Source organism: Chaetodon auriga, chromosome 10, assembly GCF_051107435.1.
Source record: "Chaetodon auriga isolate fChaAug3 chromosome 10, fChaAug3.hap1, whole genome shotgun sequence".
Classification (NCBI taxonomy): domain Eukaryota; kingdom Metazoa; phylum Chordata; class Actinopteri; order Chaetodontiformes; family Chaetodontidae; genus Chaetodon; species Chaetodon auriga.
Window position 1 is genome coordinate 24,183,739 of NC_135083.1, and position 70,045 is coordinate 24,253,783.

The window sequence follows — 70,045 nt, forward strand, 5'->3', positions numbered from 1 at the left end:
TCCTTGTTAGTCATGGAAAGAGGGAGCAGGGGGACTAAGTTGTTTTCCAAGTCAGTTTCAAGTCTCAGCTATGAACTCCAGAGTCAGGTACCAAATCAAAACCAACAAGTCCCAAGTCAAGAGGAACAGGTCCAAGTCAAGCCCCAAAGTCAACACAAGTCCCAGGTCAGTTCCCAAACCAAGAATAACAAGTCCCAGGTCAAGACCAAAATGCGTCAAGACTAGTCCAGTCAAGCAAGTACTAAGTCACGCTCCAAAGTGCAGACCACTAAGTCACATGTCCAGACCAACAAGTTCCAAGTCAAGTCCAAGTCCTGAAATTTATATTTCAAGTCCTAAATAAGACATTATGCACTCTTTACCAAATGTAATGCCACTGGTGGAAGAAGTATTCAGATCTCTTACTTAGTATGTATGTATGTACTTACTATACTATGTATTAATATGAATATATACGTAAAGTACCAAAAGCTAAGATACTCATTATGCAGAATGGTCCATTTCAGAATAATGCATATTACTGGATTGTAATTATCGATGTTAATGTGTTCATCGCTTTAATGTTGCAGCTGGTGAAGGTGGAGCTAATTCTGATTTCTTAATATACTGCTGGGTATCTTAATCTAAAATAATGCATCATCATTTATTAGTTGATTTCTATTTTGGATTAATAATCTGAATCTGCACAGTAACTAAAAGATGTAGTGGAGGAAAAGTATAAAGTAGTAGAAAACGGAGATACTCAACTAATGTACAAGTACCTCATTATTGTATTTAATTACAGCACTTGAGTAAATGTAGTTGATTACATTCCACACTGTGTAATGGAATTTCATAATTTTGAACAGAGTAACAGTAAATTTATTTATGTGTAATGTTTTACCATCATTTCTTTGCTAAATGGTCTGCTATAGGTCTGAATGTAATAATCTGAGGTGTCAGCTGTGGTCTATCTATAACATGATTGGTTGTTGTACGATTGATTCAAAGTATATGAGTTGCCAGAAAAATTTGATTCACTTCTAACTTCTTATTGCATAGTTGTTGTTTGTGTATTTTGGGAAGGTATCAAGTCATTCCAAGTCAAAAGGCTAAAGTCCAAGTGGAGCCTTGAGTCCTTGGTGTAAAGATCCAAACCCAGTTCAAAGTCTCTTTTCATTTTGTCAAGTCTAAAGTTATTAGTTCCTGATTCAAGTCTGTCTCAATTCAGATCCTTGAGTCCACACCATATGACTCAAATCCACACCTTTGGAAGCACACTTTATTTCCAAGAATACCTCCTACTCTGCAGTCACACAGTTTCAGGGTGAAAACATATTTTAAAAACTCAAGGGGCTGCATGGGTCGGGGGTAGGAAAAGTCGGAGAAAAAGTTAAGTCAGACACAATTTTTTGCTGCATGACCTTCTATTGTTAGTACTTTTCAATTTTTACAAAGTAGCACTTACCTGACTATGGACAGCATCGGGCTCATTGTCTTGCTTTGGGATGAGTTGGGGACCGAACATCCAAACCTGTTTTTCGCAAATTCGTTTTGCTGTCTTTTGAAGAATTAATAAAACTAGAATTCAAAGATACAACGAAAAATGATTCTTCAACTGCATCACCAGTTTCCATTTACCCAGTCTGGGTAAATAGTCGAGGAGGAATTTGATCATTCCAAAGTAGCTGCCTTGTTTGCCAAGGCAAAGACCAGTGACAAGCCAGCAAGTAGTATGTCGGTCAACTTGGGTGTAAAAAGGGTTTGAGCACGATCACTCATCTATTGTATAACCTGTCCTGGACAAATGATTACTTGAGCCATACTAAACCACAATGAGATAAGCACAAAGTAATAAAACTCTTTGCGATTGCACCAACCTTTTCATAGCTCTCTGCTTCGACATGCTTACGCTGGCGGAGCTGCTTGGCAACCGATTTTGGCAACATTTGGTGCAGCAGATCCTCAGCCAGCTGCCTCTGCCGCTTCAGGTCCTCTGTCTTTTCCTTCAAGCTCTGAGCGTAGTTCTGTATCCACTCTGTCATCTGCTTGAAAGAGAACATGACCACCGGGTAGATGAGGCAGGCTATGGCCAGCAGGCAGACCCTCATGCTGAGCTCTGAAGACACGGATCGGGACGCCAACCTGAGAGCCGGCACTGCGCGATCAAACAAGCACTGCTGAGTGTTGGTCAGAGCTTGAACTCCGATGTGCGATCCAGACAGAAGCTCTGTTCTACCTCCAGAGATCTGCCACAGACTGGCGTCCAAAATATAAGAATGTTTTACATTCTGGCTTGAGTTTAACTTGAGGTCTATGTTCTCAAACCAGCAGTCATTCAGTCGTTCTGTCATAACCCTGGCAAGGCCGAGGTAGCTTAGTACATAAGTCCACCTGTTGTGGAAATCTGTGTGAGTTGCCATGTGGTGGAAGTCCATTAACTGGTAGTTGAGCTCTGTGAATGTTACCAGAAGTCTTGCAGACAGTACATCTCTCCAGTTTAAGTTCTGCTTGACTTTGACTAAAGTATCCTCTACTGTACCCCAGATGTCAAGGAGTCTTCCAATAATCAGGGAGTAAGTAGAAGTACCATTTCCACTTGTGCTGTTTGTATCCAAGGAGGCATTTAGAAATCCTTGAACACTCCACCTCATCTCCTGGCAAAATCCATCCAACTCAATACTGCAAGAGAGTCCATGGCTGTTAATGTGACCCGCAATCTCGCCACAGATATGACCGAACACAGGAAACACAACCTCTGAAAAACTTACAGTTCCCTCCAGTGTCTCATTGCCCATGTCTTTGGTAAATAAATGTCTCATCTCTTGAAGCTTACTGACAAGTTGCAGGATTGCTATCGTCCTACATGAAGTCAGCTCGTTGTACGCTGCCTCCGTAGTGTGCAGCAAGTCGAAGTTGGAGCTGAGGTCCATGGATACAGAGCCAAGCAGGGCCAGGAAAGAGAGGATGCAGGCTGTCAGAATCCGACGAACAGTGCGACTACTGCCAGACTGGGAAAATATGAAACACCTGGAGAAACAGGAATACAACTGCTGAATTACTAATGGAGACATAAGGGTTCCATAAGCTTAAAATAAAAAACTACTTCGTACAGAGTGTCATCCAAAACAATATATCCAAAGGCTAAAATGCACAAGTTTTCACCTTCACACCTGGCAAACTGCTGCTTGAAGGGACCGTATTTGTTGCATTGTTGGTTTTCTAAAGCTACAAAAAAATGTCAGATGCAGCATCCCCCATGCCAATGATGAAAATGTGTGTGGGGAGGGGGATCCAGTCACAGTGAGAACACAGTTAATGCACGTGCATATGTTACGATAATGGCTATAAGCTAAAATGGTTACGAAGCAATGACTACAGGCTGCAGGCAGACAGTGGATGTGCATGTTATTCTACCCGTATAGTTTGGGATACACGTGGACGGTCAAAGAGAGCCCTCATTAACGAGGGCAGATGAATTTTTCGTCCTGCTGAACCTCGTGGACATCTGGACACAGGAAGTATATTTTGTGTTTAACAGGTAGAAATATAGTAAGCAATTGTTGGACTATTGTCACCGTCCATTTGTAAAAGTGGGCCTGGCCAGTATTCCCTGAAACATTATCCACATATAAGCAATCAATATTATACACATTTTTAAGAGGTCATATTTTAACATTTTAAAAGAATCTGTTTGTAATTCATTTATTAATGATAATTAAACAATCTATATGATGATAGATCATATTTTGGCTGTCTTATATGATTATTCTTGCCTGTCTGTTACTTCATTCCTCTATTTCTGTGTCTGTTTGGATTTTATTTGCCAATTAATTTTATTCGAAACACATTAGGTGCTCAGCTGTGTTCTGTAAATAGAAAATTGTTTTACGACATCCTGACTGTGTGACACAGTGGAAAATTACAAATCATCTCAGTCAGTCATACGGTAAAAAATTCTTCAAAATAATAAAAAAAAAAGCATTTGCAGTGAATCATTCTGTCTGTATGCTATGTATATTATAAAAGGCAATTTCCATATCGTACAGACTGTTGCCTCTGACAGCAGAGAGCCAGTGTGAACAGAAGGGCCTGATCCTGACATGAGGAGCCTGTCTGTGTGAACTAACCTAATGAATTACTGACAGAAATAAGGAGAATTCAAACTTCCCGAAAGAATTTTGTGTGTCCCACCTGCACAGCTGACACTCGCTGTCCACATCCTGCTGCGTCCTCGGAGCGACCCTCCTATTCTTTATGAACCGTCTTTTGAGAGAAGCCGAGGACAGGGTCCCAGATGTGAAACACTCTTTTTTCATTAAGTCCAGCGATGACATGAGACTCGTGCTGAAGTTAGTTTTGACTATCTTAGACAGTGGCCTCAGGACAGAGGGGGGACCGCACTGAAGAGATGTCCCGTTATTGGAAGTCAGTGGAAGTATCAAGTCAGCAGCAGCATCTTCACCACTTCCGGTTTTATATTTCAAGAATAAAAGTTAATGTTGAAATCATAATAATATATCAATCCGGTTTTAAAGGGACAGAATACCCAGCAAACAAGTAATCTTACGGGAATGTTCCCGAAAGGTTCCCGTTTGATTATATTTTTGCAACCTAGAAACGTTCATAGGAGGTTATTTTCAAATAGTATTTGCAGAACCTTTGAAGATCATTCCATGAAGGTTCCCAGATGGCTAATCTTGAAAAACCTTATATTTTATATTTGTAAAGATGAAATACAATACAATTTTCATTTCAGTTCTTGGTATAGGACAGTATACTAGCTTATACAGTTTTGTTTTTGTTTTTGTTTTTACAGTATTATAGTCATATATAGTATGATACTGTCACCCCAGATGAAGGCAGTCTGGCAATTTGATTTGTAATATCCTGAAATATTACAAAAAAATAAAAAATAAAAACTTAGTAATTGAGATTGAGATTCAGTGTATGGTCAAGAATAGACTTTAATGTGATCTCAGATGTACCTGGAAGCCACTGGAGCCACTAATGCTCCTATTACCTATTATGGATGGATGGATGAATGGATGGATGGATGGATGGATGGATGGATGGATAGATAGATAGATAGATAGATAGATAGATAGATAGATAGATAGATAGATAGATAGATAGATGTGTGTCATACAACTGCTCTAATTTTGATAGTTGTTGCCGGAAGTCTTTCACGTGAATCTCTCGAGCTTGCTTATTCAGCGCGCACGCACACTGCAAGAGGATTGTAGTGTCTGCGGTTCGAATGAGGAGAAAGTCGAAACATAGTGAGGATATGAGTCAGTCGCTAACTTTGCGTGCTCTCGTATAACGCCGTGTGACGGTCTGTGGTCTGTCTAGCTGCTGAAATAGGTCTTGTGTTACAAGTGGCGGACTGGCTCCTCGCCGTTGAGGCGGAGGGAGTAAATGAAAGCGTTGTTTGGAGCCGCTGAACAAAGAGCTTTTCTTCCCTCTACCATTGTCAGTGAACGGAGCGCCTGTTTTCTAACTAATTCAGAGGTGGTTTCGGACTGTTAAAGTAAGTTAAGACAATTACTCTGAGGTTTTTCTGAGCATAACGAGAGGCTTTAAACGTGGGGTTTAATGCTGTGTAGTTTTCATTCATTCACAGTCTGAACAAGCAAATCTCTGTAACCACTGGGCTAAATTATTAGATGAGGCTAACTTAGCCATAAGATTACGCAACATTGATATTGGCAGATAACTGAAGTATTGGAGGGTTTGATGTCCATAACCTGCACTTCCATTGCATTTAGACAGAAACAAGGAAAGTGAAAAGCTTTCTTTTCGTTAATGAGTTTGGTTTAGTAAGGCTTCATAAGTTAGAAATCTTTAAAGACAACTTAATTATAAGCTGTTTTGCCTTCAGTCATAACGTTACCACATGATGTGAATAGCAGGAGTTTAATCATTCCTTTCTACTTTAATGCTCAGAACTTGATATTAAGCCGATGGGTTTCCACAACAGTATACACACACAAGTCCTCGCGTGTGAAGGGACTCACACCAGACTTCATTACGAAATCTGGCAATTTAAGGTTTTTTGCTTGTCGCAACAAATGTAGAAGTCACAAAATACGACTTTAAACCCAGTATGGCTCACTGGGAGCCAGTCTCGACATCGGCACAAATGAGAACTCCCTGCAGAGCCTAATCCCTCTGTAGACAACCAAGTGTAAGAAACATGTTGAAGAAATGAAGTTAACAAATCACAAAAGTAGACATTTAATGAAATGACATTATATCTTCCAAATTCAAAAGTGGTCCTTAAGGAGTCAAACTAACACCTGTCAAGCGAAATGATAGTAACACCACCAAACATTTGGCAGCGAGGTGCCATGCACAAATGATTGGAGCCTTGCATGGTGTCCAGCGCCTGTTCAGTTTACCATGCTGCTTGTGTTGACAGGTGAGGGGCGGCCATTGCTCCAGTCATGACCTCGGGGAATGGGAACACTAACAGCAGCCAACACAGTGGAGAGAGCAAACCAGCCCAGGCCCTAGTCAGGTCCCACATCCTCACCCATCTGATAGAAGGCTTCGTTATCCAGGAGGGTGCTGAGCCTTTCCCTGTGAGTACTGGAGCTCTGCAAATGTCTGTCTGTGAAGCCACTAATACAGAGACAGAATATGACCATTATATGGCAGGGACAGTATGCATAGACCTGTCCATGATGGCAGGTAACTCAGAAATAACACTGGCGATACTGACCAGGAATAAAGCCTTCAATTCATTAACGTTTTGGGTGTTTATTTCTAAATGATCCCATCAGTGGACTGCTCATGTTTGTTTCCTCATTCTTAGTGATATCACTGAACTCTCAGATCTAAGCTCATGGCTTTGTTGAGTGCAGAATGATGGCCAAAACTTTGAAAATACGACCCTCGTTGTGGTAAACCAGGAGTATGCTTTTTGAAGTAGAACAAGCATACGATGATATATACCTGCAAAATACCATAGACTCTAGTACCTTTTTGACTAAATATACCAGTTCCAACCACAGATGAGCCACAGGAACTAAACCAGGAACCTACAGTCCTCCTTTGCCCTCCTTTCCTGTCCACTGAGGAACAATGAACAATGGACAAATGAGTCTGATAATGACTCAAATGCCATGTTTGGAGGTGCCAATTTCATACACAAGGAAACAACACAGCATCATCCAACCTATTGTTGTTCAACTCTGATGTAATGAATGAATGCAAAGAAACACAGACCAAAGACTCCAGAACATCTGTGTCCGGACCAGTGATGATCTGTTTGTGGTTATTTACTTCTGCTGTAGTATGACAACGTTGAAACAATCAGGAAAAATGTTGGTTTCTCTCATGTCAGCGTCTATCAGTGAGCAGTTTCCAGTGCTGCAAACTCTGCCCTGATAGTTTCTGGGCCCAAAATTAAGGTCGTCAAGCTGGTTGGTCATCCAGGTCATGGTTATCCAGGGAAGGTTGACTCAGCTGGACTTGGTTGTAGAAGTCCTGAAAATGTTTTGTCTCTCGTCCAAGGAGCTTCTTCAGTTTAGCGAGCTGATGGGGAGTCCCAAGCCATCAGTTTGTTTGATGGTTGTTAAGTTTCTGCGATACACAAGTCTGTGCACTCCTCGCTGTCTTGGACTGCAGACAGAGATTGCTTTTCTTGTGTCTGAGTGTGTGTCAGGTGGACCAGTCTCAGTGTTTTGCTGGGTTTGAGAAACACAGGGCTGCAGTGATACTCCACACATGTATGGAGTTTGTTCTTCTTTGGTGGAATTAATGACCTTGATAACAACCTGTCAGAGGTTTAATACCCAGAACTCCCACCGGGGTTAGTGTTGCCCATGAAGGCAGCCATCTGATGGTTCTGTACTGCTCTACAGCCTGTACTCCATGGCCATCACTGTAATATTACAAAACCATCCACATGAATTTGTCTTTTTTTGTCATGGTTTTGGATGAAGACAGGTGTTAAAGTAATAAAAAGAGTAAAAGGCAATACTGACTAATTAAATAAGATGGCACGTTGAGATGAGGGGTCTACCCGCTCTAGATGTTGGATAACGACCTGGTATCCTTACAGGAAATGATCAATCACACATGAGAGGTGGAGCAGCCATCAGGTTCCTCTAGCCCTTGTTGGCATGAGAGGGGGCAGTCCAAACACCTTGACCTGGGACTGCGGTTCATGCTGTTGATAGCATCTTTGAAACTGAGCTACAGCCATTGTGCCATACAGCAGACACCAACAGCTTAGCATTTGTCTTCATACAAGCCAGGAGGCAACGCCGCTCCGTGCACCTGCCATCACTGCTTCGCCGCCTGTGCCCACAGAGACCATCTTCTTTTCCCAGTTACCACAGACTGCCTCCATCATCCCTGTTACTGCTTTCATAATGCTCTCAACATTTGCTTCCTCCACTACTGTTATCCCAATAATTGCAGCCTCCACTGTACCTGCCACACAGGCAACAGAACAGCATAAGTGACCCAGATTACTAATGTTGCTGTGAAACAATCTGGTTAAGCTGTATACTTTCAACATAAACCCTCTTGTGATGTAGACTGAATGAACAGCGCTGTTCACATGTTGCCATGACAAATGGAAAATTACTCCAATTCTGAATCTCTCTGTTTGTGCAGCAAATTATTGATTTGTGCACTGCAAAAGTAAATACGTGTAAAGTTCACAGTGCCAGTGTTGTGCAAATAGAGCAGGTGAAAGAAGTAAAGTGTCAGTGTAACCTTCAAGTACTAACATTTAAATACAAGTGAGAATAAAAACAGCAAATATAGAAAACATGAAGAGAAAAGCGTGACATAGAAGGTATTGCTCTGAAAAGTCCAGATAGTGACTGTGACCCCTGCGTAAGTTTGCAACAGATCAAGTAAAATCTTCAAGGCAAATTAAAAAATATGTACCGGAAATTGACTTGTTACAGCAGCAGAGTGAAAAAGAAGAAGTAGAAAAAAGAACAAGTAGAATAAATAGACAATAAAAAATATTATGTATAGTATAAATCTGCATACATTGACCAGGATAAGTTGCACAGATGTAAAGATGTGCCATGATGTAGTTGCCTATTCTCTGTGTGCAGTACTGGGATGATTAGGGGAAATGGGGAGCAGGTGAGCGAGTGGCAGGGAAGATCAGGCAAGAGCAGGGCTGATGAGGGAAAGTGGGAACAGGTGAGGAGGTGGGGAAGAGAGGACAGGTGACTGAGGCTGACTAATAGTCTGTTTGCTTTGGAAGGTTCCCAACTGAGTGAAAAGACCCAGACGTGTCTGTGTGTCAGCCATGATCAGAGCTGTTCGACTTCTCTGAATGCTCAGGAAAGGTGCTTCAGTGTTTCCTCTGTGCCGCCTTTAGCATAGGATACCCTGGACCATCCTTTATGAAAGGAAAGGAGCTAATGCCATCCCATCCTTCCTCGTGACATCATTTGGCCATTCATGAAAACAAATGCTCAACATGTGACACAACCCATCCTCAGCCTGTATCAGCCAGAGCAGCTTCAGAGTCAATCAGGTGAACATTTCAAGGTGTTTACTGAGTTGTAGTTCTTAAGCTATTATATGAAAAGGCTCATAGTGAGATCATAATCAGTATTAACACAGTCTGTCTTTCAAGCCCCGTTTACACGTACATGGATATTTTGAAAAATGGAGACATTTCCCTTTGTTTTTTTGCCCTTCGTTTACACGCAAACGGAGAATTCGCCTCTGAAAAGATGCATTCTAAAAACTCCGGCCAGAGTGGAGATTTTGGAAAACTTCAGTTGCACATTTGCGTGTAAACTGAGAAAAAAGGAGAAAAAATGGAGTTTTAGGTAGCCGACGTCACATTATCCACCAGAACTTGCTCCTGCGCCAAAAGTGCAACCTATGCTTACATTTTCATTTGGCTCTGGTGATGGCAGGGACATGAGACATTTTTTGACAGATGATGCATAATTATAGAGCCTACTGTAAGTGTAGTCAGTCTCTTAGCACTGTGGTTGTCTTACGACCTTTCCTCGATCTCATGACAATTCCGATTATTCGACCGCCCTCTTGGACTGCAGGGTCATTGCAGGGCAGATGAGGGAAGGTGGAAAAGTCTGAAGGCATCTGGCTGATGGAAGGAGAATGACTGAAGGGAGGGACAGATAGGAAGAAGGAGCAAAAGGACTGAGGTGGACACTGTGACATTTAAAGGTGAACACGAGTTGCTACAGCCGTGAGGTTTTGTGTTTGAGGTTTAAATTTAGGAACTAAATATAGAACCTGGTTCCTGTAGTCAAAGGCAGGGTCCTGAGCTGGAAAGACATTGTTGTACTAACAAGACAGAATCAAACAACCCTCGAGTTTATTGACCACCAAGACCATACATTGTCAGTATTTGTGGGGTAGGTGGCCTCACCCCCACCCTATTATTTCCATTCTGTACTGTCATCTGTCAAAAAATAAATAACTGCTCAACCATCTGTCCATTTTCTGTTCTCGATTATCAGATTCACTCAAGGAGCCCGATGATGTGTGGACATTGTTTTCTTCGTCTTCATGTTCTCTTATTTCTTGTAGCAGTGTCAGCAGTATATGTTCTCCTCTCTGCAGGTGGAGCGTCCATCGTTCTCCATCGACAGCCTAAGGAGACACACGGCAGACTCAAAGATGGACGGCCTCTCACCAAAGGGTAAAAACCTTAAAAGACCAGCAGCACAGCTTCAGTGTTTGTTTCTCAGAGTTCAGTGCACATGGGAGGCTGACATCTTCTCCATGTTTGAATAAGAGACTATGCAAAACCTTAGGTTGTCACAGGGCTGCACCTTCTCCCAGTAGAAGCATGTTTAACATATTGAATTGCATGATATTAATTGCAGTAAATACAGTGAACGCTGTCATATTGATGCTGAAGTGTTTCAGAAATCGGTCTTGAAGAAATCTGCTCTCCATACATGATCTATGGTCGTCTGAGCGGTGACCGTGGCAACAGTGCAGAGTGCAGAGAGTAGGCTTTAGTACAAACACCAACCCATCCATCCATTTTCAACACTTACAAGGTCACAATGGCAGCAACGTAAGCAAAGCGGCCCTGTGCAGAGCACACATTCAGCATCTCCTTGAAAGGCGTCACTGCACTCACCTGTACAGGTAAAAAGGACAGAGGTAGTAGTGTTTAGGACAAAGAGAGAGCAGAGAGAGAGGTTCAAAGCCCACTTACCTTTACATCCTCTCAAACTTCTCCAATCACTTTCTGAAGTTTTGGAAAACTGCAAACGTTGCCTCAGCCTCAGCCTGGTGTTAGACAGTTTGAGAAGCACTTTGGTTTGCAGCACATTGAGGCCCAAAGGGGGTCCCAGAGACCCTTCTGGCCTCGAGCTTATGTGACGTCTGTGAGGTCATGACAGGGTGACAGATTGGATACAATGAGCAAGGTGTGCTGCTGCTCAGTCCTCACACAGATGTGTTGTCTATGGATGTTGGACATGGTGCCTCTCCTGTGTCTCTGCTGAGTGTGTGTTGACTGTGTGTTTCCCTCAGAGTTAAAGGCCCAGCAGGAGCCCATGCTGACCTGTGAGCTGTGTGGCAGAGTGGACTTTGCCTACATCTTCAAAAGGTCCAAGAGGTTCTGTTCTACAGTGTGTGCCAAACGGTAAGGCCAGACAGGGAAGACATGACTCTCTCTTCATCTTCTTTATTTCCACAATTCACCCTGTGGTGGAAGTTAGAGATTGGCATGCCATAACGTTCCATTTGAACCGCTAGGAGCTTCTAGCAAGCTTTCATTTTAAACTTTAGAATTAATGAAAAAAAAATCACTGTGTTATTGTTTGTGACGTAAAAATCAGTTTCATTATGTAGGAATTGTTTTTCATAATTAGAGCACAGCAGGCCAAGTGACACAGTGACATTAAAGAATATGATACACAGGGTGTTTGCTTTTGGCCCGTGGCCCACCATGAAGTTTCAGGTTTGGCCCTCAAAGGGAAAAAAGTTCAAAAACATGACATCAGGTGTGAGACGTCCCAAACATACAGGAAATACAATAATAATAATAATAATAATAATAATAATAATAATAGGATACCAATGTAGAGACAGGACAGGTTTTATAATCAAACATCTTGGATCTTGTGAGGACTCTTGCAGCTGCATGAAGCAGCTTTTGTTGCTGCCGTGGGTCGGTCAGGGAGAAAGAGGTACGTTGCAGTCTTCAGTTGTGGAGGTTAAAAAACATTTCGATGTGTGAATTGGATGAGATGGGCAGACAGGCAGGTCTTGTGGAACGCTCGATATGTGGTCAAAAGTGAGGGAGGGATCAAAAACTATTCCCAGATTCTCAATTGTATGGCTCTGAAAAATTGGGCACCCATCAAAATTAATGGAAAAATCTATGAAAACTGATCCACGGCTGACTGGACCATAGATAATCTTTGGCGGAATAGACGAGCTTCAAAAGAGCAACAGGCACTAAAAGCAACAGAATTAACGTTCAGTGATGACAGCTGATGATCATTTCAACCCGTCAGCCTCCGATAACAACGAGAAGCTGCTGCCTGAATGTTCGGTCTGTTGCTCTGTGCTGGTGAGACAGAGGAGAGATGAGATTCATCAGCGAATCCTGAATATATTTTCCCGACCTCTGTGTCAAAGCAGGTGTGCCCAAATCATTTTTCACATTCACACACTTTAAGTTTAACGGGCATGCATCAGGTTGTGCTCTTTGAGACTAGCTTTAAGCTCACCATGTTCACTTTTGTTGTAGCTACAATGTGGGATGCACAAAGAGGATGGGTCTCTTCCCAAACCGCAAAACCACCCTGGAGAACATGAAGAAGCAAAGAGCGCTGAATGGAAACCTCAAGAACTGCACACTAGAGTTTAAAAAGAAGGTGAGGCTGCAGTCAACTTTCGACTTTTAACATGTGTTACTCTTGCCCTCTGTTTGTAACACAACAAACTGCACTCTCTGAAATCAGTCCAACATGTCTTCTTTACTTCTTGACTTCTAGCTCTCATCTCTCTCGACTCGTCTTTGACTGAAGTGTTGTATCTTAACCCCTCTTGCAGACTGCTCCCTCTGTGCAGAAGCCTGCTGCTGCTGCTCTGTCCACTGGTCCCTCAGTCCACCCTGCACAGGGAGAGTCCAGCCAATGTTCAGACCTGTCTGGCTACAAAGGACCCCTGCCCGCCCTGTTGGCCGCCCAGCAGGGGCCTGCGGTGCGAGGCTCTGAGCTGCCCCTGCTGCCCTGCAGCTTCCTGCCCAGTGACCCTGGCCTATGGAACATTGAGGACGTCTATGAATTCATCTCCTCTCTGCCAGGTGGGTGCTGCCTCAACTGGTACAGTGACACTTTTATTCACCTTTACCTCTGAGGGTGGTTTGAGAGGTGCCAATTCTACAATCCCTAATTCTATGCTGATCATTACTGAGCATGAGAAAATAGTTAATTCTTGTTTCTGATGGCTCTGCAAAGACTTTCTTATCCCTTTGAATACACACAATAAAATAAACAATAAATTAAGAATAAAGTGTAAGAAAAATTATGGTGATAAATGAATGCAGTTGGCCATTATGGCAGTTTTCCAGAGCTGTGGTGTAAGATGACTGTGTGTGTGTGTGCGCGTGTGCGTGTGTGTGTGTGCGTGCGTGTGCGTGTGCGTGTGCGTGCGTGCGTGCGTGCGTGTATGCGTGTGTGCGTGCGTGTGTGTGTGTGTGTGTGACTGCAGGTTGTCTGGAGATTGCTGAGGAGTTCCGTTCCCAGGAGATCGATGGTCAGGCCCTGCTGCTGCTGAAGGAGGACCATCTCATGGGAACCATGAACATCAAACTAGGCCCTGCGCTCAAGATCTTTGCTCAGATCAGCATGCTCAAAGACTCGTAGCCCATCTCGTCCCTCTCACACACACACACACACACACACACACACACACACACGCATACACACACACTGCTCTCAATAGCAGTTCTGCTGTGACTGGACAAACACAATGTGCTCAGGATCCCACATGTTGACTAGCTTTGAGCTGAGTTCAGGCACTGGGCCAGGATTGTTTGATGGGTGTATTGTCATGGCCTGCTGAACACGAGGACGCCAGCTGGGACTGTTCGACTCACCTTTTACACTGATAACTTCACTCTGGCACTGCTTCAGGAAGACTCCCCCCCATAGTTTGACAGAAATGTGTTATGTAGGCTGTGTTGGGAAAAGTGTTTAATTGAGAGCATATTGTTTTCATAATGTGTCATGCAGCTGTTTGTGGTAGGATTTCTCACAGGAGATGCCTGTGAAGTTTTCACATGTGCGCTTGCTGTTTCAGCCCAACATTTTGGAAAACATACATACTGGCTTGATTAGAAGATCAGTGTCATCTCTGTGCACTGAACAAAGCGACTCTTAGTCCTGATTCAGGACTTTAATGTTACTTAACCTGGTCCTGCACTGCTTTCTCTGTGAACTCTGCACAGTTCAGTCACTGAAAGACTCATAAAATTGATTACAGGGACAATGCTGGAAAACAGAACCCACTTGATGGTAGCAGTGTTTTTAGTTAATTAAAATGTTGAAAAATGTCATCAGGCAGGTGACAATTAATGGTCTTACTGACCAAGAGAGGTATCTTCCATTAAAGTCAAAGACAAGACGAACCATGTCAAATCAGAGATGCTAAACGGAGAAGGAAGGAATGTGAGGAAGGGAAACTCCTGCAGGAGACTGACTTAGCTCAGCAGCTTTACTGCAATATACAAAGCTGTCCAGGTAATGAGCAAAATAGAAATCCTGAGCCACCTGTGACTGTGCATGGTGTGTGCTCATGGGAATGGAACATACTTTTCTTGGTGATGTTTTTATTGAGTGTAAAAGTTTTGACCATCAACAGGCAGTTTAGCCAGTTTTCTCTACATTTATGTTTCTGTGTGTGTTACGTAAGTCCCCATAATGTGAATCATTACATTCAGGGTGAAGACTGTTACAGTAAGGTCCCCAAAAGTGATGGAAACATGACTGTGAATGAGTGGATTTTACTCAGAGGCTGAAATGTCAGAGCTCCAGGAGATGGCGTTGCAGGACCATGATGCATAGCATGACCATCCTGTTTCAGAGGTAGGATACAGGAAGTCCAGTGTTTAGAGCAGGACTGGAAGCACTGCCAGCCAACTCAGTCAGCAGTGGCAAAGAAGCCATCCAGTAATTCAGAAGACTTTTTGACTTGATCCAGACCAGTTTTATCTCTGGACACACAGATGGAGCCCATGAACCTTGATTGAACAGCCAGTTACTCAGTTGTAATTATTTAAGAACCATTGGCCTGAAAATAGATTATTTTTATTAGGTTTCAGGCATAGTACTGAGTACATACACTGACTCTGTGAACCTCATGTAGCAGAAAAACCGTTGTTTCCAGGTCCAGGCTGATTTATACTTCTGTGTCACAGTGTCTCTGTACAGAGGCTGGACAGGACAACATGGACACACAAAATGTAACGTTACCCAGCGAAAATGTCTTGATTCATCTCTTGCCCGCTCACCTGCTGAGGCTACCTGTTCAGACCCACTGTCACAGCTCTGTATCAGAAGCAATGAGAATGAAAGCAAACGTGAACTTCGTCATGTTCCACACTACCTGATCACTGTAATATCACTGCTGCAAAACTACATGGCCGAGACTATGCACACAGGGAATGACTGCCATAAGTGCCTATGGTGACATGTTGACGCAGAAGTATAATTCAGGCTTGGAAAATTGTGTGAAAAAGTGTGAAAGCTATGAATAGTTTGTATGTCATTTCATTCTACTTTACCAAAGTGTCTCTGCTGAACTGCTGTCATCAGAAACGTGTCAAAGCTGAGGTACGCCTTCAGCAACCGTATGATGTTTGGGTTTTTTACCACCAATGCCATAAAATATTTGAAAAGTTATATTCCAAAGTGTGTTGTTCTATTTTTCTTAAAGTTATGTGTCATCAATGTCATAAAAACAAGGCCCCTGTTTCACGATACCTCATCTTATTTTTGAGTAGTTGTGTTCCAAAATCACAGAGAGTGCTGGCTGTAATTTACTGGTCAGCATTCAAACAGTTGATCATCCCTCTGTGAGCAAGGCTGTCATTTTCTTACAGTGTATTATCTTGGAATAAAACTGGTTTGTTTTGTGGCAGTTGAAATGAAGTGGTGATTGGGTCAAGGCTGTGACATCACAAGTCTTCACAAGAGACAGAAAACATCCTGATCAGCATCTTTGCCATGGTAATGACATGTGGTTAGTTTTAATGGCCTTCAATGCTTGAGAAAAAAAAACTTTTTTAAACCATTTTCCATCTGATTATTGCTTTAATTTAGAGGTGGCTCTCTTTAATTTCATGATGTGAGAGCAAACCCAGAGAGAGCAGCAGGCGCCATTACTGGACAGCTGTTACATGTTGGATCATATCAAGGGTCGGGCCAAAAACAGCTTTTAATGTATTTTTTAGGCCACTTAGGTGCAGTGATGACGGAGCTGTAAGCACAACTCTGACATATCACATTATTACCATGAAACAGTTTATGTCTATTTACACATCCAGCAGAGACACAGCATGAAAAGCTGAAGGGCATAGCATTAATAAATACACCCTAATGTGATGTGACCTAATGTTTTAAACTCTAAGAAGAGCATTTCAGTGACAAGTAATCAGAGTAGTGTTACACTGCATTTTTGAGAAAAAAGACATCAGCTGATGCTCATGTTATTTATTTCTTTGCTCTGCATCAGAAGGTCACAAATTGCCGCATGAATCAAATGGGGGTCAGAGCACACTTGATTTGACTTGTCTGAATTTGACACAAGAGATTTATTATCTTCACATTTTAAAACCAAATCTGACAACAATTGGAGTACAACTGTATTGTAATAAATGTGGGTTTTGCACAGGTGTGACTGCAGGGAGCAGTGCAGCTCTGTGGGCTTGTGACACTGTCCACATTACATATGTGTTAATACAAAACATCGTAGCTTTAAAGTGATCATTTTTTACATTGATTAGTATGAATCATTGTAAAGCATATAATTATTCCAGTGGTACACCCCAGACTCAATAAATGCTCAAAACATATAGCTTCTCTGAACCCAGAAATATATGGAACAAACTGCCAGACATCATTTTCTCACAATAATTCACTGATTTATTCTCCCCAACATAAGACAAAATCAAAACAAAAAACTTCAATTTGACCTGATCAGAAACCATTCAAGTACAATCCATTCTGATTGCGGCTATAGCCATGAGCTCAATAAATTAACTTCTTTCTTCATTAAGGCACACACAGTAGTTCACATGAAATAAAGAGACAGGATTAAACCCACAAACAGAAAACAAACAAGATGAACAAATATGCTGAATCATACGCTGACATGACGATAATCTCCTCAAACTCATTCATTATGCCTTAATATTTAGTAAGGTGTCTGTTAGACTTGTGTTGAATGATCAAATTAAATTGGTCCCTCAGAAAAAAAAAACTTTTAGCCAAGAGGAAGAGCCCATAAGAGCCTGCACACTGAAAGGCTGTCGTCATCAGCTGTCATTTGAGCGATCAGGTGGTTACTCATGGGATAAAACTCTGCAGCATGTTGCACTCCTGCCCCCTCCCCACTCAGTGACATCACAGTGTTTTCTCACTAAGCTGTCAAAGGGCTAAGGCCACAAGCGCAACATGTGTTGAACTTTCAGAGAGCAGAGCAGTTTGAGTGCTGACTTAGCATTCACAGAAATACTGATTTTCACAACTTGGGTGTTATTTTAGTAGCTCTGACCATCGGTTCTATAGGTTCTGATAACACTGGACTCAAACGTGAGCAGTCAGGAAGCTTTAACATAAACAGAATAACTTCTTTTTTTTCCTTTTTTTTTTTGCGAAACATGAAAAGTGAGCACACTCATAATGTAACTCTCTGCACAGGACACCTGCAAGCACACACAGCCGGTCAGTTCAGCTGGTCGACGCTGAAGCAGGAAGCCGATCTGTAAACTGTGATGGATGTTTACAGCAGATGCTTTGGGCCACAATGTTTGTGCTCGTTCTCCATGTTCACTCCGCCAGAAAACAGCATTACAAGGCTGTTTTACTTTGAGGAGCTATTGAGTGAAGCAATGTGTGATTGCCCTGCAGACGGCCCCTCTCATTCACGAGGATGGTGTGTCTATTCAGCAGATGAAGGGCAGCGCCTGGTGTGATTGGATGGCACGAAGATGTGCCAGTGCTGACATTAAAACATCTGGTGGAGTAATTTTCTTTAGACTTTTGGTTTACAATGTAAGTGTTGTATCAACACAGCGTCACAGGTCAGCCCACCACCCTGGTCCAGACTTAAATATCTCTTCATCTATTGGTGGGATCACTATGAAATGTTGTATAGACATTCTATGTGCTAATTATCAAATGTCAGCCTGCCGACAAGCTGCACAAGATGCTCATTCCCTGTTAAACATTAGCATGTTCCACCATCATGGTGCACAGCTTCACAGAGCTCCAAACATGGCTGCAGACTCTGGTCTTATTGTGTGCAACAAGCCCCACGACCTTCCTTTGAATACTACGAATTCCTACTTTGTCAGCGGTTATCTTAAATCATTTTGGTTAAAAGTTAGTTAAGGGGGAACTCATCAGCCTGTGTTTGCAGGTGTTGGGGAGTACAGCTGCATATGTGAAAACAGTTGTATAAAGCCATCACTGTTTCCAGAGGAAGCTGCGTGAAATGTGATAAATGACCTCAAGTGATGTCACTTGAGTCAGCGCTGGGTGCTGCTGAAGACTACAAGTGTCAAAAAGTGGTGTTGAGTGAGAAAGAAGTGAGCTTACCAGACCTCTGAAGCCCGCTCCTCATCTCTGCTGCAGGCTAGAGGCTCCAGGCTACATTAGCCAAAACGAACTGCTGGCTACTGTTGGTTGAGTTGCATTTTGGGTAATAGTAGTATTTTAAGCACAGGGTTTTGGCAAGGAAGACGAGCACACGGAATAACAAGGCTCTGCTGCATCGATTTGGATTCTGAAAAATGGTCCATCAGAGTCTGACAATGTTATAGGACTGTGATACTAAAACGGTGGAGTACTTTTTAAAAGGTTTTACTGTCTGTAGAAGCAAAAAACTGTTTTAAGTGTTTTGTACATGAAAGAATTTCTAGTTTCCAGTTATATCAGAGATTCAAAAGGTAGCCAGTTTAATAGAGATTTACACCACATGCTGAAATTGTCTTGCTGTTCACATGCTTCCTGAAAATGTTGTTCAAACGTTTCCTTAACGATTCATTAATAATGTAACTTTTACTCATTCAGTTCCTCAAATGTGAATACTAGACTTGGGCACTGGGAAATTGTGAGGTGCATTCCAACACGTTATAGAGCAGTGATCTGGTTTTAAAGTGTCACCGACGTCCAACTTGAACCTATATGCCCGTACATCTTCTCACAGCAGATCTGTGGTGTCGTTCCACAGCAGATGTCACTCAGCACCAGCACACCCATGTTAATATCTCTCATGCTGCCAAAGCTCAAGCAGAACCAACTCCCACATGGTGAGTGAGTGCATGTCACTGTAGTTTTCAAGCAGCATTCCCGGCGTCACAGCAGTGATCCTCACTATTGCTGGTGACCTAGTGAATTCAGAGGGGAGGATTAGAATGGCTGGGAAACTGGACACAGACATGCTGAGGACGACAGATCAATGACTGATTAGTAAAGAGCCGAAGCCAACCCGCAGATTTCTTGTTAATTTAATAGAGTAGTTCAATATAAAACATCATCAAAACGCAGGAAAAAAAGAGGAATAGCGGATAAAGACTTCTGGCCAAGTGAGCACACAGTTCATGCTGATCAGAGAAGAGCATTTAGCCTGCAGCACAGCCTTCTCTCAGCGCCCAGCAGGTCAACATCTCTTTGAAGGAACATGTGTAAACAAGTAGCCGTTTTACATGACAACAGACATCATGGACTTTTAGCACCACCTGACTATATCGAATTGTAATTGAGGCTTCTGCCATGTGGAGGATCATTTTGCTTTAGGTCGATCCGTGACAATCGCCTTACTTAAAGGAACAGCAGGAGTTATTCCAACTTGGGTTTTATCTTTCGTAGCTCTGAAGAGGTCAAACAAAACGAGCGGTCAGACAATCAGACAAGTTGGAAGTAAACCATCAGTTCATCTAACAGATGATCTGAAGCACTTGAGTTGAAGGTCAAACTGAGAGTGAGCACACCTGAAACATTGCTAATCTGCAGTGGCGAGCTGTGTGCGCTCCACCGCAGACAGAGTGGGTAATTTACTGTTTACCTCCCTCCAAATGCGTCTGGCTGCCTGACAGCTTGTTAACAACCTGTCTGATCACCTGTGTTGGCCTCATTCTTCATGATACAACATTGTGATATTTTCATGCGTGACATGGCTGCGTTCCCAGATTTCAGCAATCAACTTGCACAATGTTATCATAACAAGATAGCTGTGATGACCAGAGCTCCAAAAACTTCATTCAAGCTGTAATAAAGCTGTCCTTTAAAGAGTCATTTTGAAAGCGGGACATCGATGTTATGGCTCATTTACTACAAATCACACTGAGGTGGCTTTACTGCAAACAGGTGATGGACACGTGCTTTTCTTGGCATGCTGTCGTAGTTTAGGTTGAAGCTTTCTGAATTGTGTTTTTCCTACAATTAAGGAAGTGACTGGTTTCCATTATTTCAGTTACAGCACTGACACATGTGTCAGTCAGGACATGAATCACAGTGATCCTGAAAGCTGCTTTTATTTTTGTCAAAATTGGAGGTACATTGTGGAAGTTTATCGTAAGCAACAAAAGTTTTGTTCACATTCAGAGTTTTTCTTTTTAATAGATTTTGAGATTTACATCCATGTTAGTCCATGTGCATTGGTTTCCAGTCTTTTTTCTCCACACCTTTGTTGGAACATGAATGCTTTGTTGGTGCATTACACCATCAATGATCAATTAGCGAAGCAGTGAGAAACCATAAGTACGGATGTGCTGCATCACCCACGTCTTTGTGCGTGTACGAGATGCAAACACATCGGGAAGCCACTATGAAATCATTGCTTCATAGCAGCCAAAAACTCCACAGGGTACCTTTAAATGTTTTATGTGCAGGTTCGAACCGAAAGGTCCACCACCTTCACAACAATAACTTTTACAAAAATACAAGCAGACATGATGTCCACTGCCATGCATTACCAAACCCAAACAGGTCTCTGTAAGCTGACCTTCACACTAACAGCTTCCATGAAGAAAGACAAAAAAAAATCCCAAGAAAAACCTGTTAAACCCTTATGAATGCTAAGTCAGAACAATGTGAATGCAGTTAAACAATAAAGTCCGAATTTGGGAGAAAAATAATCACTCTTGTGCTTCTTTGTCTTCCACTGTGATCAACAAATGCTTTACATTCCACAATGGATATGAAGTACAGTCCAACAGGTGGTGTGCTAACATGACGCCATCGACCAAATGGCTAATTGTAACTCCAAGGTCTGTGATCTTGACTGAAGGCTACTATTCTAATGTTGCTTTTAACTGAGATCAGATTTGTCATTGCTCGTGGTTTCTTAAAGGAAACAGCTGCAATAAAAACTTAATCAACTCCTTCAACACAGAACAAAAACTGCAAAATCAACTTTTGTGAGAGGGGGGAAAGAAGAGGTGTGTGAGGCTATTATGCCAGCCCACTCCAAACATGTAGCACATGAGCTACACTCACACAGAAGGTGAAATCAAAATTTAGAAACCAACCCACAGAGAGAGCATTGATAGAGAGAGAGAGAGAGGAAATCTTTGCCACCACACATGAGGGAAAAAAACCTGGAGCAGAGCACATCAGTTTGCAGTTTTTTCTCACTATTTGTGTTTTATACACTTGTTTATACCTTGCTTCTGAAGAGGGGCTTAGCACCGGGGCCACAGTACTCGTTGTATATGAGCTTGAAGAGGAAAAGGTGGAAGAGTGTTATAAGCGAGGCCACGCTGAACCAGAAGAGGAAGGGCAGGCCTGGGTACCTGTTGGCCATGTGCTCCTCGTGAGCCAGGATGGCCTTGAGGTGCAGGGTGTGGCGGAGGTCCTGCAGGTGGCGCAGGTCTGTGGAGATGTACAGCAGTGGTGTGATGGGCTGTGTCACCATCACAGGGAAGGTGTGACCTTTGATCTCTGACGTCAGCTCCACTGGCTCGTTGAGGCAGCCAGCCTCGCAGGCGTACAGCTTCACAGGCTTCTCCTGTGGCTTCACCGACAGGTGAAGGAAAGGCTTCCCCTCCATGTCCAGCAGCACCGCCAGATTAATGAGGTCCTGGTTGTAGTGGATCCCTCTCAGGGCGTAGCTGTTGTGCAGCACATCCGGATCAGCCTGGAACTGAAGGTGGTTCTCGGTGAACTGAAGGCCGCCGAAGCTGAGCACCATACCTTGCATGGCTCCGTGGGCTCCGGCTGCCACCAGCACCTTGCAGCCTCTCTTCTGCAGAGTCAGAGTCCACAGCGTGAAAAGCTGCAGGATCTGAGCGGTGCTGCTCACCCGCTCGGGCCACAGGTTCTCCGCATGCATGGTGGCGTGGCCGCTGAAGCAGTGGTCGGCGTAGTTGAGGCTGGACTCCAGACGGGCACGCTCCTCGCCGCTCAGCCTTCGATCCAGCAGGGGAGCCATGGAGGAGGACAGGATGTAGTAGAGGGTGGTGTTCACCGTGCGGCTCGATGGTGTGTGGGAGTCTGTGATCTTCCTCATTTCAACACCTGAATGAAAGAAGAAGCAGAAGCAAAACTGGCATGGAGTGCACTTCAAGATCGGTTACTTTGACGAGCAAATACTATTCTTGAACGCTGTCACGGTGGTCTGACAGAAAAACTTTAATACCACTTACAAGCTTTTCCAGAGCTTTTGACCATGACTACTTTATCAGAGAGATGTTGCCACCTGTGTTCACCTGTGCCAGTGAAATGCACTACATGCTCAAAACAAGGTCACAATTAGTATAGTATGCAACTGGAAAAGGTCAGTTAAGACTTCCAGTCAATGAGTGTATGGAGTGAAGTGAGTGGCTCAAATGAGGCATTCACAGGACAGACCACTTAATCTTAGTTGAGGGGACGGATGGACATTATCTGAAAACACGCAGCATCAGATAATAGCCAGTCAAATAAAAGTAAGTGGCTAGTTTATAGGCCTGAAAGCAGCGTGCTGTGAAATCTGCTAAAAATTTTTAACAGATTCTGTTTCATTTTTCCCTGCAGCCCAGCAGGTAAGTGGGTCTGACAGAAGCTCCTCTCCAGGTTGGAGCAGCCTCTTCCTTGTTTACAATGCTTGACCAGAAACGAACGTAGCTTTTTCTTTTTTTTCCAACAGAATATCTGACTCCGCCACAAAGTCTTCAGGGAACTCGTGTCTTGCATCTGCTGATGAGGTTGCACTTTGGATTAGATGTCATGAAAATCACAGAGCCTTAAACAGGGCTGTAAAACTCATATCCTGATGTAAGTTATTTCATAGCCAGCTAACATTAGATATATATTACGATATAGCACATTTTCTGTAAATTTAATGAATAAACGGTTTATATAAAGTGACAACATGGAAAGGCCTATTTGTCACTAGAATTTGAATTATACTGTATATCTGACCAATAAAATCTGACCTACAACTTACCTACAACTGCATACTCACATTATTTTTCTTTTATTTAGAACCTTTGTCCAAAATTTCAATTAAGCACGTCACCTAGTCTCCTTCCCAAAGCATCAAATACTGATGCTGTGTCAGGCCCCTTGGCATCTTATACAGAGACACACAGTACCCTTGAGTGTGTGTAGGAGACAAACCAGGCTTTCAACTAAGTCCATTGTAAAGCACTGCGATGCAATATTAGATACCCAGAGCTGGACTGGATGTCCAACACATTCTCATCCCAGCGATGCACAAAGCCTTCCTGCCAGAAAACCTTTCTAACACGTGGTTAATGCTCTGAAATGGTCACAGTTTGGTTAGATTTATGCACCAAAACTACTTGGTTAAGTTTAGAAAAAGATTGTCCACTTTTGTCTTCACCTTTGGTTGGCGTCACCTTGTTCTGAGTGTGTCATATTGCTGCGGATTGCAGTGGAGTTCCTTGAAAGCCTGGTGCATCTCATACAGACGCTGAAGGGCAGATTGTACCATGAAACAGAAGCTGGCCCTCTTTTGTCTTGATTGGTCAGAGTCCTTCTCCTGGTCGAGATTACCCCATTCTGTGTCGCCTTCACTCTGCTCAATATTTGTATGTCCAGCCTTCATGCAAATTTCCTACCTGCCTCTATGCTGTGCGAAAGAATGCAAAGAGTCTTCCAAATAATGACAAATATTGCTGTAAAGAGTGTGACTTGTGACACAGTGAAATAAACAATTGAACAGAATACAAAAGGCCTTTGTTTTATCATCACACGCTACATATCATCATCTCACTCAGCCCTAGAGTGAAGTGATGCTCATCCTCTGCCCCATCACTGTTTTCACGCCCACTTCATCTCACTTATTGCTGCTTTAAGGTAGCTTGATAGTTCATTATCTTGAGTTCAAATTCCACAGTTCATACATCCCGACAGCAAAAGACAAAATGTTTTTCATTCAAAATTGCTGTATTTAATACTATATATCCACTGGAGCCCGAGAAACGTGGTGCAAATAAAGAAGGTGCAGCAACTGAGTCAAAATTTACAGGAAAAGATATCTGAGGAAAAGAGTGAGATGATTTCAAATCAAGCTGTTAGCTCTGTCTCAAGAATTACTGCTCTAAAATGGTTTAAAGGCACAATTTGTAATGAAAAGGTAAAAAAGGACTAACAACTTCTATATTTACATTAGTCATGATTTCTGAAGCTGTTGTAAACAGTAAGCAGGTCGTTTCAGTTCTGACCAGTTGAGGAAAAACACACATAATGCTGACTTTCAATGTATGATCACATGTGTGTGATGTGGCTTCCTTTAAAACCCAGAGCCAGCTGCTGCTACAACCTCAGCTCACCTGAAATGAAGAGGTCCATCCAGGCCTGCTGGTGATCCGTATCCAGATCTTCCACACTGGCTCTCAGCAGCTCGCCCAGCTCCTTTTTGGCTCCTTCTCTGAGGGTGCTGAAGGTCTCCTCCAGCTTGGAGGACTCAATGGGCTCTGAAGTCCACACCACTGACAGGATGTTGTCTGTGTATTCTGATTTAGCAGAGACCTGGATCCTGCTGTTCAGCTTCTTGGTGACCACCACCACCAGCACCATCCGGTTACTCTCCACAGGCACTCTGCCGGAGGAGAGCACGATCTCTCTGTCGTCAAGCTTCTCCACACTGGTGGAGAACTTGCTCCCAAAGGAGGGGTTTTCAGAGGACACGTCCAAGGTGGCGACCCTGTCTGATGGGTTGTTGATGTGGATTCGTTGCAGATAGACGTTTGGTCTGCTTCTGTGTGCGATGAACTCCTCTCTGATGGTGACACAGTCCCGGGCTGACTGCAGAGAGGCTGGTGAGGCACAGCGGACCGACAGCACGGCTCCCTTCCGGAACCACAGCATGGTCGCCTGAACTTCAACCCGCTTCCCCTCGAGATGGATGCCGAGTCTCGGCGAGTATTCAGTCTGGTGGACCGGAGCCGATCCGGGCTGCGAAGACGACGCCACCCACAGTTTGTTAGAGTCAATGTCAATCAGAATATGGCCGTTACCTGTTACAAAAGGTGTATCCAGTTGTTCCTGAGGTGTGCTGTATATCCCCTCTCCTCGGTCTACGTGAGAGCTCCACCTGTGGATTTCAGCCTGTAGGCACTGTCCTGCCGCCCCACCGGGCATGGCCGAGCCACCGAACACCCTCCACCTGCGCTCTGCTCCCAGGTACCAGTAGAAGATGAGGAAGAGCAGCAGTCCTATGAGGAGTCTTCTCGCCCAGCTACTTGACAACAAGCCCGGTAGCCCCTTGAGTCTTTGCTGTAGCCACATTGTGTGTTTATATGAAGGAAGCCCTGCTATGAGTCGGCGTCTGAAGACTGCACCCAGGGTGCTTCCGTTGAAAATATATGGAAATCACATCGAATCTGCTCGCCCTCAAAACATGTTGCCCAGCAGGAAAGCTGGCAAACTGTCTTCGCTATCTTCTGGCTAAGTTAGCTTAGCTCGGTGGCTAGCGTTGTGGACGGAAGCTGTCGAAAATGTGATGTTGATTCTCGCATCGTGGTTATTGTCATATCCTACAGCAGGTGTGTATCACAATCCTCAAGTTTTCCTGTCTCGGGTCGTTTCGTCTTTTGTTTGCCGTCAGCTTAAAAACATCAGCTGTCTTTCCAAATAACTCTGCAACCCAGCGGTTGACACTTCTGGTTTGTCACAACTGCCGTAAAGCAAAACTACACAGCAGCGACCGGAAATGTCGCAAACCCCAATGACATACTTTACGTATATATATATTTATTTATTGAAATTTAACGATTTACGGTGCAGGAAAATTAGCTAATACAAACATAACATTTGTATATCTTGATAACTAGATTCATGGCAAAGTTCCAATGTCTGCTTCAGTGAAGTTTAACATTAACTACGTCAGGCTGTGTACTATTAGCTTTTTGGTTTGTCTGTCTTGTGACCCTGTCGTGCTCAGAGGCCAGTTTTAGCGAATATGATTACAATTTTTCAAGTTTGTCTTAAAACTATACTCAAGTGGTCATATGAGCATCACAACAGGCTTTGCCCGCTGTAATCATTCTTCCTGTTCATATTGGCCATTAAAAGATCCATTCCTAGTGCACTTGCAATGTAAGAGGAGAGACAAAATCCTTCTTCTGCGCAAAAATACATTCCATTTTAGTTCACTGTAATGTGAGGCCTCAACAGTTAGAGCTAGACAAATTAAGTAAATGTCTTCCAAAATCCAAGTAGATTATGGACAATTAGCAAACCGTAGCCACTTTTGATCTATAACCAACACAGTGCTCACTGCTACTTTAAATAAAATAAAACTTCATACATACACATACAAATACCCAGGTATACAAGTAAAAGTACTGCAGTCTAGTCATTCATGAAGGTTCAAATGTACAGCTTCTCCTTTGGAGAATATAGTTTATGCTGTAAAGTCTACATATTAGAAATACAAAATATCCATATTTGCTTTTCCTCTTACAATATTCCTCACAGAGGCTTTGTGCTGTGACACTATAATCAATGTTAAAGGTCTAGTTTGTAATTTTTACATTTCAGAATGATTTCATTGAAACAAAGACACACTGGAGTGGGGACTGCAGGCTACGTGCGGGTGCTCATGTCCACAGAACAGCTGGATCACTGCGTTCAAACTGCTTTTTTTCAGTTTGGAAGAAGTAGGCGTTCCAGATGCATCAACGTTAAACACACGAGACAAATCTGAGCATGCAATCTGAATGATTAAAGCCATCACACAGAAAACGTCAAACTACGGTGACACTGCTCTTATTGTTCTGTTGCAGCTGTGTAAACTGGAGTTTGTTGAATGCAGAGGGACTGAGGGGGGCAGACACAGGCGCAGACAGAGGGGAGGGGGGGCAGCAGGCGGTGCTGCCACAGTCAACGCTGTCTTGAGAAGTTTGCTCCCTCGGACGGAAAAGTGCACCGTTCGGCTTCCACCGGGACTCTTTAGAGGATTTTTTCATTAACTTCGCCAAAATGAGACTTTGGTCCTTGCTTTTGTTCCCAGGGATTTTTGCCTGTCTGCTTTCCCCCCTGACAAACGGTGAAGAGCAGAGACTCCCTCAAGGTAAGTCAGGAATGTTGCTCGACACTGACGCTATGTCAGCGCTCTACCTACACACCGTCTTATCTACACACTTTTGGGCTAATAATGGCGTTTTATGCAGATAACATATGCCAGTCTGCAGTTTAGGGCACTCAAGCTTGTTATTGGATAAGGAAGACTCCCCAGCTCATGTGGTCCCCGGTGGAAGGAAAGCCGTCGTGCCTGGTGGAACATTCTAGCAGCCTGTAGTAAATAAGCTAAGGCACAGGAAAAGTATCATTTTGCTGTGTTTGATGTGTTAGCTTGACCAGCGGTTAGCCGCTCATTAGAAGTGTTGATACACGCGCTGCTTGTGGCGCGTGAGGCATGCCGAATAGAACCGTTCACGAACAGTTCGGAAAAAAAAAAAAAACTCAACTACATTAACTCGTAAGTTAACTTATCTGGAGCCTTTTCCCTTTGGAAAGACAGCATTAAAACAAAATGAATGGAATTTAACAGTATGTCCACTTTTTACATGAGAAGGACAGCTGCACGCAGTTTACATTTGGTGCTGAGGAGGACCTCCATGTCGCTGACGTGGACGGGGCTGCTCTCAGCGCAGGCGGTGGGCTGTCAGCGCTGCAGGAACCTGATCTGTAGCCCATAGCTGTGCTACATCAACATGTGGAAAGATAATGAAGAAGATCTAAAGAACGAAAATTGAGATTTCTGAGACTTCTATCTCAACGAGTTTGGCTATATATTGTGAGCACTGCAATAAGCATCAGTAGTGCCAGTAACGGTACACAGTCTCAGAAATTGCAGATAAGTATTGAAGAATTTTCGTAAGAAAAAGTTTTAATCAGTCAATTTGATACGACACTTGATACGAGGAAACCTTGAAACCAGAGCTTCTCTATTGAAAACTGGTGCAACTGTCAGATTTATTTCATGGAGATAAATGAATGGGTCAACTGATATATTTGTCAGTGTCCCAAGAAATTCTAGTGTACTTCCAGCCTTGAAATGAACTTCCTTCATCCAAGCAACAATGAAAAATGTGATCAGTGTAAACAGGAACAGATCATCAGTTTCCTTTCTGGAAGGTTCCTGGGACAAACTCACACTGAAGGCTGGACTCAGATCTGAGGCTGATGTAATGTCTGCACTCGTGTGAACACCATGTTATCTACACATTTTGTTGATACCCTCAACTAAGCATTCTGCCATCCATAACTTCTGATCTAATCTTGTAGTGTTATCTTGGATGGGACAAAATAAGACAGAAAGTCACCATAAATATATCTAAAACCATATTAAAAAAAACAGTCTTTCCTCTAAGATTATAGTTGGTGACATGTGACAAATGAGTTGTTATCTTATTAACCAAATATATCGGCTGGTATTTTTGGGGCCCTAAACAAAATCTTCATATGTAAGTGCAAAAATGAAAGCAATAAAGAATGTGATTTCATTCCTTCAATAAATACTTAAGATAAAGACAAAAACTAGAGAACTAAACATTTTTAATTGCTGTATTTGGGCTCCGGCAGCCTTTGAGGCTCAAAGCAAAGGGGCCCTTCACTAACAAAGGCCATTTAATGTCTTTGTTCAGTAGCGTCAGCATAGAGATGACAGGAAACGAGAGTGAGATGAAAGCCGGATCCAAACTGGAGAGTCCACAGCTGATGCCCCAGTATGATAAATGAAATCGGCTCATCAACAAATTATACTAATGTATGTGTCACGAGCCAGGCTACATAACCGCCGCACAGTCTGTCACTTGCTTTTGGTCTTTTTGATTAATTTCTAAATTTCTTGGAGAATTTACACCTACAATAATGTAATAATGCACATCACAACATTCGCAAAGGTGAACCCTGCATTAATATTTACTCTTGTGGCCCTGTCTTTTCATGCATGCCTGTGTTAAAGCCTTCTTTAATAGGGGCAGATTAATGATTTTAGAGGGACTTTCCCAAGTCTTGGTATTTGATGAGTTCAAGCTTTTTAGTTTTATTTCTGCTTAGCTGTCGTATGACTAGGCTCCCATCATGCACAATCAAGTCATGTATTAAAGAATCTCAGTCAGTAAAAGCAGCACCACTGGGCTGCTTCATGCTTAAGGCGATAGAAAAAATGAAGTGTACTGTGTTATCTTTCTGAATTCCTCTGTAATGTTGTGTTTTCCAGAGAAACTTCTCGTTGTGACAGTTGCAACCAAAGAGACTGACGGCTTCAGGCGTTTCTTGAGATCGGCTAAACACTTTAACTACACTGTCAAGGTAGGAACCCCCTGTGGCAGGAAAGTTTCCTTCCTGCTGTCTAGCCATGAAAGTATTTTACAGTAAAGAGTTTTTCACTGCATTTGAGTCACAGAAATAAGACACAGATTATGTCAAAAATAAAGTAAGAATTTTTTGTGGCAGAAAAGAGTATTTTAGGATGAATGCCATTGAATTCATTTGTAATAATGGATGCATGTTTTAAGGTTATTGGTCGGGGTGAGAAATGGAGAGGTGGCGACTACATGTCTGCCCCAGGAGGAGGCCAGAAAGTTCGACTCCTGAAAGCAGCTCTGGAGAAGATGAAGAATCAGGACCAAATCATCCTTTTTATTGACAGGTAGACTGTTAGACTGCAGGCAGAGTTTCAGTTTTGACTGCACCTGTTAGAAGTGACAGCCAGAGTAAAACCCTGGTGCCAAAGGGAGTTTTTGGTAAAGACTTTTCAGATCATATCAGATCTCTTTTGCTGTTGTCCAGGCAGCCTTTGGTTTCCATTCATTTCATTTTGCATGATCTTGTCAGTTTTTACTGTTACTACTGTCACTGTTGTGTATTTATGCACATATTTCCCCAATCGCTGCACTATATCTTTAATAGCAGTGTAATGGACTTGCAGTAAAAAGCCTATAATGTGTAAATCCACTGATGGTTTTTAAACACACTGAAACAAACATGCACACATGCTGAAATCAAGAGTGAATGTTTTTTTTTTTCTTTTTTACATTCAAGCGGTTCCTTTTTATGCCAGTCACACAGCCACTGGCAACTTAACTGTCCAAATAAAGAATGCTGGCATCTCACAAAAGCAACCCCTTCATTTGTTTTAACTATGCCACTGGCTTCACACACTGCTGAGCCACACAGTGCAATAAAGTTTTCTATTTTCACTCCTTTTGACACAGCTACGATGTGGTTTTCACCTCGGGTCCTAAAGAGCTGTTGAAGAAGTTCCAGCAGGCCAAACACAAGGTGGTGTTCTCCTCCGAGAGCCTGATCTGGCCCGACAGACACCTGGAGGACAAACACCCCCATGTCAGGGAGGGCAACAGGTTCCTAGGCTCAGGGGGTAGGTGCAGCAGTCCTGTCAGTCACACAGCTGAGGCAGGCCTCATTGCTCCAACACAGGGATGAAATTCATCTTTTCACATGATGTAACCGGAACTTTGTTTGTTTCCAGGAAAACTCCACAGAGCACCTTTAATGTAAAGCTGCAGCCAGTTCTTAAACAGTGCTATATCTTATTGTTAAGTCCATAGTTATGAGCAGCCAAGTGGGAAAAATGTCATGTCAGCCTCCCAGTTATAATTCCAAGTTTGACATCTGGAATTTCTTTACATTGATGAAAACGCTCATGATTTTAAAATTAAACATGAAGGACAGCAAGTTCCATACACATTTAGCTTGTTCCTGCCTAAATTTTAAGCAGCTTTCTGCCTTATGTTTGACGTCCAAGGTTTAGCACTATGACCTTTCTGCTCACGCCATTCTAACACAAAACTCTATGCTGCCACGCACATCCCTTAGCGTTGTGTTCACAGGCCGCTGGTGTGGCTTTAGTTCTTTGTATTGTTTTAATAACACGCTAGATGTCTGAAGAAAAGAGTATGGCTGTTTCTTTTTATAGCAGAGAAACGGCAGCTCTTTAGTCAGCAGTCAGCGCTGGGCTGAGGCCAATAAAACCTGGCAGTGGTCATCAGTCCTGGCAGTTTGAGACAGAGGACTTCACTTTTCCATAATGGGTTTGAATATAGACAGAATATGATAGAGTTCATATACATGAATATGTTTGATGAACAGGTGTAGACTCTTTTCTTACTTCCTGTTTGCTTCCTCTGGGTTTGTTTCTATCCTCAGGTTTCATTGGCTACCTTCCCAACATCAAAGAGATGGTTGCTGACTGGACAGGAGAAGACAATGACAGTGACCAGCTGTTCTTCACCAAGATTTACACCGATCCAGCACAAAGAGTAAGATTTGTCACACTGCTGCATTCACTTAATGATCTGTATTTTGATTGATTTAATTTCTTTAGATACTTAAAATAATGCAAAAACTAATGATAACAGTAATAATAGCAAATACTTTTACCATTGTTACATAATTCCTCTGGGATATTTTCTAATGTACCATGAAAGTTTTAAATAGTGGCCTCAATTTCACAGAGGCCAGCATTTCTTTTTTTATTTCCTGTTTCTATAAATATGTTGCACCATGTTTTAGCAAGAAGTGTCCCCATTTTCTGATTTCCTGTTTTCATTTGCTCTTAATGCAAACCCAGCACTTCTCCATGTTTACCCATTGTCTTGATCATTTCAGTATGATGTACATTTTCAAAGCACTGACTCCAACAGAACTAATGTTAACAGTTTACTACCTACTGCGAATGAGACTCAGCACTTTCTACACAGATGTTTCACATCAAAAACCTTCCAGTAGCGTTTGTTGCCGGTGGGGTTTAATGTCTGCAGGAAGTGCTGAGTTTTATTGATGGTAGTGTAACGGTAAGAAAGAAACAGCGGTGTACACGTGACTGGAAATAACTTGTGAAAGAAAACGGTATTAGAGAGAAAGTCAGAGCAGCAGAGTGTTGAGTATGGCAGGACTCTGTTGTATTGCTGGAATCAGAGCTGTGGAAATGAACACTTCACTAAAAGCAGGTAATTTCAACCCCCTCATTTTTTCCAGCCAGCCTTAATTATTGAGCCAGCCTTGATTTGTTTGTGCAGGCCATGCCTTAAGCTATGATTTGAGACTCACTATTTCAATATTGGATTGTATTTATGAATTTATGCTATTAGAAATGATTGCAGCATATACAATGACAACACTGTATTTCCGTGTTTCAGAAAGCCATAAATATCACACTGGATGGAAAATGCAGATTGTTCCAGAACCTTCACGGAGCCCTTGGTGAGTGTCTGGAATTTAGTTTCTCAGTCCAGCTGGTGAACTTTATGAAGCAAAGACATTCCTTCAACACACACACACACACACACACTCTGCTGCTATGGCAGAAATGTTACGTGCACCCTGCCAATAACACCTTTAAGAAATGGTACGTCTGGTATCATCTAGGAGGCTGCTGTGCTACTTCATGCCATCCACCTCATGTGACACTAACCAGCATCCTCTCTGTCCCGTGGGCTCTGGTAGTGTGCACACTCTGTATTGATACAGACCATTTCATGGATTATTGTTTACCTAATGAACTAGTGGGTACACAGTCCTGTGCTTAAGAGTTTTCCTCAGCAGTAATAGGGTGGTGTATGTGTTGTAGCTGCTTATGTAATGTTGTGTCCTCCGGTTGTCATGGAAAATGACCAAGCTACAATACAGTTCTTTCATAAAACCTCATCTCTGGCTACTCACTGTGTGTCTCTCTCAGTCCGATCATCAATCTGGTTAATATACTGCTGATGCATCATCACAGTGGACTTGTAGGCAAGTCAAACCTCAAAGGTTTCAGAGCTGAGGGATTTGCAGTTTGCTCATAGGTGGGGCTGCACGTTTAGACATGAGCTGGACTCTCAGCAGTCTGCAGCATTTTTTACCTCCGAGGCTGAGGAAGGAATTTGGGAGTTCTCCGTGAGGTGGAAGTGTCAACATTCAGAGAGACATCAAGAGTCCAGGAGCAGGAATGGACTCCCTGAGGGCCGTCTGTGCCCACAAGAGTCGGCAACAGTCACACATTTTATATGCAAAAAGATCGTGATTTAAGAGCGTGATGTGAAAAGCAGATATTCATATTAGCAGTACTGATAGGGTTGTCAAAAAATCAAATTAAAACAAGTATTTATGTGTTGAAATGATTTAAATGACATTTGACCAAACAAGCATTCATAAACAAAGATCCTAAATTATGAAGCATTTATAAACACTCTGAAATTAATCCATATATGTATTGAGGAATGTCCAACAAGTACAATTTCGACACAGGGTCACAAGATGTAATGTCCGCACAGGTGATGAAAACCTAACGTGTGTGTGTTTGGGTGTGTGTGTGTCTGTGTTTCCAGATGAGGTGGTGCTGAAATTTGAGAATGGACGGGTCAGAGCCAGAAATTTGCTGTATGACACCCTGCCCGTCATCATCCATGGGAACGGACCAACCAAGGTAATGATCCATCAAACCATACTGACCAATCACAAGGTAAACACAGCAGCCTGATGAAGCTAACCATCAGATGTGTGTGAAAAGGCACTCTCAACACAATGAGCAGCTGAATCAGGCAACAAATTCCAGAGAGGAAAGATTGATTAATTAACAGCCTTTGAAATGGCTAGCAGGGTGCAATTTGCTTAGCACATTTATGTATTTCCTGTCAAAACAGGCAGCTATAGAGGGATTTGTTGCTGACATCGATGGCGTTTACAGTAGCTAATAGTGTTGAACACGCAGTGCTGAACGCCCACCTGCCGTGCAGGCAACGTTACTGGTCCTGTTAGCTGACTCTGCCCTGACTGGGACGTTCCAGTGAGGACGCGGCGGACCACCAAACAGTCTCAGAGACCGAGGGAAGCCAGTTTGATGACAGGGCATACAGTAGTGATGTGGTTTTCATGCTGAGTTTGGCTCCTGGCACCCAGGGCCCAAGTCACATAATAACACCACTAGCTGTATGGCTAACGGAACTAACTGGCAAACAACAGCTACATTTAAGTAGCAGAAAATATTTTCTTCATAAAATATGATCCATTTTCATCCAAATCAGTGACTGAAATTAGAAAGTTGTGTTTTTGTATGGTAATCTGTGAGGTCCAGCCCCCAGAAACACTCTTTCTACATCCATAAAAATTCCAAACTTGCTTCATTGGACTAAATTAGTAGAATGAAATTAGTATTAGCCCTGGAGTGTAGAATGAGTCATCAATATTTTTTACCGTTTTTCAGGAAATAGCAAACTCTAAAATACCATTAACAACACGTACACTTAAACATCGATTCTAGCTTCATGAAAGCTTTAATAGTGCAAACAGACTGTCAGTGTGTTTCTGGCCTCTCAACAATAGCAACAATTGTTTCAACAGCAGGCAAACCAACTTTATTACTGTTGTCCAGTGAAAATTCAGATATCCTACAGCTGAAGTCAGAAATCAGAATCAGAAATCAGAAAATCAGAAATCAGAAAAAGCTTTATTGCCAAGAATGCTTTTACACATACGAGGAATTTTTTCTGGTGAAATTGGTGCATGACACATCTACTAAAATATGACACATCTACTAAAATAAGAGCATAAAAATATAACAATTTAAATATATATACACAAGCCTGTTATTGTTAGAAACACAGTACTGTTTTTCAGAAAGAAGATTTGTGTTTTCCTGCTGCACTGGGTATTAGATTGAGATGTGATAACCTGCAAAAATACATATTTGTTTTGCAGCTCCAGATCAACTACCTGGGCAACTACATCCCTAACGCATGGACGTTTGAGACTGGATGCACAGTGTGTCACGACGATCTCCGCCCACTCACAGCCCTTGAGGTGTGTTTACAGGTGTTTGGTGTTGGAAAATGATTTGAACTGTTCAGTGGGTGTTATTGGTGTCAGGTAGAAATAATAAGATCTTTATCCTTGATCTGGAATATGATGCTTGTGTTTTTCCCACAGGAGAGTGAATACCCTCTGGTGGTGATGGGCATCTTCATTCAGCAGCTCACCCCCTTTGTCACAGTGTTCTTTGAGCGCCTGCTGAAGCTCCAGTATCCCAAGAACAGGCTCAAACTGCTCATTTACAACCAGGTAACAGGAAACCCTGATGGCATGTGTTTTTCTCCAAACTGCTGCGACAAAAAAACAACTTCACCTGAAATCAAAATGTGATAAGAAAATAAAATTAACAAGACACTAGACCAGGGGTATTCAACTAAAATTCAAAGAGGTCCGGTTAGAGAAAAATTCCTAAAGCAAAGGTCCGGAACATCATAATGTCATAACGTTATGATTTGTGTGATATATATACTGAAGTAGCCTAGTAGTTGTATCAACATCTGCATGTAATCAACATCTGATCAAATAAAGAAAGTACAATTCAAAAACATTTCGACAGTATTTATTGTCACTTAACATTAAACCAGGCAGATTTGAATTTAAAAATGAAATAGAGAAAATAAAATGTTTTTTGAAAAATTGTGCATTATAAAAGAAAGTGTTTAATTTTAGAAAAAGTAAAAGTGAAGCAACAGCTTGAATATTCCTTTTTCTTTGTTAACTTTCACATCTTAACAGTCTCAACGAATTTGAAAATAACAGCTGAACAGTTATACAGTTTCTCTTTCTTTCCCTCTTTTCCCACTCTCCACACTTTTTGTTGTTCTTTCTAACTTTCTAATTTTCTATCGTTTCTCCGTTCGCTTCTCACTCCTCATCTGACTGCAGTCAGAGTTGCTATGTTTATCGTCCGCAATGCAGAGATGCGACTGGCTGGGTAGCATCACGTGGGATGGCTTAACTCGCATGCAATTGGTTTGTGCGTTTCCTGAGCCGCTAAACCGGTGCCGTAAAGACTAGAAAAGTTGCGCCGGTTAAAATATAAGTGTCCCGTCAAAATTTGAAGTCCCTTAATAATTTACTGGATATAGGTCCGGGTCCGTATAGGACGGTGTCTGGGTCCGGACTCGGACCGCGGTCCGCCTGTTAGTGACCCCTGCACTAGACCATACTTTACGAGGCTGCAAATGAGCTGTCCCAAAGAATAATGTTTGGCTATTGTAGTTTATTCATAACATTAACTTGTAAAGAGATGAAAAGGAATGAATATAATAAAAGTCATAACTCAGTCAAAGCTGAACACATACAGCAAACACACTGCTGGAATTTGTGTATTTCATTTTTCCAGTGACTTGATTTCAGTGCAAAGAGGAACTGTTAACTTGCTTGCAGCTAATACAGCACAGCATTTCATGGTGCACATTGTCCAAAATACAAAAAACTGACTCCTTCCATGGCAACATTATACTGAATGTTTGAACCACACAAAGCATGATGGGAACTGTAATACCAACACTCAAAATAGCCTCGTCCCAAATAGAATAAAAGCTTTAGGATCCATGAATATTACCTTTCTTTTTTCTTTTTGGAGTTTTAATGCCTGTATTGTGCCGCATTAAAAAACCCTCAAGAGCTTGCCATCAAAATTAAAGCCTTTGCTATTGCAACCTTAAAATGCAAACAAAGTTGATTGTCTTCTATAGAAAAAGCTCCTGCTTGTACAAACACGCACCATAATGACATGTGTTAGGATCATAAATCCCTCTCATTAGAGCTTGGCCTTTTCTGTTGCCAAGTGTCATACATGCATATTTAGTGCTCCTCCTTGTGTCTGTAGTAACTCAGACTGTTTATTCCCCCTTTCTCTGCAGGAAGTTCATCATGAGCCCCAGGTCAACTCTTTCCTGCAGGATCATGGGAGCCTTTATCAAGATGTCAAGTTCATCGGGCCCGAGGAGGCTATGGATGGAGCTGCAGCGCGCAACCTGGCCGTGTGAGTTCAACACAACCAGTGGTCGACTGGATGACATAGTTAAAAATAAAGACACTGACAAAAAATTTGATAATGTTCAAGAATCAGAGAAAGCCCCTTTAACATAATGTTGATCATTTTTACTCAGTAAAATATGTTTTCTTTTCCACACATCTGTTATGTCAGTGTTTCTGTCAGTACAGCCTTTGAATGCTAATTTTCCATATAAAAAGTAAGTAGTCTGTCCAGTCCCTTTTTCACATCAGTGGTGCCGCATTGTCTACTGTTCACTCAGCAGTTTATGCAAACTAACAGGCAGCACTGCCAGAACATGTGCTGACATTCATATCGTTTATGTAGAACATACGTGTTGATCTGTCTGTGTCTTTCCTTCCTCTCAGCGATATGTGCCGGAAGGACAAGGACTGTGACTATTTCTTCAGCGTGGACATTGAAGTGGTCTTGAAGAATGAGAACACACTCAAAATCCTCATTGAACAAAACCTGTAAGTATATATATCAATACTGAATATGAATTCTAATAATAATCTGTAATTGTGCATTTGTTCAGATGATCAGATATAATAATGCTCCTTTAACTGTGCCTTAGTCCTGTTGTGGCACCAATGATAACTCGAGTTGGTCGACTGTGGAGCAACTTCTGGGGAGCCCTCAGTGCAGATGGCTACTACGCCAGGTCTGAAGACTATGTGGACATAGTTCAAGGACGCCGAGTGTAAGTTGCTTAAATTTTTTTCCGTAAAGCCTTCAGAGTAACAAAACATTAGATTTTATTGACACACAAAGCTGAAGATTCGCACCAAATATGAACATTGCTTCTGATTACAAGGCTCATACAGTGGCAGGGGGCAGTGTGTTGATGTAGAAGCTTGAGATGCTCTAAGTAGCTGTGGGGGAGTTCCAGATGTGTAACCTCTGTGGGGTCGTTATCAAGGTCATTGACCCCACTTGGGTCGTTAGTGCTCCTGACTGTGTAACAGCAGTCGTTAGACTGGGAGTCACCTCAAACCATGTGTAAATGACAGTCATTAAGGTTGTCACACAAGGCCAAATGTGAAAAGCTGTAAAATCTGCTGGGGGGGGGGGGGGGGGGGGTGACAGGACAGCAGTCTATGTGGAGGATACGAAGAAGAAGAAGAAGAATCAGAGGGACAATCCCCTTTATTCGTCACACAGATACATGCCCATATCATGCCCACACACGCCCATGCACTGGTGAAATTTAACTTCCGCCTTTAACCCATCCTGGTCGTCCTTCCTCCGCGGCAGACCAGGAGCGGTGGGCTGCCATCCAACTGGCGGCCGGGGACCCAGTTCCTTTGTCACCATTGGTCAGGTGGTGATCTTCTTGCATGTTTTTAGTGGGGGTATATTTTATGGAGGATACCCCAGGTGAACACGGGGAGAACATGCTAACTCCACACAGAAAGGCCTTTTCCCTCAAGCAGCAGGCACCGAAGGCATGGTGGAGGACACACCCCCGGTGCCCGCAGCGAGAATCGAACCTGGGACCTTCTTGCTGTGACACCGTGCCACCTATACGTGCTGCCATAGACAGTCCTCTTTCATACCGCCTGTCCTCTCTATCCCAAATATGGACGTTGTTGTCCTCGAATGAGTGCTGCTTCTTTCTGGTGGAGGTGAACTGCAGAGGGATTGTCCCTCTTGTGCTGAGTCATGAGTGTGTTTAATGGCTGTTTAGTTTTCCTGATACATCTGTACATTCCTTGCTGCATTGGAGTGCATTCACTGGACTGAGGATGGAAGTCTTGAAGAAAATGGAAACAACCAGTGAATAAAACCAATATTGTTGTTAAAAGAGAAGACTTAGAGCAGCAGAGTTTTGATTATGACGAGACTGTTGTACTGATGGAAACAGTGCTGTAGAAATGTATCAATACTAATTATATTGAATGTATCAAACAGCAGGGAAAGGTGGAGGAAACGTTGAATTTTCACCTCTGATCTACTGTCAGCCTGGTTCTCGCTCACTGTTTTGACAATTAACGCTATTTTAACCCCCAGTATTGGTATGGAAATTGTCTAAGGCTGTCCTGTTTTTAGGGGTGTGTGGAATGTCCCGTACGTGTCCAGTGTGTACCTGGTGAAGGCCAGCCTCCTTCGATCCGAGCTCACAGACTACGATCTCTTTAACTCCCACATCTTAGATCCTGACATGGCTTACTGCCACAACATTCGCTCCAAGGTCAGTACCAGAAAAAGAGGGATTCCATGTTGACTCAGTGGACTGACCGCCACATGTAAAGGACATTTTCTGTTAGATTTGACTCATTCATTTCTTCATACTGTTTTTTTTTTTGCATAATTAACTTATTTGCTGTAAGCTCTAACAAAAGATGACTGCTTGTTCTGTAAATGTGTAAGTGTCCCTTCTAATCGTTGACCTGTTGTGAATCTGTCTCTCAGGGAATCTTCATGTTTGTAACCAACATGCACACTTTCGGCCGCATCCTGTCAACAGAAAACTATCAGACCGGCCATCTTCACAATGATCTGTGGCAGATCTTTGAAAACCCAGTGGTGAGACTCTGACTAAATGCATGGAACTGAAACATCAACTGTGTGCTGCTAATATTACTATCTTTGTAGTGCTGGTGACAGGGTCAGTGTGTTTTGATGTCTGTAACAGCATACGTTGCACAGAGGCCAGTTTTAGAGCAGAAGGAAAGTGGACATGAGAGGAGTGGGGGATTTAACTGGAATGCACCGGCCCATGTCGTCAGTGTAGTCAGCTGACACCAAGCCCTTGCACTTAGGAATGCTTATGTATAGCTCTCATTCTTAGTTCTACTTAAAGCTGCAGTTGGCAACATTACATCATTATCACCCGGGTTGAAATAACACATTTTGACCACTGCGTGTCATTAACAATAACATGTAACCAGCACATCACAGTGACTCTGTACAAACAGGGGTCATCCGGTTCAATTTGTCTTCGTTCCTCCCTTCCTCTCTCTGCTATGCTCGATAGCGCACACACAGAGGCTGTGTCAAGAGCTGTGGCAGCCTCTCATGAATTTCCAGGTCCTCCTTTGCCTGCAGCGGCATATCGTACAAAACACGTGTGTGAACACGTCCCGCATCCTCACGGAGCTTCAGGTCCATTATGTTTGATGTCGAAGTGCTTATATTGACGAGTGGCAAATGCGCATGACAATCAGTGGGGAATAACTTTGTGTGTGTGTGTGTGTGTGTGTGTATGTGTGTGTGTGTGTGTGAGTGTGAGCACTAGTCATGTGACTTTCCCTTGCACAGACCTGAGCATGTCCAATTTCCTTTCAGTGTTAGTAGAGGTTGGTGCAGCAGTCCAATGGTAGGCAGAGACATCAGGTTATTAGCTGTTTCTTGCCCCTAAGGCAGTCACAAAGGATGTCTGGACCTTCCCCTCATACCACTGTTTAACAGCATCACAGCTGCCTCTGAAGCCTGGGGCCCTGAGGCTGTGAAGCGCTGGAGGCGTGACTTTGAGAAGACGAGTAGTGGCGAGGCAGACCAGGGTCTTGGCGATGCTCACGCTGTGGAGGGTGGGCCACACAAGGCGTGAAGTTTTGCAGGGCAACTGACTCCTGCTGCTGCTGTTCAAGCTTGTGGGTTTGGTGGGAGATGGACTGTGGAATATCATTTCAACAACATCTGCAATAATAGTTGCAGTTGTAGAGGCGGGATCATCATCATTAGGTGTAACAATGACATGCAATAACTAGTAGCAGAGCAGCAATTATCATAATTGTGGTTGCAGTAACAGTGGTAGTACTGCTAGTAGCAGTAGCATTATAGTATTGTCTGTCAGTATAATTAAGAAATATGAACATCTTACATGCAGCATAATACCTAAACAAACAGTGTAATGAGGAGAGATTGTAAACATGCTCTGCGTTTGCTATGAGTTGTCTGATTGGTGTGTGTTTCTCTCAGGACTGGCAGGAGCGCTACATCCATGAGAACTACTCCCTGATCATGAAAGACAAGCTGGTTGAAACTGTGAGTTGCAACACAAGCTGACCTACACACTGATTGCATGAGTTGTTCCCTTTGAAATAGAGTGAACATGTAACCTGATGATTCTCAATAGAACACAGCTGTCAATATCTGCTTATACTTATTATCAGTTACATGTTATATTGTATTACTGCCTTTCACCTTACACTATATCTCACATCCCTTACTAAATTATAATTTACCATATTATGTTATATTGTGTTCATATCTTGCACTGATTTTGCATCATATTTCTATATTACATTTGTATTACATCTGTGTATTAATACAGACATGAAGTACAGTTATTTAATCATATCATATAAATCTGGTGTACACAGTTTACATTAGTCACAGCTCTGTCACTGTCGCCGTGTCATTTTTCTCTCATAATGCTCTTTTCCAGCTTCAGTTTTTCTTTTTTTAGTGTTACAGACCTCTCCTTGTTTATTTCTCTTCCTTTCTCTATTTACCTGTAGTGACTGCTCTCATGTCACTCTGAGGTTAAATTGTGCCGTCTCTTCTGTCCCCCAGCCTTGTCCTGATGTGTACTGGTTCCCAGTTTTCTCTGACGTTGCTTGTAACCACCTCATTGAAGAAATGGAACACTTTGGGCAGTGGTCAGGAGGAGCCAATCACGTATGTAGTCATATGGGTGTGCTGGTTTTTTCATCATTTTGTGTGTGATGATCCTAAAGATTTCTAATCACCAGTGATGATAATAAAATACATGATTTGAGCTCCCTGTAGATCATAGTACAAGTACAGCAAAAAACATGTTGATACTCAATCGCGTCACTTTTACTCATCAGTGATTGTTTGTCATAGTTTGTGTAATGAGTTGCTGTTACGTGTTTGGCCAGCTGTATCTGCTTTACACACCTGCTATAATCTGCCTGCTATCAGAACCCCAAGACGTGGCAGCTCTGATTTCAATGCCAAAAGAATCTTTTTTTGTTTTCTTGATGTTTCATTACTTGAGTTTTTTTTTTGTAAACGTATTCACTTTCTTGTTTGTCAGGACGCCAGAATCCAAGGTGGCTATGAGAACGTTCCCACAATCGACATCCACATGAATCAAATCAACTTTGAAAAGAACTGGCACAAATTCTTACTGGAGTACATAGCACCGATAACAGAGAAAATGTATCCTGGTTACTACACCAAGGTAAGACTTCTGAACACGTGAAGTTAAAACCATCATCGTCACACATTCCAGTAAGTCTGAGTCGGGTGAAAATTCAAATAACCCCTCCCCTGAAATTGATCCCCCCTTAGGAAGTTTTGCTTGCTAAAGTAATGTTGTTTACTATCAAACAGTTGTCCTCATTTATTCTACTGTGTTGCAGGGTGGACGTTGCTGTAGTGCTTGTACTGCTTTTCCCAGAATGCACCTGTTAGTCCAATGGAGTAGCAAAGTGGGAGGGGTTATTATGGGTATCAGAGGTTTCAGCAGTAAATGTTTTTTGTTTGTTTATTTGTCTATCTTTATTTTCTGCATGGACAAGTTTAATGACTACTTAAGACCTGCCCAGCGTTGAATTGTCAGGTAACACTTTGTACTACTGCTGATAGTACGATCTGCACTTATTCACCTTTAATACTAGGGAAAGGAGCTTATTAGCTTATTAGTAACGTATTGCTTTTGTTAGTCATTCTAAATCACATATTAATGCCTTATTCTGCATAACTAGAAGGACATTAACAGTTTTCCCTCAGTAATCCCCAAATTACTTCTTATTGATAGTAATTGCTATTTTTAGGAATTTAAAGAAGTAATTTTATACCAAAAAGAAAACTCAAGATTTGTCTAACTCCGACTGCAGAGGCCTCATTTTACATTGGAGGTGCATTAGGGCATCTCTTAAGGGATCTGTTAATGGTCATTAAGAACACGAGGAATGATCACAGCAAGCAAAACCTGTTTCAATATTCATAAAGCACATTGGAAATTTGAACCTATCCTTTAATGTAAAACTTGAAAATACCATAAGCTGTGCCCACCCCCACTTTGCTACTTTAAAGGTCAAACTGTGATCAAGCTTTCTTTGGATTATCTGTTGATGAATGTTCAAACTTCCTGGATGGTGCTTTTGCCTGTGCAGCCATGGTGCCAATCACTGCTAATGCTAACTAGCCAACATCTTCTTCCAGGTGCTTTTGTGCGTCCCAAGGAATCGTTTCGAAAGGGGGAAAATGCTCTTACCTTAAATTCTCAAATTGAAAGGTGATATTCAGTTGAAGGCGACATTTCAAGTAATAAGCCATGGACAGCACAAAGACCAGTCGAAAATAAAGGGTGGATTCAAAAGTTATTTTACTTATTTTACGATTAATAACTCACCTGATAAATTCAACTAAATTTACTGAACATTTTTACAGCATGACTACCACTTACTTGAAAGACCCGAGGAAGGACAGGGACGTATTTGTTTGAGGAAAAACATTTTAATGATGTAGAAACAACAAATGACACTTGGTGAAAAATAACTACAACTCTGATTCCAATGAGTTGGGATGCCTTGTAAAACATAAATAAAACAATTGTACTCAACTGAAAATGGCACAAAGACAATATATTTAAAGTTTGACCTCATCAGCTTCATTGATTTTAGTAAATATCTGCTTATTCTGAATTTGATGCAGCAACATGTTTTGAGACAGGAGCAACTAAAGACTGAGAAAGATGTGGAATGCTCCAAAAACACCTGTTTGGAACATTCCACAGGTAAACAGGTTGATTGAAACAGGTGATAGTATCATGATTGGGTATGAAAGGGACATCCTCCAAAGGCGAGTTTCACCACTTTGTGAACACATGATTGGATAAAGCAGATGAATACATGAGCTCAGGAACACTTTGGAAAACCTGTTCCCAAATGATTGGATTCTGGTTTTATTTGTGTTTTACACAGTGTCTCAACTTTTTTGGGATCAGGGTTGTAGCAGAAGTTAACAAAGTCATAAAAGCTGTAACATTTCTTTTCCTAAAGGATCAAATCCTCATAAATACATATTAAAAAAAAGATTCAGGACTTTTCTAAACCAGCTGGTCACTAGTTTTATCAAACTTTACTCAAACAAGAGTGTGTTTGTTAGAGACTATTTTCAGTGACCCATTAACCCACATATTCCTATTTGCTGTCTTTCTGAGACTGAGATGAGACGACAGATATCATTCTTGTGTGTGTGCTCAGTACAGAGGCACAGAGGAAGAAGGTATATCAGGTGTTTGATCCACTGTTGTTAGCAGGATGAATTCATTGAAGGTCTGAGTCTGCGCTCGGCACTCTTGCCAGACTTCAAGAATAGAAATGCTACCTGCCTTTATGACTTTTGAACTATTGTCTTATATAATTTGTGTAATCTAACTTTTTTACAGAGAGAAGCCAAACGTCTTGACATCACGGTGCAGAAATGAGATGAGAGAGGTCAACTCATGTCTGTCAGACGAAAAAGAATCACTAGCAATGTTAGGAGCTGATGAGACATGTGTCAAGTAGAAATTGCCAAATATTACTCGGACAGAACGAGCCATTTTAAAGGCACCATGAAACATCTGGTGCGTTATATACACTGTATGGCATTTCATAGACTAACTGAACACGGTATAATTTGATGTGTAGACCAGCTGAAAATGGCAGTAACCATCCGTTGCACCTCTCTCATCGGTTCCTGTGCTGCAGCTGCGGCTGCCTGTGTACCCTGCTGACCAACATGTCTTCTCTTATCAGTGTTCCACTCCCTTGAACTTTGTGGTGAGGTACAAACCTGATGAGCAGCCGCTGCTCGTCCCTCACCATGACGCCTCCACATTCACTATTAACATAGCTCTCAACAGCAAAGACGTTGACTACCAGGTAAATGACTAAGAGCTGGCAGGTAAATGAAGCTACCAGATGTGACGATGCAGGTGATCTGCACTTCTCTCTCTGCTTCTCTGCTCCATCTCTGGAACTGAATGCCGGACCAGGAAACCAAGCTGATGCTTTTCTTTATTGAGCAGGAGCTGTGAGGGGCGTACACACACTGTGTGTCAGTTTCTCTGCGAATGCTTGCATGATTCCTTTCTGTCTGTGTGTTTGCAGGCTCAGTTTGACTTGGCCTTTGTAGTTAGGTATAAGCCAGATGAGCAGCCCTCTTTGAGACCGCACCATGACGCCTCCACATTCACTATAAACATTGCACTCAATCAAGTGGGCCTTGATTACCAGGTGAGTGTGTTTAGAGGTTGGCAGAAATCTGACATTTCCAACAGGTAGCTCATGATGACGACAGAGGAGAGCAGTTAGAAGGCACAAAATGTTATTTACCCAACATAGAATCCCGTTGCCCATTCAGCTGTTCTTACTGGGCTACACCTGCAAACTGAGCTGGTTATTTGTTGGAGAAATCCACTTTAAATCTGAATTTACACTGGGCCGTTCAAATGACTTTGGACAGCTGGTAGAAACAGGCAGCTATATTCATGAGTCGAAGTGATGCTGTCAGGTATGAATTGGAGATTGACGAAACACTTCCATCTGTTCCATTCAAAATAGCTCTGTGGCTGTCATGTTCAGGAGAGAGTGGTTCACATTTACGAATTAGAACTCCAAAATGAAAAAGAAAAATTTATAGAAATGCAGTGAATTCCATTTAAAGTGAGAAAATCAGATAGCATCACTGATATCTGACCTGTGTTCACTGAATAAAAGACTCTGTCGGTCGCTCTAGCGGTTAAGTGTAGCAGTAGTTTGAAGCATACTACTGGAACAATGGCTCTGGGAGAAACTTCTTTCCTGGAAACTTCAAAGGAAATTATTAGGAATTTACAGAATTCTAAATAAAACATTGAATGTTTGGACAAACGTTTTTAGAGCTTCGATCAGAACTAATAGTCAAGAAACAGAGAAAAACAAACTGCTGCTATAAGCAATCATTATTCCCAGATAACAGCTAATGGTGACATCATAAAGCCCCTGTATGAAGGGAGAATGTCAAAAATCAGCAGTTTGAAACCACTGTGGTCAATTCCAAATGTTCTGACTTTGGCGACTCTTAGTGGTCGTATAGTAAAATAAGGACCCTACGATGAGAATTGTTTTAATTACATAACGATTCTACACATAAGGGCAAGACAATACAACACCTCTTAATCAAGTTACCACAACATATCCACTAATTACCAAGTAATGCATCCTGAATGCACACAGTGGGAGAAGGGGGAAAAAGAACAATTGTGACATGAACACAGAATAGACCAGTGTAGCACAAAGGTTTGATCAAGCATGGAGCTCAGATCACAATCATGTCATTGAAAATGGAATGCTGTCATGTTTCTGGCATGGACATCTACATCCTTGGTGTTTCACACTTTCCATTTGTGTCATTTCTGTGTTTGTGAGTCTGTCTTCTTTGCATGTCAAATGAAGCTGAAGCTAGGAGCCTAATTTTTATTGTCGCATCCATGTTGTTTCCCTGCATCTCCAATAAACTGGACTAAACAATCAGCACTTAGTCCACAGTATTCCAGGTTTATATTACATGGATTTGCCTGAACAACTGCTAAATACAATTTGTATTTGTCAAGCTGTTGTGATGATATATTATGTTGTGTGTCGGAAGTCCCTGCAAAGAATAACATATATATATAGATAGATAGATGTTTTAATGACAACGCCAGTGGTTTTGCTTTCTGCTTTGGTTTTTGCTTATTTCCCATTAAGTAATCAGACAAGAGGTAAAAAGGAGGAAGTGCACGAAGTGTACGAATACTATTAAAATACTATTAAAATCAACTTTTGACACACATGTAAGATGAATGAAGATCAAGCAATTCCTCATCTTAGTGATGCTTTCAGTGACACTTCAACATCACTTTAACAGTGGTGCACTGAAAGCATGGCATTGACAGGTGCTGTTACAGGAAGATCAATCCAATGTTGAGGAGAGAATCTTGTGAAAATGCTTGTTTTGTATCTCATGTTCAAAATGCTGCCGCTGTGATGGATTACCTACAGATGGATGTCAAATGAAAGGAAACTCCCACGTCCACTGTGTTAGTAAGAAGCCACCGAGAGCCTCCAAAACAGCTTCATTGCTGCATTTCTCAATTTTTTTCTTTTCATGTGTCACCCATCTGTATCTCTAACAACTACTAGTTGATTCTCATAGAGGTGAGCTGAAAGCAACAGCAGCCTGGGAGTCAATAATTCAATGTAACACTAAAGGTTTGCTTTGGAAAGCGGTCAGAGCTGGAAATGACACCATAGTCTTTCATCACAGCAGATATCGACTGTTCATAGCAGGAGAGCCCAGGTGTTAGTAACACCTGGCTCTGTTCTATTCAGGTGTCCCACTGAGTCATGACAGTGAGCCGACACGCACGATCCCAGGACCCTGAAACTGAAGTAGTTAAATGGAATTCAGCCATCATTCGATCATTTACACGTGTGCTTTTCCTGCTGTGACACTTTAAACTGTCTGCTGTGAAAAAGGACTATTAGTCTACATCACTGCTCAGCATGTTAAGCTGCAGGTAACCGTATGAACAAACCAGTGATTCCAGCCAGAAGTACTTGTACACCAGGGGTATGTGGATAGATACAGCAGCTCAGCTTATTTGGAAAAACAAATGGTACCATTTGGTAGCTGAAAGTAATGGATAATTGGTTGAAACTGGTAATAGTACTAAAGCAAGCTGAACCAAACCCTCTGAACAGAGGGAAGCTCAAATATACCATTAGCCACTTTTCTATAATTATACAATGTTAAATAACTTGCTATTTAAAATCAGTTCAATGAACCCATTTGGAACGTGACAGGTGGTAGTGATGAAGGAGTTTTTCAGCTGGGCTGCTTGGGGTGTGGGGAGCTCACACAGAAAGGGTTGGGTTGATTTCCACTATTAGCCCTTTTCCACTGCAGGAGCTCAACAACCTGTCACCTGGGGATGCTCCACCGTGTTTTACCAACCAGGATGTTTCAGGTATACGCCACTGAAAAGGCAACAGCAGGACTGACTAATCTATGCCATACAACCATAACTACGCCAGGTATTAAAATGTATTCTTAGCCATGGAAAGAGTAGTTTGACTATGACTAGTCAAGTAATCTTGACTCTGGGTTCATTTTTCTGGCTCTTTCCAGGCTTTCAGCCACGTCATGGTCTTCATCTACATAAACAGTTTGCTCAGTGCTCATACTTAGCAAACACTGCTGATCTGTGTGACCATGATTGACAGCACTGCTTGTATAACTTTCATAGCAGTGCCCAAAGGAAGTTCTCTCTAAACCACACAGAGAGCAGAGCAACCAAAAGCAGAACCAGTGATGGTTTACATCACATTTTGTTGAATTCCTGCAGTGGAACGGAGAGTTTCTTGCTTGGTTCATGTGCCTGTGACACTAACCACAACCACACTTTAAGAATGGGGGTGATTTAAACATGGAGAAACCAAGCAAAGCCACCGCATGGTCCTTCAGGTGTTGGATGATAACGTGTTGTGTTGTGACTGCAGGGTGGTGGATGCAGGTTCCTCCGCTACAACTGCTCCATTGATGCTCCTCGCAAAGGCTGGGCCCTCATGCACCCGGGCCGCCTCACCCACTACCACGAAGGCCTGCCGACCACTGCCGGTGTCCGGTACATCGCAGTGTCCTTTGTGGATCCCTGAACACCCAAAGATGGCACACATCACCGGCTTGTCCAGACCAAACATGACACACTGGCCACATCCTGCAGCATCACAGCTGCTCTTATGTTTTCTATTTGGAGTGATAACCACCTCTCTGTCATTACTTCATCTGCTTTTCAAGAGTTTCAAACCTTCTTAGATGAGATTTTTCACATATGTTTAAGAACAGCCGCCTGCATGTTTTCAGACCTGCTAAGCAGCACATTAGCCATCAGTTCTTAATGATAGAAACGGGATTGACCTTTATCAGCTTGTCTCAAACCACCATCCTCCTTCAGCCAGCTGGCTCTTGTTACTTTAGCCTCATGAGCATCTAAGAAACAGTGATACTATGAAAGGGATCGACTCAACAGTTAAATGGGCTACTGACCTAACGTGATCACGCAGTGGTCCACTTTCTGAACTTGACACACTGACTTCTGAGAAAGTGGACGTGTTACTTTAGCCCCAGTTCTAAAGGAACAACTGGAACAATGTTGAAATTTTGTTTCTAAGGAACAAAGTCTGAAGTCTTCCTGACACAAACGTGCTGCAGACACATGTTGCATGGGTGTCTTCAATGCCACCATATTCAGGCTGTTCAGAAACTTCAGGAATATGCTCCGTTAAAGCTCGCTGTCATCTAACCTCTGGGCCCTGTGTTGAAGAGACACTCTTTGACTGGGAATATTGCTTAATCAGTGTATTCAAGTGAATTAGTACAAATCACACGTGCAGTCTGGCTGTAATCAGGAAAACTGTCACACTGCAGATTTGAACATTTTCTTGAGAAACAATCATTTTTTGGCTCCCAGCTCTGGGAGGAATGAATGATTGGTACCAACTTGTCATCAGTTCCGTCATCTTTAAATGTAGAGCCTTTGGTGCAGCTGTTGGGTCGGTCTGAAGGCTCCTGTTTGGTCTGGAGCATGTGGTGTGGATCAGTGATCCAGTTGATCTGCTTGTGCCTTGAGCTGGACTTCTCTCAGGAAGTCATCAGGAGTTCAGCTGTTTTGAAAAACTCTGTTGTTGAATTTGACGTACATTTTTTTCTCTATCCAAAGCAGTTATTGTCTGACTCCATCTTGAACTGAAACGCTCCAGTGTCTGTTAAGACTCTTATTTATTTTTTGTATATTTTATTTGATAAAATCCACACTTACTGATTTTCTTTTGAATTTGCAATATATTATGTGGGATTTCATATTGGAATCAGAGCTGATGGTCAGCTCAGTTAATAAAGTGGAACATACTCCTACACTCATTTCTTACTGGTACAAACCATCACTGTGTTTTGAACACAACTTGAATAAAAGAGTGAACTCAGCTGAAGTGTGTCTGAACTGTGATTCAACTACAGCCTCTGCCATGTAACAGAAGCCTCACAGCCAAAGTCCATCCTCTACCTGAAATAAACCTGACAGATATGGAAGCAAATAATCCAATCTAAATAATAATCAAAACTAGTTACTCCAGATTCTACAATATTCAAGGCGTTTATTTAAGGCTCATACGTTTTTACAGCAGTGTGCGCGTTTAAGTGTTGGATACAATATTTTTAGAAAAATTTCCAAACTAAAAAAAATAACAAAAACTTCTGCCCTCCTCGGCTCCGAGTATGGGGCCCCTGGGCAATTGACTTGGGAAAATGCAAGGTTGGATTACGGAGAAGGCAAATTCAGTGTGACATTTACTACCAAGTTAGTTCGGTCAGAACTTAAATGTCCATAATCACTGCCAATATTTTATAGCGTTTATTTGAAAAGAGTTAATACGGCAAGAGGAGTGAGAGAGAGAATATACAGCAAATGTTTACAATGGTTAAAATCTAAAATTCAACACTGAAAGGACAGAAAAACATGTCAAATGCAACTCTTCACAACTTTACAGCCAGTTTTCTGACTTAATCTGACAGATGCAACATTTCAAGGGCATCTCGAAAGGTCAAAAAACAAAAACAAAAAGCCTCATTTCAGGACGTCAGAGTGGACTGAGCAGATCACAAGCGGAAGCGGTCAGAGAAGTTTGGCGAGTGGGGGACCGTGAGAGGAAGTTCACTCTTCTTCAGGGCCACAGGTTTGTAGTGCCTGATGGGTTGAGCCTTATGAACCTGCAGAAGAGAGGAGGGAAGAACTACATCAGACAGACTGCACCTGCATTTACGCCACCTAAAACGAATGAGAATCAGATGATACACACTGTTTTAAGAGAGTGTTCTCTCTCAGTAATGCATCATCACTCTAAATTAACAGGACTTCTGCAGTGACCTGTTCTTGCCGCAGCCTGGCAATCTCCTCTTTCTCTCTCCTCTCCTCCTCTCGTCTCTGCTCCTCCTCCATTAACATCCTGAGAGCCTCCTTCTCGCCGGCCAGCCGCTCATACTCCTGGCGCTCCCGGGCCCGTCGCTCGGTCGACAGCTCAAAGGCCTCCACACCTGTGGAAGAGGGAATGCCTTCTGAAGAGTGCCACGACAGATGGTGGTGAAAGCAAGAATACAGAGAGTTACGAACCACTAAAGAATGATTCAGCATCAGTAACAAGCTGAGAGACATTCTTCAGGATGTTTGACAAGTGTCAGAGCATTCGATTAGGGTTACAACAGGTCTATAGATCAGGTTCAGTGTATGAAAACTGACTGTTACTAAACCAATCTTATCATACAATGTGGGATCGAGGCCGGCTGACGTGACTGCAGCTCATCACAGATGGCACAGGTGTTTAACAAACTGTTGAAAATATGATCATGATACTAATTCAGAAATGTTTTTTTTTCTTTCTACATTTTTAAATGGGACAATGATTCTACTGCGTTGGTCTTCTATAAATACTCCTAACGGCCTTAGCTGCACCACATAAATGAAAATAAAATGAAATTTCTTCATGTAAAACCAAGAGAGGGCAGCAGGACATCTGTGTAAAAATAGCCCACAGACACAAGAGTAACATGTTGGCGGTCTTACCCACTGGAGCCCGGCTCTCCTTTCTGGGCTGGAAAGGCTCTTTATGAGTGACGGTGTTGGGCCTGGCTTTGAATGTTGCCGCTTCCTCCAGCTGCTTCTGCTCCTCCTTCACCTGTGAGGCACAGAGGTCAGGTGTGAACTCTCAGGTAAAGACGGTTAGCACTGAGGAGAAAACTGCTCTGTGTTCAGTGGCAAATCCTGCCGCACCATCTGTTCCCAGCGACTGTTCCTCACAGCTCCCCGTTCGTCTATGAGCAGCCTAAAGGGTTCGGGCTTCGTGGGCTCCAGCTTCTTCTTCTCGGGGAGGACCACGGTGTCGAAGTCTGGCAACGGCTGGGCCTTGAACTGTGGGACCTGGAAGAGTTCAAAGCAACGAGGCAGTGATTTAACAGTTGTCCTCATTCTGGTCTGAGGACACGGGTTCTTGAAGTGTGACTTCACCTCTTCATTTCTTTTCTCCTCCAGCCTCTTCTCTTTCAGTGCTCTCCTCTCTCGCTCCCTCTCTTCAAAGGAGAAAGGACACACCTCGACGTGGTGGTTCTCTGGCAGCCGGGGCTGGAAGGGCAGGCCAAAGTGGGGCACTGGGGGGGCCTTGATTGGTGACGGCTGTTTGACCTAGCAAAGGAAAAAGCAGCAGGTTCAAGTTTACTGACATGGTCAATATGTCCAGGGAGTGAAGGGGCAGAGAGGAGAGCAGTTCTGAAGTCAAGACTACCAGTAGCGTCCTTACTTCCTCAACCCTGGGTTCCCTCTGAACCCTCTTCTTGAGGGCAAAAGCTGGAGATTCTGGAACAGTTGAGGGCAGAACTTTCCTCTGTGGCAATCCCTGTTGACAGGACGGACTCCTTTTAATACATTCATACAGGAGAAACTTTAAAAGCTTTACATTCTCTCATCACAAGATGTGAAACTGAACTGAACTCACCACGACCCCTTCCAGGATCTTTCTGGGTAGAGGCTGTGATTTAAAGGTCTGCGGCTTCTCTTCGTCCTCCTGAGGCTTGGAGGCCTGTCTCTCCTGCAGCCGCTTTTCAATCTGCAGCTCAAAGCCTTCAGGTACAGTGGGTTCCTTCACTGCAGGCTTCTTTATGCCTTCTGTGCCCTCCAGTATTTTCCTGTTCAGCTCCAGGGCCTTGAATTTAAATCTGTGATTGAAACACAACACTGGTCAGAATTTCAATATGTGACCGCCTGGCAGGACAAACACACAACTACTGACCAGTCCAGCGTCCCACGCTTAAGTTGCCGACTCAACAGGAAGGACAAATAGCAAAGGCTGGTGTCAGACAAGCACTTAAGTAAAAGCTCTTACTTGTGAAGTTTTTCCACCTCTTCAGCCTCCAACTCAGCGCTGCTCTTCACGGTGGGCGGCCGGCTCCTCTGCTGGGTCATCAGGTGTGGCGTGTGTGGCTGGGTGAGCTTCAGGTGGTCACCCTTCACTGGGGATGGTCCTGAAAAACATGCGGCTCAGTTACACACAAACCATCCCAAATCTGTCACCAAACACTGGAGAAAGAAACCCAACTCCTGGCACACACACACACCTCTCTCTTGAGTCTTGCGACTGCGCAGGTGGTAGCGGTCAGGTGTTCGTTTTTCGTACTGCTCTATCCGCTGAGCCATGGGCACGTAGGGAGAGGGGTCCTCCACCTTTCTTTTGTTGCCTCTCGACAGTTTGAAGGGTTTGGGCACGGTGGCACCTTTCAAAGCCTTTGCCTCAAAACAAACAAACAAAAAAAAGGATTTCATGTGCCTGAAGTGGTCCATGTGTTGAAGGATGTACTGTTGAGATTTCAAGAAGCCACTGCTGTGTTACTGCAGTGGCTTTTGGATCCCAGCTGCCTGTTGTGTGTTCGGATGATCCGCTGACATTGTCAATACATTCTAGGTGAATCACTGGGGGTCTGGGTCTAACACTCCTCAGGCTGCAGTATAACTTACTGGTGAGCTTGGTTTGCGGAGCTGATGGATAAAGTCCACTTCCTTGTGGGCCGTGCTGGACGAAGTGGAGGCCTTGGCACGGGTGTTTGTGTTGAAATGGAATTCTTTAGGCACAGTCGCCGAAAGGACCATCTTCTTTGGTGGTGGATCTGAAATTAAAGTGAATGAGTCTCAAAATCAAATAGAAAGTCAACCTCAAGCCCAATGTTCAGATCTTTTAAAATGGTGGCACAACAGCTTGTTAGTCAGCACATTATTAAAAAATAAATAAAATTGTCATCAAGAACTTTTACTAATAGACCATATTCACATGGAGGTCATTTTCCTCTAATGTTATGCTCGGGGTGGGAAGCCTGAATGCTGTTATCAAAAAGGGAAAACATCGTAGTGCTGTGTTCCACAATCATTATCATTTCACCACTTCCTAATTGATCAGCAGCTGAAAAGACAATGGAGAGTCAAAATCTGGCATCTGGTGATATTTCAAGGTAAAACTATATATTTGATCACCCATTAGCTACGACTGGATAACATCAAATGTCAGCATTCAATCATGTCTGTTTGAAGGTGTTCCACGATACGATAGAAAAGGTGATCCCACATCTTGAGAATATTTAATGAAGCCTGGCAGTAAAACACAGTGGATGTGATCAAGCTTGAAATGTAGCGTTCACCGTCTTGCTGTCTCTTCACTCGACCTCAGAAATGTTCTGGTTAAGTCAGTAATATGTGACATTGTGCTCACTGAACACTTTTCTGTGTAAAGTTCATTCAGTTTACATCCAACACAGAAGTGTGTTCCAATCCGTCACAGAGAGTGTTTTGTGTGGCATGAAGAGGCTGACCGGACATTTCAACTTTGAATACATCCACTGTGCTTTACTTCCAGGCTTAAACAGATGTGTGCTGATATTTCAAAATTAATTTACATCTTTTCTATCATATCATGGAACACTATCAAATGGAAATGTTAGCTACGAGGTGGCTGAATGCTAACATCAGTCATTGTCTAACAGTAGCTAACGGTTAGAAAATATGTAGTTTTACCTGGAAATATAGCTCAATGTCGGTCCAGATTTTCTCTTTCCATCATTTTCAAGTAGCTGATCAAATAATTTGTCAGATTTGGTACATTTACACTCCTTGTAACGTGGAACACAGCAGTATGACACTATCCTCTTGGCAGAAGCATTTGAGCCTCTCACTCTGGGTGTCACATAAGAGGAAGAATGGCTGCTGTGTGAATATGCTGTATGTCTGCAGGAGCGCATTAAGTAAAATCTCCTTACTGCCAGCCAGAGCAGCTTTGTAGCTGGCCTCATTCTTCTGGCGATGCAGAGCCACTTCCTTCTGGAGGTTCCTGATGCGCTCCAGCTCTTGCTCTTCAGAGGTGCATGGCCTGTTTGGACACAATTGTCAAAAAATAAATAAAAAATTGGGGGGGGGGGGGGGGGGGGCAGCTTTAACCTGCTCAACCACCTAAGTTTCGTTTAAAGTGGAAATGTCCCATTCAAATAATTTGTAACTCAATTTTCAATTCATTAAGATAATAAAGCCTTTGAGTACTCAGATTTTCTAAAAAGGCTTCCGTCTTCCTCACCCACCCCAATTCCAAGAGGAGGAAGCTGAGAAACACCAGTGTAACTGAAATCGTAGACTCACTCAGTGTTTGTAGTGGAGGCTGCTGCCTGGGTCTTGGGCGCAGTTGCGGAGTTAAACTGTCCAGTCCTGCGGACAACACGGCTGCTTCTTTGGGCTGGTTGAACAACAGGGCTCCTGGAACAGACAGATGCAGGTGAAAACTTGAAAAATAAAAAGGTAAAACAAAGTGGGGCTTCTGCGCATGAGCGCTCTTTGGACGCGTACAGTGAATTCAGTGGTTGTTTAGGTCCAGAACACCTGCTGCTGTAAAGGGAAGGAGAACATAAGGATACTAGAGGACAGTCACAACACTTACTTTTTGTATTTCTTTGATGGGGGTGCAGCTGGCCCGCTGGTTAGTCCTTTACGTTTAGAAACCCTATAAATGAATAAAGCAATGGGAGAAAATTAGAATCAGATTGAAATTGAATGAAAAATTGGATAATGAAGATGCACAAGTTAAAGTTCAAGTTCCCCAAAGCACTTGATCCTGTATTTCCATGATCCAAAACAGTACCACCTTTTGTCCATAATCAGGACCTTTCAAACTCCTTCAGTTTCTGTTATAAAGTCTTCAAGTCCCAACTCTGATAACCCTGAGCCACAGACATTACACAAATGTTTTTACAGGATGAATCCCTGCAACGACTAAACTCAACTTCATGTGTAAATGAGTGCTACTTTCCAGAATTGAGATTATGCATATGTACACTGAACAATCAATGTGACAAAGATGCTAGAAGACCATTAACTCAAGTTTAAACACAGGAGTGAACACATACAAAGGCAGCTTACATCCAGCTGCTTGAAACTCTGCTTGTGCAGCTCTTCAAATGGCGTAACAGTCAGTCGGTTGGTTCGATGCAAGCGATTACTCACCATAATCATAAGGGAATGTAGCATGGTGAACCTGTACCAGTTTAATTTGATATGTGTGTAGCCCCACTGTAGCACACGCATAATACAGTGTAGGAAAGTCTGAGAAATAGCCATCCCAAGGACTGTACCTGCATGGTTGGGCAGGGGGTTGATTTGTGGTCCTGCTTTTTGGTCGCGCGCCACTCCGAGTTGGAGTTCCAGAACCCCAGGATGTGACGATGTTTGAAGGTGGAGCCGTCGACGTGCTTGGACCTGTAATATTGATCAATCCACATGATTCATGTTAACCAAGTGATGAGGATTATTCAATGAATTACAAAAGAAGAAAGTTCAGCACTAAATAGTCATCATGTATACATAAACATCCAAAGCTCTCTGGAAACAAGAGACAGCTATGCATTCATGAAAACTTTGTGAACGCCTTGTAACACTTCCATATTTATAGTCACAGCACTGACTTAATGACTGATGGGACTCTCTGTAAAAAGGCACAAGTTACATTTCAACACCTTTCAAGACCACTGTATCTTAACAGAAATGTATTATGAGTGCATCCTCAGTAATGTAAAGAAGACTAACCAGAGTCCACGTCTGTCTTGACTTGTGGGTTTACGATGGCTCTCGGCAAGTTCTGCAGATTACTTCTTGGTCGGTCATGTCTCGAAGGCGTCTTCAGGTGACCATCGGCTGTAATAGCCTGTTGTTCTGCATGTAAGAGACAGTCAAAGATCAAGACAATGTGGACTCGTTTCGGGGATTCAATCACCTACATACTGGGGGAGTCCTACTTTCAAACTCCTGATATAATATTACAAATGTACATGTTGTTTACATTTCTATTTCAGAAGGAGAGGTGGAGGGGACTGGGAGCTGCACCAACATCACTCACTTCCTGCATAATACCAGATTGTTGGGGATGGGCAAAAATCTATCAAGCCATCACAGATGGCAGCATTGCAAAACAACATGGAGGCGACATATCTTGTGTGGTTAATTGTCACAACTGCAACAAATGTCGACATTTCACCAAAACTCACTGCCTGACTAGGTGTTGTGTTAAAGGAACGTGGTTATTTTGCCCACCAGCACCAACTTCCGTCCAGTGTATCCAGACACGAGTCCGAGACAAAGACTAATGCTACTGTCTGAACAGGTTAACGTGAACTAAACACCAATCAGATAAAAAGACTCAATGAAAACTTACCAAACCATTTATCGTCGTTGTCTGCATTCTCCAGCTCTTTCAGGTCGACTACTTCTGACGGGGCATCATATTCGTACAGTTCAGACGTGCCGCCGGAGTAGCGTTCGGCCATGATCTCAAACTATGCTATTCACAACTCACCTAGATAAAATAAATAAATAAATAAATGTCAAACACGACGAATATCTCGTTCAAAAGGCTTTTGCAGTAAAGTCTGCGTTGAGTTAAGCGACTAGGCTAGCGATGTTAGTTAGCACAACTTTAACTAACGCTCGGTTAGAGCTACATCTGCTGTGTTTTGATGTTAACAGACTGATGCTGAACCAAACCGGAAATTTTCACAAGAACAATGCTATTTGCCGACAAAAAATTTTAACTTGCCGTGGTAATGTAACGTTTAATTACTGGATGGCGTTTGGAAGTCATATTTCACCTCTATAAACCATTCGTTCAGGTATCTTAACGTTTAGCGAGGGAAACCACCTAGCTAGCGTACATTAGACATCATCACATGAATCAAACTACCTCCTAATGCTAACACTGAAAGTTTGCTACATTCGCGAGACTACCCCGTTTACTAAAGTGGAACTTTGAAAATAGGGAAATAATCACTACTTTAACGTTAGTACTAGATAAGCACGATTTGTTGAAAAGCTTACCGTGTCCGTCCGTTTCCAAAGTGACAAAGATGAAAACTGGAAACCGTTTAGCGTTCAAATCACCCACTTTTGAATCAGCCAATGGCTAACGTCATTGTACATCAGCTCACCGCTTATTGGCTCATACAAGTCAACTTCCTGTGATTTGCCCACATGATCACCATATGTTACAAGATACACTCTAGAAGTCTGTGTGCACGGATCACCTTAAAATGCATACGCTGGTTAAAAGTGAAGCTGTTTAGAAGTCTGTTCACATGGATTCATGAAGAAAGAAAAAAAAACATCAAAAAATATAGGCCATAGAGAAGGTGGCGCTGACTTGACGTGGTGTTGAATTTGAGGTAACTCGCATCATCATTTTGTTTACGCCGCCATGTTGTGACGCTTCTGCTGCCGTATTCCTCAGGTACAGAGACGTATGTATCAAATAATTGTCTGTCACATATTATTAGGCTAATATTTATGACTAAACTCCGTGGACATACTCTGTTTTACATTTGTGACAAGTGACAGACCACAGTGAAGGAGAAAGCTAACTTTTCAGAGCTAACATCTTAGCATGTAGCACAGTATGGAAGGTAAACACATTTTTTTTAAACAGACAGTGAAACATGTGAAACATTTGTCAAACAATTATGTCTGGTAAAAGGACTATTAACTAACTCATCAAAGTAATCAATAGTGGCCTGCACGTGCGGTAGCCTCTGTCTCCGCAGGCTACACTGTCCACACAAGAGTTCCTTCAGACCAGCGACTCCAAACGAGTCAGAAACCTTTAAATGAGCAGGTCAACATGACTGAAGGATGGACTGATAAAGTAATTTGCTTGTGTAGTTGAAGAAATGGATCAGTCAGTATCTGCCATGTTATTTTTCAAAGTAACTAGGATCTCTCACCTGAGAGGCTTTTACTTGTCAGACAGTTATTCCATATTTATGCTTTGAAATGTTTATCAAGGATACAGATCAGCTGTTTGATGCCCTCTCAACATAGTGCTGATGATATTATGTAACTTGTGTTGTGATCTGTTAACACTGTAATAAAGTTTGACTGGGAAATAGAAATGTCTTGTGTTGCTTAACTTCCATCCATATTTACTGCCTGTAATAAAGGATTCCTTGTAAAACTCCTTCATATCCTCACAGAGTGATAACTTGTAAAATGGACAGCCAAGACATGTAAGATCTCATTCACACTCTCAGACCATAACTCAGTGTGATCTCCAGTAATCCAGAGGAAATGTGTTGGTGCCCCATCCCCTCACCAGTCTGTGCTGGGTGAACATTAGTGAGAGAAAAGAAATAGTATTTTACTGTGGCAAATATATGACAACTGCTTATTTTACTTTTTTTTTTTTTGTAATAACAGGTGTATTTCATTACCTGTTCACGTATTGCTGTTCTTCCAGTGTCCTAAATGTATTTTACCAGTTTGAAAACATTACCCAAGCAAATAAAACATTCATTATCAACAGCAATGTTTCAGTCATTTTCTTACTGAAGGTAACGTGAGAAAGAGTTACTTCAGCACTTCAGCCTCACATTCATTTAAAATCAAATGATTTTTTTTTTTGTTTACAGCAAGACAAATACAAGTCACATGATCGTCCAGTCTCATTACAATTTCGGTATTTTTTATAATTTCACATTGCAAGTACTACTTTACTTTCCATTCAGTTGTTATTGTTATTTAGACTCAGATTCAACTTTATTATCATTGTCAGGGTGCAGCACAGAGACAACGAAATGCAGTTTAGCATCTAACCAGAAGTGCAAATAGTCATAATATCCAAAATATAAACATATGCAAGTAGTGCAATTGGCATGAGGTATAAGCAGTATGAGGTATGTGCAGGTAATGCAAGTAATTTCTATGAAACTATATAAACGTGCAAATTTACCAAAAGACAGCGTGGTCTGTTACTATTAAAGGATCCCTGCTGTAGCAAGATGGAATTGCAGTTCAAATGAAAACATACAGTTTTCTATGCTGTGATCAGTTAAATGTTTAAATAAATAATTCAGTTAATACATGTGGGATTTTGCATTTTCACTCAGCTCTTACAAAGAAATGATGTAAGGACAACAAAGCACTTTGTGTGTACATATATTTTGCTACAAAACTGAAAATATATTTGCATTCATCGCAGTTTAAAACATAATTCTGACAACAAGTCAAGTCTGAGTTTGGCAGGGTTCCCACCAGCATTGATCACAGAGTCCATCAAGTATCCAGCAATGTTCTTTGGGTCTTTATTTGTTTTGTAATTTTCAAGCCATATCTTACTGGAAAATCCATCAATACGTCCACTGTTTGCAATTCCAGGTGGTTTAAAGTTGTCGTAGCCATCAATGAGCCAGACAGCAGCTGTGGTGAACATGCCTGTGCAGCCTGTTTCTTGACCTCAGATCAACACCTTGACCATCCAATAACTGTAGCTATATTCAAACCTTTTCTCTGTCAAATGTAACTGACTTTTTTGGAGCATCCACCTGTAACATGACACTGACCAGATGTTTCCAGTTGCTGTTCAATGATGGTCGCTGCCTCAGCCAAATTGGTGTTATTCTTTCCATGTCAGAGCTGCTTCTTGCTCAAAATCCTGTCAAGGGTGCATTGAATTTCATCTATTGCAAAGCCATGTCGTCCTCAATTACACACAATCAATTTCCCCTTCAATTTGAATCGAAAAATTCATGTCAAATTTCTCCAATGCTTTTTTATTTCATAATTCTTACTTCTTATCTCATAATTATGACGAAAAATATTTTATTTTATTATGAAGGCCAGATTTTCATCCTTTTAATGGTGGAGATGGGCTTTCATAGTTTAGTTTTCATTAAGTATGTTACTTATGCTACTGTCATACTGTGGCACTTGGAGCTAAATGCTATCTTCAGCTTGCTAACACACTGAACTAATGAAGTTATGATATTTGCCTGAAACACAGGGAATGTATTTGATCATGAACTGTTACATCTGCTCCAATCCATCAGGTAACTGTTGATATGTTTCACTGAATAGATCAAAACCTTAGCCTGCTGTTGGTGCAAGAAAGGAGATCCAAGTCAGTAGGAGTCTCTGCACCTCTGAGTACTATGAATGTGTGAACACAGTTCCACAGCAATTGAACCAACTCACAGAACAACTGACATTGCCATCCCTGAGCTGTGCCTAGTATGGGGAAAAACAATGAAATGAGACATGTATTTTGAGGGAACCTAAACTGAACAAATACGATGTGCTTTTTTTGCAGCTCTTCTTTGCACATTACTATTTTTTTGAGTTGAAAAATTGTAAAAAGGTCAAGATATAATTTTCTGGTCTCAGTCAAAAAATACGATTTAAAACCCATTTATTTACTTTCTGTCATCTCATTTGTGTTGTGACTTCTGTGTTAAATTTCTGCACAATGTATCACCCCAAAGACAATGTAATTAGAAATGTAGTGTGCATAAAGCAGTGCTTTGTCTTTGTTAGATATGTAAATGTCAATAATGCAACATTATAACGGTCAGTTAAAGCTCAAAAGAATGATTTGTAAGAGCCCCAACATCCCCGTGGGGTGTTAATTTCAGTATGTAAGAGTTGCAGGATAAGTTTTAGAAAATTTTGGACACAACCATGTGGTTTGGATTCAGATGGTTATGAGTCAGAGATAAATGTGTTGAAGGGAACCACTGAAAAAGATACTGCACAATGTACCAATAGAAACCAGGGATAAAGTCCAACGTTTGTTTGTTCTTATTAACAGACTACACGTACCCATTACTGCATGTAGGTTAGTGTAGTCATTTACACACATTATGGCAGAATAACATACATTTACCATTGCATGCAATGATTGCCAGTTGTGTATCAATTGCTGAAGTTAAAGGTATCAAGGAATTTGACAGAGGTCACCACAAATATCTAAGGATCTTGTCAGTCACTTGAGTGCAGCATCTTAGTGGTAAGGTTGGAAATTTCCCACCTACATAGTCGAGTAAAGGTGCCTTATGAAAAATTCTGTTTAGCAAATTTTTTGTTTGTATTCAGTGTTTCTCACCAGAATGCATTATTAATCAACGCCACATGATCCATATTTTGGGAATTACACCGACTGCCTTTCTTTTAAGAGTGAGATGAGAAATGATGGACACTGGTTTTGGTCTCCAGACAGGCAGAATAGTCTTAACACCAAACCTGGCAACTTAGTTGTTAGGACAAGACTTCAGGAAGTACCGCGTAGTCTGATGGATTCTAATTTCAAATCAGTCTCCATTTTGATGAATAAATAAATGCTCTTATTGGTCTCCATTGTCTGAACAGTGAACATGCTAGAAAGCAAGACTCTACACAACAATGGTCACATAGGTTTTTTTTTTTCTTGACAACCATTTGACAGTAACAAGGCCACAAAGAGGGGCATGCATGGCTCTTCTTAGCTATTGAGTCTGAACAACAGAATCCAGTGCAAAAAGGTTGCAGTAACCCTTTTGAGTTATTCAGTCATTCAACAGAACATGTACATATACACACAGTATGCATATGCAGTAGTTATACCACATGCTGTAGTCACTGTGCCTGGCTCCGGAGGGAGCTTCCTCCAAGTCTCCCTGGGTTAATAATTATAATTGATTTCTAACATCTTACATTTTCTTTCAAGCATGACCCATACAAGGAACTTCAGTCTGAATATCTGCTGCTTTGATTTTGACCGCTGTTTTTAAGATCTGTCTCTTGCAAGTCTCCAAACTTTATGGAAGAGCAATGCTAAATTAATGGTGTGCTGTTTTAAGTAAATCCCTTTAAACCTCAGCTCACAGTCACTGGATACACTGTATATTCCTTTCTTTCTTTTTCCACAACGGGGTTAAGAAGAAGTATGTTAACATTCTTTGACTATAATGATCCTGAAATATGTTGCTAATTTCTGTGTATGAACAATAATCAATATGATAACTTAGAATCTTTACATTTATACCACCTAAAATTTTAGCATTTCACATGCCTTGATTCAATTAATTTGATTTGTCATATGAATGTCTTTAGGAACAGAGTGGTATCCAGTGGATGTAAACAGGGAAGGCTTGACCCGGTGAAAAACTACTTTCATTTTTCTCCAGGGTAAAAGAAAACTGGGCGAGTTTATGTACGTATTATATTGATTGGTTAATGTACTATTCACTCATAATTTTACTGCGTCCTATTGGCTGAAAGTATATTATGTGGGCGGGAGCAATCTTCGTGGCACTGTCGGGGGCGGGACTGCTAGGTCCGACAGGAAAACTAAAGAAAGGCGAGTATATCTACTAAAACGGGGAAATAACATTGACATTATTACTCATAATATGTCTGTCCTTACTTTGTACGTCGAGGTAGCTGCTAGAATCAAGCGACATGTTGCGGTTTCCTAATTTTATATGTGCAGCTGGACGAGAGGCCAGCTGTCCCGAAAACTAAGCAAAGTTAGCAAGCTAATAATTAGCTTCCTTAGATGGAATGGAAACTGCTGCTAGCTAGAAGTTAGCCGATACTCCACGAATTCACATGCAAACAGGCCAGTTACGGACAGTGATGTATAACTGAGGTAACATTAGGATGACAAGTTATCTGTAACGTGAAGCAATTCACTGAAGGTTAACCTGACAGATAATATAGCGCTTTACATTTGAGGAAAAAAAAAAAAAAAACACAGAGGAAGTGAAGTTCTGCAACGTAAACTTACCAGATCGTCCAGTTAGGCCAGTTTGAGGCTTCATTACTGTCTACACTAATATGATCTTTGCCAACAGTATGTTCACCCAGTTCATTCTCCAAAGCGGTGAATAGTTCATAGAGAAAACTGCAGAAAACGACTGTTTATGATGCCATCAGCAGGAGATCAGTCCACTAAATATATTTGTGTTGGCAGAATTTTAGTAGGTAAAGCTGTGAAGCTTTAATGAATAGTGAAGAAATCTATTACAGATATAGATTAGAGTAACCTGCTTTGGATTAAAAATGGTGACAGTGACAGACACCTGTTTTCATTAGGCCACTCAATCTGTGGATTGTTTTATCAACATATGTTTTACCAACACCCAGCATGTTGCTTTAGATCACTTTTGATAAAAGAAAGAAGAGTGATTCTGTCTGTTGTCATGCTGTGCTGTCATTTACTGCTAGGTATTTTGTTCATTGAGTTGACTGTTGGCAGCAACCTCAACTCAACGAGGTAACTTCATGCTTCATCCCCCATTTTTGCTGTCAGGCCCACATTGAAGTTGGATGATTTGTATTTTGTTGGTTGTGTGTTGTGTTGAGGAATGCAATTTGACTTGTTTCTATTCACATGAAACAGTGGAGACAGTGGAGGTCGATATGCTGAAGTGGGGAGTGAATGTGATGAAATTGCTGCTTTTGAGAGGACACGTGTTGACGTTGGGCAGTAGAACAGCAGTGTATCCTAAAATGTTTATGCACATCCGTTGTTACAGCAGGGGCCTCAGTATAGAGGTCTCCAGCAAAATAACACCAGGCCGTCCATCAGAAAGTTTAACCTGGCTATCTTATGGCTGCAACACAGTCTCCATCAGCCACAAAGAATTGGTTTGCCATTTTAATGAAGGTGCATTGCCAATAGTGAGCAGTAGATTGTTTTTATAGAGCGAAGTCTGTGAGTCCATAGTCTCACAACAGGAGATAAAATGATGGAGGTATAATCTTCCTTAAATCCTCATGGTGTTCTAAACTGCTGTGTGGTGTTTTGATGTCTGATAAAACTACAAACTCAAGGATCCATAACTCAAACCAGCCTTCGTCAACCCTGTTTCATGATCTCGCTCAGCTCGCTTTTAGCAGCCTGTCTATAGCCTGCACGGTGTGTTAATGCAGGGCTGTTCGCTCTGAATGACCAAAAGTGCCGTGAATTACATACTTGAGAAGATGGGAAACAGAAAGGTTGTTGTTGCCAGAGAGCAGAGCTGGAACTTGTAGTTTACAGTAATTGGTTGTTTAACTTTTCTAAAAATAAATTGTGATGAAGCACTGCAGCTGTACTTGATAAGATTTTAGGAGCATGTGATTAAGGAACATGTGTTCACAGTATTCCACACTGAATGCACCCCAGCACCACCTTTTCAGATTTCATGGGTCAGTTTCCACCTCAGAACTGTTCATAGTGTTATCCATAATATGTTGCATTGGGGGCTCTCTATAGACAGAATAGCCTAATTCTGGTCAAAAGTACTTCATCACTGTGCTAGGTAAACCTGCCCGAACTTGCCTGTAAACATCCCTGACCTTGTATATGTCTTCAAATTCTTTTATTATTCTTTCAGATGGCTGCAATCAGAAAGAAGCTGGTGATAGTTGGCGATGGAGCCTGTGGCAAGACCTGTCTCCTCATAGTGTTTAGCAAAGATCAGTTCCCTGAGGTTTATGTGCCCACAGTGTTTGAAAACTATGTGGCAGACATTGAGGTGGATGGTAAACAGGTAAGCTGTTCATTACGATGACAAATTTCAAGTTTTTAATATTCACAGTGATCCTTTAACTTAGCATGGGATGTGTAGTTTCAGGCTCTGAACCTTAGGGTTTATTTCAAATGTAGCTTCAACCAATATTGGATTTTTTGAGGCCAATGCTGATATCAGTATTGGGGAATTTGTTAACAATCTGATAATGATCTATCTAATGAGGATATACTTCTTAAAGTTGTGACCAAGATTCATATGGAGCTCGACATTTGAAAACTTGTCAGTGCTCTCAGGTGGACAACATACATGCTGATACCAGTATACAGTATGTTAGCATCAAGATGATATTGGCTGATATATCAGCCCGGCCCTATTTCAAAGCCTTTCTCTGTATCTGAATAATGACAGCTGATTACAGGCCTTAACACATTATGTGGTTGCCTGGTAACTAGCTGATGACAAGACTTTGGGAAGTGACTGAGCAAAGAAATAAAGTCCAGTGTATAATTCCCCGTAAAATCACAAATAGTCACATTTACATTGCATTTTCTGCATGAGATTCCAGAGGTGTTGGTTGGTATATTTTAGAAGTTTAGATGTCACAAGCTAGCTGTGTCCTCCTGCTACCAGCCTTTATGCTAAGCTAGGCTAAACAAGTCCTGACTTTAACCTTACATGAGTCCTTGGAAGTGAACGAGTCCTCTTGTCATGTTATAGGTGGAGCTGGCTCTTTGGGACACAGCAGGACAGGAGGACTATGACCGACTGAGACCTCTGTCCTATCCAGACACTGATGTGATCCTAATGTGTTTCTCAATTGACAGTCCTGACAGTTTGGGTGAGATTTCCTTCATCAATATTTATTTATTTTTAACCAGTGTTCTGTCTGCGTCTGCTCCATGTTCAACATATCCACCTTGTGCCTGATGCAGAGAATATTCCAGAGAAGTGGACACCTGAGGTGAAGCACTTCTGTCCCAATGTGCCCATTATTCTCGTGGGAAACAAGAAAGACCTGCGAAATGATGAGCACACACGTCGAGAGTTGGCTAAGATGAAACAGGTCAGTTTATGGGGCTAACTAAGATGCTTTTAGAAGTGTCAGGCCTGTGGAGTTCTGTATGTGCAGAATTTCAAGCTAATCCTACCAGAGGAGGAATATATATCTATGCCACATTTTGATCATCGGTGAACATGCAATGTCTTCTAAAAGATGTTTTTTTTCCATAGTAAGCTCTCCTTTTTTTAAAAGAGCGGATCTTCCTCTGTGACTCTGGTTTCTCCTAACAGGAACCAGTGAAGTCAGACGAGGCGAGGGACATGGCTAACCGCATCAATGCCTTTGGTTACCTCGAGTGCTCAGCCAAGACAAAGGATGGTGTGAGGGATGTGTTTGAGATGGCCACCAGGGCAGCACTACAAGCCAAGAGACGAGGCAAGAAGAGCGGCTGCCTTCTGCTTTAGAGCGTCAGCGCACGCAGGATCGGGAGGGAGGGGGAAATGAACCAAGCCAAGAAAAACGTCCTCCTCTGTGTCTGCTTTGTCACCAAGATGGGCACATCTGAATGGGTCGTAATAGGGATGAGGGAGAAAAGTCAACCCAGGCCAAAGGGAAATAAAGGAAGGTCAAATGAAAAGGAAAAAGGGAGTATATAGATTTAAGTCCAAGGTTATAGCCTTTACCTGTCAAATTTGGAACTGTCATCTTTTTTTTCTGACTCATTAGACCTCACATTTAGAGAATGTGAAGAGAAGGGAACATATCTCCAACTCATGCTTTTAAAAGTGTTGGACGATAAGTACTTTAAGTAGGGTTTCCAGTTCTCTGAAAGGAGTATGATGCTCTCTTCTGTCCTTAACTGTAGCTCTCTGGTTTGTCGTCGAGGCCAGCTGAAGAAGAGATGAGCTCAGTGTTGGAAGACGTCCACAGCCTGCAGTGTGACTGTGCTCGTCTTTCAGTTTTTGCCCTTCCATTCTCTAGGATTTTTCTTTCTCCTTTATTTCCTGGCAGAAACATAGACCAACCTAATTTCACATGGAGTCTGTTTATGAGTGTGTCGTATTTGATACAGCTTTGATTCACTGAAAAAGCTGAGAGCTTGATTGGCATGAGGGCATGAATACATGGTGGCAATGAGACCACGCGTGTTAATGAATGCACCAGTCAGATAACTGATGGGGATTGTCAAACACACTGTATACAATTGGATGTTAAAGGGTTGACTAAATTGTATTATCCTCTAAACAGTTACTGTAAATTGTCCAGTAGTGAGGCCTTACTTTATCTCACCTGCAGATAGGACCAGACCTTAATGTAACACAGGTTTATATTAGAGACGAGCTTGTCTTTCTAATTTCCCGTCTTAAGATGTTTAAGTATAATTCATATAGTAAGAAAGCTCCATGTTTTCTCATCCACTCTATTGATGTAAACTCAACACTTCCTCCATGTTGTACATCTCTGCAGCATTATATCCATCACTACTCAGACGGTCGTCAGTTTCCCTTTCACATGAATCATTTGTTCAGATCGTTTTCAGTCACTCCAGGTTTGCTGTTAAGTTACCATCGATGAATGGCAGCAGACTCTCAGAGGAACCGTGCAGCGAGTGTGACTCTGTTGAACTGATAAAGTGCTGTGGAAATGTACATTATGGTATGGTCATTCCACCCCCTCACTGTCCAGCTGTTACTACACTCTCCCATTATTTAAGTATCAGCCTTTATTTGAACTGTACGGTGTTCCTGTATGTCAGGGTGACAGTGGAAGTGTGTTTTCTTCCCACTCTCCAACTTCACTCACGATGTCTACGACTATTCTTTTTCCACTTTGTATTCTGTTGTATGTTATTTGAACTTTTATGTGATATTCTACTGGCTTGCGTTGTATTCTTTGCACACATTTTAAAACTAAAGGTCAGTGTGGTACACACTTCGAAAAAACATGATGTCAAATAATGAAATGCAAAATGCAAGCGACTCCTTAAGTATTGGTTATTTGTAAAAGGACTATTCTTTTGTATACAAATGTATCTTCACATTTCTCCAGTCATCTTTTTTAATGTATTCTAAAGGAAATAAATTGCAACTGATAATGACTAAATGCCACATTCAGTTATTTCTGTAAATCATAGCTCTGTGCTCCACTCACAGGTTACTCAGTCACTCCAGACTCACGCTTTGTGGCCAAATGTAGAAATACTAGTTGAGCTCTCAAAGTTTCCAAAGAATTTAGGGAAAGATGTGTTTTCTTCTTCCCTAATTTGAAGACTGAGTTGTTTCTGAAAAAATAGATGGAATATCTTACAAAGGCAAATCGAGAGCTGTTATCTTAAAACATGTTTAATAACCTCATGTACAGTAAACGGTGCTTGACAAGATTCACTGGATTGGAAAATACAAGATCTAATCATCCTGAAATGATAAATCACGATGCAAGCGTCAAAGTTAATTCTTTTGGGAACAATATGGGGAAAGTGAACGGGGGCCTGACTGAAAGAAATGAGGGACTTTAGGAAAGACAGTTTGCAGCTGAAACTGATTTGAGACAAAATGAACAAACAGGACAATCTGAGTGACTGAAGAGAGGAGTGATGTGGACAAAACCCAAACACACGTTTCACCTTACAGTAAACGGAGTGATTTGGGTGGCTGCTCCAGACGACACAATATCAGAATCCACTGAGTTAAACAGGAGGCTGAGGAGCTCTCTGCTTCTTTCAGCTGCATGTACACAGCAATGTAACACAGTATGTGGTGTCTTGGCCTCTGCCGGCGGGCACAGTCCTCAGCTTCACTCTAAGGTCTGATGGAGTCCTGCCACAAATTCCTGATAGCATGGCTCTGAAATGAAAAGCATATACTCAACACAAGACTGCATTACAGAATCTGAAATCTGATCCGGTCAGCTGATTTCATCAGTTTAAAGTTGTCAATGGCCACAAACCTGTGTCAGGCTCAATAAACGAGTGTCGAATGAGGAAGTCCAACACCACCATGGCAGAGTTGGGCTTGAAGTCATCAGTGGCCAGCAGTTCCTTCACCTGAAACCAGGACAGAGCGACCACAAAACAGCCCTCTCATAGTTTTATCACGTCTACCTTTGAATGACATTGTTATCTCATAGGAATACTATTCAGAATATGTCAGCAATGCTAACCTGATCTATGGGCAGGAGGTAGAAATCTTGCACCTCTCCATCCCCTAC

At 42.1% G+C, this 70,045-nt stretch overlaps 6 protein-coding genes across 8 annotated transcripts in view; 3 read left to right on the forward strand and 3 right to left on the reverse strand.

Moving 5' to 3' along the window:
- The first annotated feature begins 5,360 nt into the window (after window positions 1-5,360).
- On the forward strand, window positions 5,361-13,835 carry LOC143327505 (polyhomeotic-like protein 2). The gene is made up of 7 exons (XM_076741876.1): window positions 5,361-5,512; window positions 6,404-6,566; window positions 10,564-10,642; window positions 11,491-11,602; window positions 12,716-12,842; window positions 13,021-13,273; window positions 13,681-13,835. The coding sequence occupies exons 2-7, from the start codon at window positions 6,429-6,431 to the stop codon at window positions 13,833-13,835; spliced, it is 864 nt and encodes a 287-aa protein (XP_076597991.1). The 5' UTR covers window positions 5,361-5,512; window positions 6,404-6,428.
- A 6,846-nt stretch (window positions 13,836-20,681) lies between these two features.
- kiaa2013 (KIAA2013 ortholog) lies at window positions 20,682-26,321 on the reverse strand. The gene is made up of 2 exons (XM_076741288.1): window positions 24,974-26,321; window positions 20,682-22,712 (listed from the first exon to the last, which is right to left on the reverse strand). The coding sequence occupies exons 1-2, from the start codon at window positions 25,929-25,931 to the stop codon at window positions 21,853-21,855; spliced, it is 1,818 nt and encodes a 605-aa protein (XP_076597403.1). The 5' UTR covers window positions 25,932-26,321; the 3' UTR covers window positions 20,682-21,852.
- Window positions 26,322-27,511: 1,190 nt separating this feature from the next.
- plod1a (procollagen-lysine, 2-oxoglutarate 5-dioxygenase 1a) lies at window positions 27,512-50,435 on the forward strand. 2 transcript variants are annotated; one of them, XM_076742062.1, is made up of 19 exons: window positions 27,512-27,717; window positions 29,872-29,963; window positions 30,170-30,303; window positions 30,869-31,032; window positions 31,821-31,933; window positions 32,813-32,876; window positions 33,983-34,080; window positions 35,352-35,453; window positions 35,580-35,711; window positions 37,331-37,452; window positions 37,833-37,937; window positions 38,042-38,167; window positions 39,517-39,658; window positions 39,880-39,993; window positions 41,389-41,454; window positions 41,986-42,090; window positions 42,473-42,619; window positions 45,186-45,311; window positions 48,954-50,435. In XM_076742062.1, the coding sequence occupies exons 1-19, from the start codon at window positions 27,627-27,629 to the stop codon at window positions 49,107-49,109; spliced, it is 2,199 nt and encodes a 732-aa protein (XP_076598177.1). In that variant the 5' UTR covers window positions 27,512-27,626; the 3' UTR covers window positions 49,110-50,435. The 2 variants fall into 2 exon arrangements, with proteins under 2 accessions (XP_076598177.1, XP_076598176.1); XM_076742061.1 differs by lacking the exon at window positions 45,186-45,311 and adding an exon at window positions 45,540-45,665.
- Window positions 50,436-50,610: 175 nt separating this feature from the next.
- tpx2 (TPX2 microtubule nucleation factor) lies at window positions 50,611-58,429 on the reverse strand. 2 transcript variants are annotated; one of them, XM_076741409.1, is made up of 17 exons: window positions 58,394-58,429; window positions 57,735-57,875; window positions 57,110-57,235; window positions 56,659-56,782; window positions 55,968-56,030; window positions 55,673-55,786; window positions 55,300-55,409; window positions 54,011-54,159; window positions 53,614-53,785; window positions 53,382-53,520; window positions 52,995-53,214; window positions 52,800-52,895; window positions 52,511-52,684; window positions 52,277-52,423; window positions 52,070-52,181; window positions 51,377-51,543; window positions 50,611-51,219 (listed from the first exon to the last, which is right to left on the reverse strand). In XM_076741409.1, exons 2-17 carry the CDS (start codon window positions 57,844-57,846, stop codon window positions 51,109-51,111), a joined length of 2,136 nt encoding a protein of 711 aa, XP_076597524.1. In that variant the 5' UTR covers window positions 57,847-57,875; window positions 58,394-58,429; the 3' UTR covers window positions 50,611-51,108. The 2 variants fall into 2 exon arrangements, with proteins under 2 accessions (XP_076597524.1, XP_076597523.1); XM_076741408.1 differs by having other exon boundaries at window positions 51,377-51,564.
- A 5,186-nt stretch (window positions 58,430-63,615) lies between these two features.
- Window positions 63,616-68,941, forward strand: LOC143326981 (rho-related GTP-binding protein RhoA-C). The gene is made up of 5 exons (XM_076741078.1): window positions 63,616-63,677; window positions 65,701-65,856; window positions 66,556-66,676; window positions 66,771-66,901; window positions 67,129-68,941. The coding sequence occupies exons 2-5, from the start codon at window positions 65,701-65,703 to the stop codon at window positions 67,300-67,302; spliced, it is 582 nt and encodes a 193-aa protein (XP_076597193.1). The 5' UTR covers window positions 63,616-63,677; the 3' UTR covers window positions 67,303-68,941.
- Window positions 68,942-69,161: 220 nt separating this feature from the next.
- Window positions 69,162-70,045, reverse strand: part of tpk2 (thiamin pyrophosphokinase 2) — a 3,819-nt gene continuing 2,935 nt past the window's right edge. The window contains exons 6-8 of the mRNA XM_076741224.1: window positions 69,998-70,045; window positions 69,785-69,881; window positions 69,162-69,681 (exon numbers count right to left, since the gene is read on the reverse strand). The exon at window positions 69,998-70,045 is cut by the window's right edge and continues 85 nt beyond it. Of these exons, the coding sequence (XP_076597339.1) occupies window positions 69,632-69,681; window positions 69,785-69,881; window positions 69,998-70,045 (195 nt within the window). The 3' untranslated portion in view covers window positions 69,162-69,631. The remainder of the gene's footprint in view (window positions 69,682-69,784; window positions 69,882-69,997) is intronic.

Bases quoted from the DNA above. Each gene is read 5' to 3' on its own strand.
- kiaa2013 (XM_076741288.1), bottom strand. From the start codon at position 25,931: ATGTGGCTACAGCAAAGACTCAAGGGGCTACCGGGCTTGTTGTCAAGT. The intron at 22,713-24,973 runs GTGAGCTGAGGT...TCTTTCATTCAG, and splicing joins GATGGACCTCTTCATTTCAG to GTGTTGAAATGAGGAAGATC.
- tpx2 (XM_076741408.1), bottom strand. From the start codon at position 57,846: ATGGCCGAACGCTACTCCGGCGGCACGTCTGAACTGTACGAATATGAT. The intron at 52,685-52,799 runs GTAAGGACGCTA...TTCCTTTGCTAG, and splicing joins GGGAACCCAGGGTTGAGGAA to GTCAAACAGCCGTCACCAAT. The intron at 52,182-52,276 runs GTGCGGCAGGAT...TGTGCCTCACAG, and splicing joins ACAGTCGCTGGGAACAGATG to GTGAAGGAGGAGCAGAAGCA.
- LOC143326981 (XM_076741078.1), top strand. From the start codon at position 65,701: ATGGCTGCAATCAGAAAGAAGCTGGTGATAGTTGGCGATGGAGCCTGT. The intron at 66,677-66,770 runs GTGAGATTTCCT...TGCCTGATGCAG, and splicing joins TGACAGTCCTGACAGTTTGG to AGAATATTCCAGAGAAGTGG. The intron at 66,902-67,128 runs GTCAGTTTATGG...TTCTCCTAACAG, and splicing joins AGTTGGCTAAGATGAAACAG to GAACCAGTGAAGTCAGACGA.
- LOC143327505 (XM_076741876.1), top strand. From the start codon at position 6,429: ATGACCTCGGGGAATGGGAACACTAACAGCAGCCAACACAGTGGAGAG. The intron at 10,643-11,490 runs GTAAAAACCTTA...TGTTTCCCTCAG, and splicing joins GGACGGCCTCTCACCAAAGG to AGTTAAAGGCCCAGCAGGAG. The intron at 13,274-13,680 runs GTGGGTGCTGCC...GTGTGACTGCAG, and splicing joins ATTCATCTCCTCTCTGCCAG to GTTGTCTGGAGATTGCTGAG.
- plod1a (XM_076742062.1), top strand. From the start codon at position 27,627: ATGAGACTTTGGTCCTTGCTTTTGTTCCCAGGGATTTTTGCCTGTCTG. The intron at 30,304-30,868 runs GTAGACTGTTAG...CTTTTGACACAG, and splicing joins ATCATCCTTTTTATTGACAG to CTACGATGTGGTTTTCACCT. The intron at 45,312-48,953 runs GTAAATGACTAA...TTGTGACTGCAG, and splicing joins GCAAAGACGTTGACTACCAG to GGTGGTGGATGCAGGTTCCT.